Raw genomic sequence first — 71,350 nt, forward strand, 5'->3', positions numbered from 1 at the left:
ACAGAGTCACTCTATTAATCAGGAGCTGAATATCATCGGCCTTTGAATGTGGAAGGAGGAATGTTTGTCTGATTTGTCTGTGGGAAAAGATTTCAAATATCAGTGAGACTGGAAAAGCACCGAGACACATACACCCAAGTGAGAGTGTTCCAGTGAATTGACTGTGGAAAGAGCTCTAACCAGTTACACACCCTGAAAATACATCACACCATTCACAGTGAGGAGAAACTGTACACATGTTTCTGTGTGTGGACAAAGCTTCAATTGATCGTCCAACCTGGAGAGGCACAAGGACACCAGCACCACGGAGAAACCATGGAAATGTGAGGACTGTGGGAAGGGATTCAGATCCAAATTTGTGCTGGAAATCCATCGATGCAGTCACACCAGGGAGAGGCCATTCACCCTGTTCTGCAAGAAAGTAGGGATTCATTCATTCATCCAATCATTTGAGACACCAGCAAATTCATATTTGGGAGAGGCTGTTTACCTGCTCCATTTGTGGCAAGGGATTTAGTCAATCATCCAAACTGCTGGCATACCCGTGAGTTCACACTGGGGAGAGGGGTTCACCTACTATGTGTGTGGAAAAGGATACATTTATTCATCAGCGGGTTCACAAGTGATTACAGGCGTTGGATTCTGCTGTTATTGCTGCTGTTAATCACATCCAGGACTGAACCACGTTCACTCTGACTGTTGGTGTTTGTTTCTGCTGATGTTAATAACCCTTATTTGAAGCCCCCCACCCCCAGCCAGGGTACATTCTGTTACTTCAGTGTTTCCTCCAAGTCATGATCAACACTATTACCAAGGCCAGCTTTTTAATTCAAGGTTGATTAACTGAATTTAAATTCCACAGTGGCTGTGGTGCAATTTGAATCCATGTCCAGAGCCTACAATTTCATAACCTGTCTTTGTGTTTTTGTAGGTTCTCTCAGCCCTTTTTTCCGTTTTAAATCAATTTTACAGGGTATTGGAAGGGGATTTGCAGTCAGAAAATTCAAACAAAGCATCACATCAGCACCTGACGGAGTCACCCAATTTATTGTAACCCTATCGTATTTTGAACATGGAAGGACAAAACACCAGTCACAGCAGAGAGAAACTGTACACGTGCAGTCACAATGGGGAGAAACCATGGAAATGTGGAGACTGCAAGAAGGGATTCAGTTACCCATCTGAGCTGGAAACTCACCGGCGCCGTCACACAGGGGAAAGGTCATTTACCTGTTCCAGGTGCAGGAAGGGATTTACATGGTCATCCAACTTACATAGACACCAGAGAACTCACACTGCGGAGAAACTATACATGTATTCTGTAGGTGGAGGAGGTGTCAGCCAATCATCTAGACAGTCAGAACAGAAATGCAGTCGCAATGGGGAGAAGCCATGGACATGTGGGGACTGTGGGAAGAGATTCAATTACCGAGTTCAGCTGGAAACTCATCGGCGTACACATGCTGGAGAGGGACCATTCAGGTGTTCTCAGTGTGGGACTGGGTTCAAGACATCATCTGATCTCACTGAACACCAGCGAGTTCACACTGGGAAGAGACCATTCACCTGTCCTGAGTGTGGTAAGAGATTCACTCAATCATCCAGCCTGCTGATGCACCAGCGAATTCACACCGGTGAGAGGCCGTTCACCTGCTCCAAGTGTGGAAAGGGATTCACTTGCCTTTTCTGCCTGCAGACACACCAGCAAGTTCACACTGGGGAGAGGCCATTCACCTGCTCCGAATGTGGGAAGGGATTCACTCAGTCATCCAGCCTGCTGACACACCAGCGAGTTCACACTGGGGAGAGGCCATTCACCTGCTCCGAGTGTGGGAAGGGATTCACTCAGTCATCCAGCCTACTGACACACCAGCGAGTTCACACTGGGGAGAGGCCATTCACCTGCTCTGAGTGTGGGAAAGGATTCACTCAATCATCCACCCTGCTGACACATCAGTGAGTTCACACTGAGGAGAGACCTTTTGCGTGTCCAGACTGCAAGAAGTGTTATAAAAGTTCCAGTGAACTGTTGCGCCATCAACGTCTTCACACTGATGAGAAACCCTTCAGGCGCTCTCACTGTGGGACTGGGTTCATACGATCATCTCAACTCACGGTACACCAGCGAATTCACACTGGGGAGAGGCCATTCACCTGCACAGAGTGTGGGAAGGGATTCACTACCTCATTCACACTAGACATCAACGCATTCATGAGTAACTCCAGTGATTGAAATTTGCTGTTAATCATATCCAGGACTGAATGTTTATTGGGGTCTGTTCCTGCTGATGTTAATAAACTTCAGCCCAGTTATAGGGCATAGCATTCTGGATAAAAGTCAAATAAATCAGCTTTGTTTCAACACAATGTATTTGTCTTCTTAATATTTTTGTCACAAGTTAGTTCCTGTTGAAGGGCACACTCCCTTGTCTCCTCCATCCTCACCTCCAACAACAAGAGGCAGTGGAGTAGTGGTAATGTCACTGGACTATTACTCCAGAGGCCCAGGCTCTGGACATGGATTCGAATCCCACCACAGTTGCTGTGGAATTTAAATTCAGTTAATCAATCTTGAATTAAAAAGCTGTCCTTGGTAATAGTGTTAATCATGACTTGGAGGAAGCGCTGAAGTAACAGAATGTACCCTGGCTAGGGGTGGGGAGCTTCAATGCCCCTCACCAAGAGTGGCTCAGGAGGACCACTGCAGACGGAGCTGGCTGAGTCCTAGAGGACATAGCTGCTAGGCATGATCTGCTGCAGGGGGTGAGGGAACCAACAAGAGGCAAAAACTTACTTGACCTCAACCTCACCAATCTACCTGGTACAGATGCATCTGTCCATGACAGTATTGGTAGGACCGACCACTGCACTGTTCTTGTGGAGACAAAGTCCCATCTTCACAGTGAAGATAACCTCCATCGTGTGGCACCACCACTGTGCTAAATGGGATAGATTTCAAACAGATCTAGCAACTCAAAACCAGGCATCCATGAGCAGCAGCAGAATTGTATACAAGCACATGGCCCAGCATATCACCCACTCTATCATTACCAGGGGATCCAACCCTGGCTCAGTGAAGACTGCAGCAGGTTATGGCAGATGTCAACCTGGTGAAGCTACAACACAGGACTACTTGCATTCCAAACAGCGAAAGCAGCATGTGATATACAGAGCTAAATGATCCCATAGCTAGCCGATCAAATCTAAGCTCTGCAGTCCTGCCATATCCAGTTGGAACACTTAAACAACTCATAGGAGGATGCTCCACAAATATCCCTATCCTCAATGATGAGGGGCTGGCACATCAGTGCTACAATCTTCAGCCAGAAGTGCCGAGTGGACGATCCATCTTGGCCTTTTCCTGAGCTCCCAGCATCACAGATGCCAGTTTTCAGCCAATTCCATTCATTCCACGTGACATCAAGAAATGGCTGCAAGCACTGGATACTGCAGTGGGCCCTCACAAAATTCAGGCAATAGACTTGTGTTGCAGAACTAGTCGTGACCCTGGCCAAGCTGTTCCAGTACAGCTACAACACCAACATCTACCTGGCAATGTGGGAAATTGCCCAGGTATGTGCTGTGCACAAAAAGCAGGACAAATCCAATCCAGCCAATTACCGCCCCATCAGCCGACTCTCGATCATCAGCAAATTGATGGAGAGGGTCGTTGACAGTGCTTTCAATGGCATTTAATCAGCAATAACCTGCTCACTGATGCTCAGTTTAGGTTCTGCCATGGTCACTCAGCTACTGACCTTAGTACAGCCTTGGTCCAAACTTGGACAGAAAAGCTGAACTCGAGTGACTGGCCTTGACATCAAGGCAGCATTTGACCAAGTGTGGCATCAAGGAGCCTTAGAAAAACTGGAGTCAATGGGAATCGGGGGAAACTCCCCGCTGGTTGGAGTCATACCTCGCACAAAGGAGCGTGGTTGTTGTTGTGGTTGTTGGAGGTTAGTCATCTCCGCTCCAAGACATCACTGCAGGAGTTCCTCAGGGTAGTGTCCTCAGCCCAACCATCTTCAACTGCTTCATCAATGACATTCCTTCCATCATAAGGTCAGAAGCGGGGATGTTCACTGATGATTGCACAATGTTCAGCACCGCTCGCAACTCCTCAGAGCCACCTGTCACTTAGGGCCATCTGTCACATGTTTCTATGTTGTGCTTTCACAGAGCTTTTACCCTTGTTATGCTATTAACACATTCTGCCACTACCAGCACCTTATTTAGTCATTAGCATTCGCATTAACATCCCCTTTGCATTGTGCCCATGATATCTTTGTCATTCTCTCCTTAGTCCTACCTATCCCTGACATTCTACTTTGCTTCACCTGCTCCACCCCCTCTTAAACAATATAAAACCCATCACATTTCTACTTATCTTTAGCTCTGAAGAAGGATCATACGGACTCAAAACGTTAACTCTGTTTCTATCTCCACAGATGCTGTCAGACCTGCTGAGTTTTTCCAGCATTTTCTGTTTTTACGGCAGGCTTAAGTTTCCAGTCTGAAAATGACTGTGATTATTATGGTACAAGGATTAAAAAGGCTTGTGTGGCATTCCTGAGTCTACCAGCGTGAGGCAATAACAAGTTGCATTTATGTAGTTCCTTTAATACAGTAAAACGTCCAAAGGTGCTTCACAGGTGATCAAAAGCTTGGTGGATGAGTGAGATTTTAAGGAGGAGAGGGTTTTAGGGAGGGAACTCCAAAGCTTGGGCCCTCAGCCACTGAAAGCAGGGCTGACAGGTGGAGAGTGATGAACTTAGGGGATAGGAAGGGTCTGCCCCTTCCTCCTCCTCTCTGCTGTGCAATTATGTACATGATGAAGCACATCACTATTATTCCCCGGCTGCCGAGTTCTGAAGTTCACCTCCAGACCTCCAGACACCTGAAACACATCTTCAACATTGTGATGGTTTGCTTAATGTCACATCTGGTGGTCGTATGACTCTGGCTGTCACGTTCCTGAACCTCATTGCTGCGGTTCCTCACATGAACTGAGTTGGGAGGGGGAGTCCCTGATCTCCGGTGATCCAGGAGATATCCTGGACTGACATTGATGACTTTTGTAAACTCCTTTCACAGGATATTAGGAGAGGATTGACAGACAGGGAACTCGAATCAAAGGTCACATGGAGATCTTACAGAATCAATTGATTTATCAGGACATGAATATTATTGGCCTTTGAATATGGGAGGAGAAATGTTTGTCTGTTCTGCCTGTGGGAGAAGATTTCAAACATCAGTGTGACTGGAAAAGCAGCAAGACACACACACCCGAGTGAGTGTTCCAGTGCACTGACTGTGGAAAGAGCTTTAACCAGTTATACAACCTGAAAAAAAATCACATCATTCACAGTGGGGAGAAACCATAAAGGTGTTCGGTTTGAAGATGATACTTTAACTTATCATTCAACTTAAAGAGACACAAGGACATTCTTTTTCGTAATTCATTCACGGGATTTGGGCATCGCTGGCTGAGCCAGCATTTATTGCCCATCGCTACTTGCCCTTGAGAAGGTGGTGGTGAGCTGTCTTCTTGAACTGCTGCAATCTATGTGGTGTAGGTACACCCACCGTCCTATTAGGAAGGGAGTTCCAGGGTAATGACCCAGCGACAGTGAAGAAACGGCGATATATTTCCAAGTCAGGATGGTGAGTGACTTGAAGGGGAAATTCCAGGTGGTGGTGTTCACATCTAACTGCTGCCCTTGTCCTTCTAGGTAGCAGTGTTCGTGGATTTACAAGGCGCTGTCGAAGGAGACTTGGTGAATTCCTGCAGTGCATCTTGCAGATGGTACATACTGCTGCTACTGTGAGTCAGTGGAGGAGGCAGTGAATGTTTGTGGATGTGGTGCCAATCAAGTGGGCCACTTTGTCCTCAACGGTGTCAAGCTTCTTGAGCATTGTGGGATCAATTTAATTGAGGAGTATTCCATCACACTCCTGACTTGTGCCTTGTAGATAGTGGACAGGCTTTGTGGAATCAGGAGGTGAGTTACTCATCACAGGATTCCTAGCCTCTGACCTGCTCTTGTAGCCACAGTATTTATATGGCTAGTCTGGTTCAGTTTCTGGTCAATAGTAATCCCCAGGATGTTGATAGTGGGGGATTCAGTGATGGGTAATGCCATTGAACATCAAGGGGCAATGGTTTGATTCTCTTTTGTTAGAGATAGTCATTGCCTGACACTTACATGGTGCAAATGTTACTTGCTACTTGTCAGCCAAAGCCTGGATATTGTCCAGGTCTTGCTGCATTCAGACATGGACTACTTCAGTATTTGAGGAGTTGTGAATGGTGCTGAACATTGTGCAATCATCAGCGAACATCCCCACTTCTGACCATATGATGGAAGAGAGGTCATTGAAGGAGCACTGAAGATAATTGGGCCGAGGACACTACCCTGAGGAACTCCTGCAGTGATGTCTTGGAGCTGAGATGACTGACCATATTCCTATGTGTTAGGCATGACTCCAACCAGCGGAGAATTTTTCCCCTGATTCCCGTTGATTCCAGTTTTGCTAGGCCTCCTTGATGCCACATTCAAATGCTGCCTTGACGTCAAGGGTAGTCACTCTCACCTCATTTCACGAGTTCAGCTCTTCTGTTCATGTTTGAACCAAGGCTGTAATGAGGTCAGGAGCTGAGTAGCTCTGGCAGAACCCAAACTGAGCATCAGTGAGCAGGTTATTGCTAAGCAGGTGCCGCTTGATAGCACTGTTGATGACCCCTTCCATTACTTTACTGATGATCAAGAGTAGGCTGATGGGGCGGTAAATAGCTAGGTTGGATTTGTCTTGCTTTTTGTGTACAGGGTACAGCTGGGCAACTTTCCACATAGCCAGGTAGATGCCACTGTTGTAGCTGTACTAGAACAGCTTGGCTTGGGTTGGCAAATTCTGGAGAACAAGTCTTCAGTACTATTGCAGGAATATTGTCAGGGCCCAGAGCCATTACAGTGTCCAGTACTTTCAGCCATTTCTTGATATTACGTGGAGTGAAATGAATTGGCTGAAAGCTGGCATCTGTGATGCTGGGGACCTCCAGAAGAGGCCAAAGTGGATCATCCATCAGGCAATTCTGGCTGAAGATTGTAGCAAATCATTCAGCCTCATCTTTTGCACTGATGTGCTGGGCTCCTCCAACATTGAGGATGGGGACATTTGTGGATCCTCTTCCTCCAGTGAGTTGGTTAATTGTCTACCACCATTCACGACCAGATGTGGCAGGACTACAGGGCTTAGATCTGATCCATTAGTTGTGGGATCATTTAGCCCTGCCGATCAGTTGCTGATTATACTGTTTGGCACGCTAGTAGTCCTGTGTTGTAGCTTCAACAGGTTGACACTTCATTTTTAGGTATGCTTGCTGCTGCTCCTGGCATGCCCCCCTGCACTGTTCATTGAACCGGGGTTGATCCCCTGGCTTGATGGTATGGTAGAGTGGGGGATATGCTGGGCCATGAGGTTACAAATTGTGTTTGAGTACAATTCTGCTGCTGCTGATGCCCAGCCTTGAGTTGCTAGATCTGTTCGAAATCTATCCCATTTAGCACGCTGGTAGTGCCACACAACACAATGGAGGGTATCCTCAATGTGAAGGTTGGACTTTGTCTCCACAATGACTGTGCAGTGGTCACTCCTACCAATACTGTCAAGGACATATGCACCTGTGGCAAGTTGGTGAGGATGAGGTCAAATATGTCTTTCTCTCTTGTCAGTTCCCTCACCACCTGCCGCTGATGCTGTGTAGTAGTTACGTCATTTAGGACTTGGCCATCTCAGTCAGTAGTGGTGCTACCGAGCCACACTTGGTGATGGACATTGAAGTCCCCTACACAGAGTAGATTCTGCGCCCTTGCCACCTCTGTTGGGTCTGTGCTGCTGATGGGACTGGACATACCCAGGGGTGGTGATGGTGGTGTCCAGGACATTATCTGTAAGGTATGATTCCGTGAGGATGACTATGTCAGGCTGTTGCTTGACTAGTCTGTGAGACAGCTCTTCCAATATTGGCACTAGTCCCCAGATGTTAGCAAGGAGGATTTTGCAGGGTTGACAGGGCTGAGACTGCCATTGTCATTTCCGGTGCCAAGGGTACTCCATCCTTTAATGTGACTTTGTAGCGGTTTGTGACAACTGAGTAGCTTGCTAGGCTATTTCAGAGGGCATTTAAGTGTCAACACATTGCTGTGGGTCTGGAGTCATATGTAGACCAGACCAGGTAAGGACGACAGTGAATCATTCGTAAACCAGAAGGGTTTTTACAACAATCGACAATGGTTCCACGGTCATCATTAGACTTTTAATTCCAGATTTTTATTGAATTCAAATGTACCCCCCTCATCCTCCTTGTTCTATCTGCTACCATTGGCATGATTGTTCGCAGCTTCCTACTCTGTCGTTCAGTTCTGTGGGGCTTGATGGTGTAATTCCTGAATTGTCAGCACTCCCGACCCGCTCACAAACTCGAGGACCAGGAAATATTGATATGGTTGAGAAATTTTACTTTACAATTTACCCCCATGCCTCCGTTATTTGGTTTAAGAGCAGGATATGGAGTGGGGCGGTGGTGGATCACAAGGTAGCAGAAAAACCTGTTCCACAATAAAACATTCAGAGCCTCTCCACTCCTGGTCCAGGCTGCAGTCAGCAACATCACCAGAGCCTGACTCTGTCTCCCCTCCACCCTGACTGATTGGCCGGGTGGTTAACAGTGAGGTTGAGTGTCTTGGGCTACAGAAAGATATGGACAGGATGGTCAAATGGGCAGATAAATGGCAGATGGATTTTAACCCTGAATCGTATGAGGTGATACACTTTGGAAAAAGTAATTTGACAAGGAAGTATTCATTGAATGGCATGACACTAGGAAGTTCTGAGGACCAAAGGGAATTTGGCGTGTGTGTCCATAGATCTCTGAAGGCGGAGGAACATGTTAGTGGGGTGGTGTAAAAGGCATTTGGAACACTTGCCTTTATCAAACGAGGCCTAGATTACAAAAGTAGGGCGGTCATATTGGAGTTGTATAGAACTTTGGTGAGGCCACAGCTGGAGTGCTGTGTGCAGTTCTGGTCACCACAATATAGGAAGGATGTGATTGCATTGGAGGGGGTACAGAGGAGATTCACCAGGATGTTGCCTGGGATGAAACATTTAAGTTATGAAGACAGGTTGGATAGACTTGGGTTGTTTTCGCTGGGGAAGAGAAGGCTGAGGGGTGACCTGATCGATGTGTACAAGATTAAGAGGGGCATGGACAGGGTGCATAGGGAGCAGCTGTTCCCCTTAGTTGAAGGGTCAGTCACGAGGAGACATAAGTTCAATGTGAGGGGCAGGAGGTTTCTGGAGGATGTGAGGAAAAACCTTTTTACCCAGAGGGTGGTGACGGTCTGGAATGCACTGCCTGGGAGGATGGTGAATGGCATCTCCCCAGTGTGAATTCTCTGGTGTACAGTGAGTTGAGATGATCACTTGATGTAACTATTTTAACACACTCCCTGCCGGCCTCCCACATTCAACCTCCCTGTAATCTTGAGGTCATCCAAAACTCTGCTTACTCAGGCCAAGTCTTGTTTATCCTTCATCCCTGTGTTCACTGACCTACAAAGGTTCCCGGTTAAGAAGCAGCAATTTTTTTAAATTCTCATCCTTGCTTTCCTCTCTGGCTGCGATCATCCCTATCTCTGGAATCTCTTCCACCCACACGACACTCTCAAACATGTGTTCATCTACCGCCGGCCTCTTGAACATTCCTCATATTAATCACCCCACCATTGGTGCCGCTCTTTCCGTTACCAAGGCCACAAGCTTTGGAAATTCCTCCTCCGTTCACCCCGCTCTGCAGCAGCAGGAGCCCCTCAGCTGTCGCCCTGCTCTTGTAAACGGGGACCGGTAGCTTCTCATTCGGGAGCCTGCAGCTTACACAACATATTTACGAAGCTCTCCCGTCCACCCACCGGATTGTTCGCTCCCTCAGACCCTTCATCCCTCCCTCACCGATTGGGGATCAGAGAAGGAAGCTTCTCTCCATCGATATTGCTCACTCCGCGCATGCTCAAACACTGAGCGACACTGCGCCTGCGCGCTGACCCCTGCTGTGGATAGGGTCATTCTCTAGCGCGGGGAATGCTGGGTAACCCACTCCCTCATTGAAAGTCCAAATTAGGATATCCTGAACAAAAACAGAATTACCTGGAAAAACTCAGCAAGTTTGGCAGCATCGGCGGAGAAGAAAAAAGTTGACGTATCGAGTCCTCATGACCCTTCAACAGAACTGAGTAAAATTAGGAGAGGGGTGAAATATAAGCTCGTTTAAGGGTGGGCGGGTGGGGGAGAGAAGTCGGGTGTGGAAAGCATTGTGGCGTCATCACTACACTGCCGGGCCAATTGGCATCAGCCATGTTTGTGTGACGTCGCACCTAGCTCATATCTGCGGTTAATTGAAAAGAAAAATGACGTCAGTTCTTTTCAGAACAATCAACCAACCTGGTCGCTCATTGGACCATGAAATGCAATGATTCCGAGGGTCCACTATTTAATCTTCTGTTCCATAACAGCGTCAGTTTATGACGTTTGTTATAAATGTAGCATCATGTGCGATGCACTGTCATGACAGAGTAAAGTTTCCTTTAATCCCCAGCTGAGCTGTCCTAGCAGATGATGTAGACCAGGCCGACCAAATCCACAAAGGAAACGCTATCACAACGGTTTTACACTTTGTATTCATTACGAGAAGATTTGTGCACTGAATTCAGAAGTAATGAGTCCACTAACACCTTTAGAGATTTTAAAACTAAGTTAAAACATTTATTGACAAAAGGAATGATTTCAAGCACGTGCATACGATTACAGTTAATTAATACTATAATAAATCCCAAAATCCCTCATTAACCTCACTTCAAACTATACAACCTCTTTAGGACAGCAGTCCAAAATAGCTTTAAAATTTAAATAGCAAGCAAGCAAATTTACCACAGCACCTACTCGACAGTGGAATTCCGAAGGCTATCCTCCACCTTTGGTTACTGGACACAGCAGGCGTCTGCTAAAGTGGCTGGAGGCTTCCCCAAGGTTGTTTTGCATGGTCCTATTAGATCTTACATGGCCCCACAACATAGCTTTCCATTCCTCTTCATATATGTTTCTCTCTCTTTAATCTGTAAATTCCATTGTTCTTTGTGTCTTTGGAAATTTACTTTTCCCATGATACAAAAATTTTTCATGTTGCTAACATGATCAGTACCTTTGGGAAAATCTTGGCCTTTCTTACCTTCCTTCACTTATCCAAAAATGCGAATTTCCTTTACACTATACGTGCTAAGACCTCATCCATGTTTACTCAACAGCATTTAAAATACCTTTTGCCCCTAATTTATTTTGATAATTTGAAGCTTGCAGTCTATCTGGCCCTAATTCAATTAAATCACACAGACAGAACCATACACTCACCACCATAAACCTACTTTACAATAAACCACAATAACTTAATGAAAAGATCTGTTAGTTTCATGGCACGGCTCTGACCTGTGACACTGCTGAACTGTCTGCTCTGTAGGTTTGGTCAAAGGTGGAGCCTTTGAGCGACTCCAGGTGGAATTCTGTCTGTGAAATATCGACTCTAAATGAAAATATTCACGAATATCTCTGGATTGTCATTATGGCAGATTAATATGTTTTTATTGTGTTGATTGCATTATTATTGTAACTGGTTCCCTTTTTGTACCGTTTCTTTATATTGATTCTGAGATTATTTTAATACCAGTTATCTTGATACCAGTTGTGTAACCTCCACAAATTAAATGGAACTTCACACGGTGCAATGGTGTGCTCCAGTTCTCTTAATATATTCAGAGAATGAACTTCTATTCGCAGCTTTGAATCCTATATTTCTCATGAATTGGATGTATGTACGCAGTTGAACTGTTTTTATTCTCATTGTGTTTGAAATTAATTTTTAAACGCCTGTTTGTGTGAGAACATACTGGACAACAGATTGCTGACAAAGTTTGGGGAATATTTTCATCAGACCAAAGCGCACAATCCGGAACTGTGACGGCAATGGAAGTAGGAAGGGAGGAGGGTGAGGAAGAGACTTTTGTCATTGCAGGATGATGTCAAACCACCAAGTTTTCAGTTAATATCGGAACACACTCACCACTTATGCCACAAAGACGAGGTACAGCAAAGGAATCAAAGACTACAGGGATCGGCTGGGAAATTGGTGTTGAGGCCCAGGATCCTCCGTGATCTTATGAAGTAGCTGAGCAAGCTCGAGGGGTCTTTTGGCAGACTCCTGGTCTGATTTCTTATGTTCTCATTTAGTGCCAATACCAGTCATGACGATGACTGGCTATAACCACCGTGGTAGTGTGGCCGAGCGGTTGAAGGCGCTGGACTTAAGTTCCAGTCTCTAACGAGACGTGGGTTCGAATCCCACCACTGCCAGATGATCATTTTGGGGACTTCGTGCAAATCGCTTCCGGCGGAGGGGAGGCTGCTAAAATTTATAGCAGGAACGTAAGCGGTGTCTCCGATTGGTCGTAATCCCGAGGAGAGAAAATGTGAATATAAGTTACAGGGCGACTGGGAAAAGGCCGGCATTGTGAGACTAGTTGAGTTGCTCTTCCAAAGAGCCAACAGGAACATGATGGGCCGAATGACCTCCTTCTCTTCTGTAATCATTCTGTAATTTTATACGACCCCTACTGGTGAGCGCACAGGGTCTGCAGGCGAAAGCGGAGTGGATAAGGTGATGGATTGTCCCACCCAGGGTCCCATCCTGCCGACTACACTTCTCATTCCTGATTTTAACCAGGCGTCGACAGATGTAGGACTGTTCAATGGAATAAAAAACACAGCCAAACACTTTGTTTTTTTCCTATTTCCGTTCATCTACAAGCATTTACGGAATTTGCTGTCGGATTTGTGAAAACAAAACTGAGCCAATTTGGTGATATCTTTGTTTTCTGGGTGTTTGCCTGTCCTTGGGTCTCTGTCACTCTCGGTCTTAAATGTATGTGTGTGTTCCTGTGTGTGTCAATGCGCTTCAGTTCCCCACTTTTACCAATCGAAACTTTATTTATATTAGTTGGATAGCTTCATATTAAAATCGGACAAACAAAAAAGAGCAGCTTTAAAACATGCAAGAGTGGAATTCCGGTTCTATTTGTTTTTGAATGGAGACTGTCCAGCGCCTAAGTGCCCGTATGTTACAAAGTGGGGGATGATTGACATTTACACTGAGCAACAATAGAACAGACAGAAACCGAGTCCTTGTGGTCGAGGAGTTAAGGCAATGGATACACCGGGAGAATGAATTTGTAAATACAAACAGTCCAAACTGAAATCCCGCAGACCTGAGGAACTGTTTCTCCTGCGGTCATACCTCAGAAGGAACAGGAAAATTAAAGTTCAATCCCAAATGTTATAATGACCTGGAAAGGATGAACAGTCTGAAGCTTTTTACTCTAGAAAAGGGAAGGCTGAACGCTGATCTTATAGAAATGGAATGTTTTGTCCCTGTTTTGTCAAGGATTCTACCTGCTGAATCTGATCAAACAAATAATGAAAAGTTTAGAAACATAGAATGAAATGTTTACATTGAGGTATAGATCTTAAGATTACATTTTGTCATTTGCTGGATCGGCATTTTTGTCGAACTGTCTCTCTGTGTCATTAAATTACAACACTGACTACACTTCAAAAGCACTCCATCGGCTGTACAGCACTTTCTGTTGCCCTGAGTTCGTGAAAGGCTCTGTTTAAACGTAAGTATTTTATTCTCTTCTTCTTTTCCATCTTTCAATCTAAGCTATCAATCATATGGAATGGTGAAGTGTATCTGTTCCTTTCGGTGTCGAGCCAACTCTGTCTCTATCTGTCTCCGTATATCTGCTTTAGCCCTCAGTCTCTGTCTCGGTCTCCTTTACAAAGTGTGAAATTCTGAGACAGTTTGAGAGCGTTCATGGGGAGAGTTTGTTTTTCCCCTGGCTGGAGCGTCTAGAACTGGGCTCACATTCTGCGGATACTGTGTCAGCCATTTCGGACTGAGATGAGGAGACATTTCTTCACTCAAAGGGTTGTGAATCTTTGGAGTACTGTAGCCCAGACATCTGCAGATCTTCAGTCGGCGAGTACATTGAAGGTTAAAATGGATAGATTTTTTGATTCTAAGGAAATAAAGGGTCAGCGCGATGGGGTAGAAAATTGGTGTCGAGGCTGGGGGATCCGCTATGATCTAAACAAGCGGCGGAGCAGGTTCGAGGCGCTTGAAGGCCGCTTCCTGTTCTTTTCCTTACTGTCTATATTTCAATGGAAATACCAGGTGAGGTAAAAGGTGCCTATCATGTTATCGTGGCCGAGCGGTCTAAGATGCTGTGTTAAAAGCGCCATTTCGTTGGGGGCGTGGGTTCGAATCCCACAGTTCCAATGAGCTGGTGTTCGCGACGTGTCACTAAATCTTTAGACGGTGAAGTTCGCTGTGTTATATTTTGATGGGAGAGACAATACGAATATGAAATTCTGTGGGGGAAAAGGAGCTTGTGTGAAACCAGCTGATTGGTTCGTCCAGAGAGCTGGCAGGAACATGCCCGGGCGAATGTCTTCCTGCTCTGCTGTAGCCACCTATCATTTTATATGAACGATGCGAGCATACTCGTAGTCGTGGCCGAGTGGTTAAGACGATGGATTCGAAATCCATTGGGGTTCTTCCCACGGAGGTTCGAATCCTACCGACTACGTTGCCTCATAATTCCCGATTTCAACCAGAATAAATTGTGGAAACTAAACTTTCCCGCGTTTCCCTATTTCCGTTCACCTGCCACATGTTAAGGAGTGTGGACAACTCAGAAGATTTTGGGGTTCTGGGAGACGAAAGAGAGGGGCAAGGACGTGGATGGTTTTGAAAACAAGCAGAATTTTAAGCTAAAGATAGCACTTGACCAAGTGCCAATGTAGGTCAGAAAGCACAGGGGTGATAGGAGAATGGGACTTGCTGCGAGTTCAGACACGGGCAGCAGAGTTTTGAATGACCTGAAGTTTACAGAGGGTAGAATGTCCACTCACATTCCAGAACTCACATCCCGGTGGATCAGCGCTGCCCTGTTTCCAAGATCAATACTGACCCTTTATCAGGTGCCATTCTCAAAACTATACACAGTGCTCCAGTAAAAGCAGCCCCATTCCCACCCATATTCTGCCTTGTACCAGCATTGTTGTAACCAGTGTTTTGCAACCGATCACAGCCTTTCGCTTTTATTCTTTTACCTTCCAGCCCGACATCTACATTTTTCTCGACCTGTTGCACAAGTGACGTTTTCATTTCTGATGCGGAGCTTCAGTTCCAACTCCACTGATTCGAGCAGAGCTATAACGCATTTTCTGTTTTCAATCAGTAACTTTAAAAAGTCGTTTTAACAAGAGAATTAAGGGGCCAGCTTCTGTCCGGAATGCAAACCCAGGCCGCAGCGATGAGATCGCCGAATCCTAACCACCGGACTACCAAGGAAGCTGTTTGCTGCGCTTGCATCTTGGGATATCCACGCGGCTTTTGCCATTTTCTTCATTCTGGACCATTTTCACGAGGGCGAAGTTTCTCCGACAAAATGTCATGTTGAGATAGAACACAAATTATTTCTTCAGCCAATGAAAACCAATGATGCTATTGGCCGGAACATGAAATCGACAGTGTGGTGAAATAGTACCAAAGCTGTGAATTGCAAAATTCAATTTCCAAAACCCACCAATCTCATCACTGCGACTCCTGTGAAACTGACAATGCAACGCACGGCAGATTCATCACTAAAAGCAACTGATGGACATCAAATTCTTTACTTTCACGTCACATTTTTTAACTCGTATTCTCCATCTCAGACATTTCCAGCTCAAAAAGATACAAAAGGAATCTTTCCAACCTGCTTTTTCTCTCTGAACCATTTTAATACGAAGCCACAAAACTAAAGTGAATGTAGTTGTAAAGCGTAAAGTGAATGCGATGGTAAAAATTCGTTCACCTGCTTGTGGAACTGAGCCGCATTGATACATTCCGGATCCTAACCACTCGCTGTGCAACATAAATCTGTACGCTTTATTTCCTGTTGCCTCTCTTCTCCGACCAAAATGAATCACTTCACACTTCCTTACATTAAATTTCAGTTGCCACTTGTCCGTCCAAATGGATACGTTGAAGAGCCCGAAAGGGGAACCGACTCAGACTGGAAATGGAAGCGTGAGAATGAAAGAAGAGAAGTGACGGGTTTTGTAGATCCCGGAGGAAAGAGACTCCAGGATCAAAATAAATCAAAATATTGCAGATGCAGCAAATCTGAAACAAAAACAGAAAATGCTGGAAAAACTCAGCCGATCTGGCAGCAGCTGTGGAGAAAGAAACAGAGTTAACGTTTCGAGTCCGTATGAAGAAGAATCATTGGCACTGATTGGAATGCTAAATGCAAAAAGTTGCCACAGACACGATGGGCCGAATTGTCTCCTCGTGTGCTGTACCATTTTATGGCGACATTGTTAAATCAGTCTGTCTCCAGCATTCCGAATGATAGCAGCTGAATTCCATTTCTTCAAAACAAAAACCCAAAGTGCTGCTGCATGGCCGCACAGGTTACCGTTTCAGCCAAACCCATTGAGGATTCGGCAGTGCAGTGTTTCTCTAGCGTCGTGGCCCTAACACGCAAATAGTTTCCCGGTTCGAAACATGGGAAAATATTACCAAAATCCGCTCGTTTTAGTGCACTTGCGAATTACGGCCACGTGACAATTTGTCTTCTCGAAATACTAAAGAACATCCCACAATAAAACAAAAGTGACATTTTATCGCACCCGATGCACTGTCACTCGTCAGACATATTAACATATTAACAGTTCGTTCAGTTAACATAGTAAACCTGTTTATTGCTGTAGGTTAACATACTTACTCGTCGTCTCAAAGATGAATAACAGTGATGTGTGCTCCTAAAGACAGACGAAAGCGATACTGTAATTGAAACAGGAAATAGCAGACACGCTACATCATCACTTTGTATCGGTCTTCAGCAGAGGAAGAGGAAAAACTGCCAGGGTGCGATAAAATGCTTGTTGAAACAGAGGCTCAGGGCAGGCATGGTGAAATCCCTCCTTTCTTATTCAGTCTGGAAAGAAGAGACATGAACGGGATTTAGGCGCCAGAATGTAAAAGATGCCACGAGATGAGCCTATCTGAAAGAAGACCAGGGGAGTTCTCCCCGCTTCCTGGTCAATGTTAATCCCTCAATCAACGTCACAAAGACACATTATCTGCTCATTATGACGTTGCTGTTTGTGGGAGTTTGCTGAGCGGTGATTGGCTGCCATGTTTCCGACATTACAACAATGACGACATTTCGCAATGTCCTTCATTGACTGGAGAGCGATTTGAGATGTCCGCTGGTTGGGAAAGGTGCTATATAAATACAAGCCTGTCTTTATTTAATTATCATAAACCCCAGTCCTCTGGTGACTGACCCTCGAGAGTGGAAACAGTTTCTCCCTAACTGCTCTATCAAACCGCCCGCCGCCGATCCCTTCCTCAGCCCAATAATTTTAAACAACACATTGAAAACTCAGTTTAACCTACTTTGCTCTAAAGAAAACGATTCCGGCCTTTATAGAAAACAAAAACAGAATTACCTGGAAAAACTCAGCAGGTCTGGCAGCATCGGCGGAGAAGAAAAGAGTTGACGTTTCGAGTCCTCATGACCCTTCGACAGAACATGAGGACTCGAAACGTCAACTCTTTTCTTCTCCGCCGATGCTGCCAGACCTGCTGAGTTTTTCCAGGTAATTCTGTTTTTGTTTTGGATTTCCAGCATCCGCAGTTTTTTTGTTTTTACCTCCGGCCTTTATAGTCTCTCCACAAAACTGAATGTGTTCACTCCTGAACATGGTGCAAGGCGGAACATTGTGACGAGATTTTGGAAAAATGTTGTTAGTTGGCAGATGGAAAAATGGAGGAGGAACCAAAACAGGGAACCCAGTCTCCAATTCTGTGAATATTTACAAACTCTTTGGGAAACGGAATCAGGGGAGAATGAAGGGTGAGCTGTCCGACTGACCAGGGCCTATCCGGAATGTTAAGCCATGCTGTCATGCAGCAGCACTCTGGATCCCTGTTTCGGTGAAATGGAATTCAGCTGATATTATCAGCAATGCTGCAGGCAGACTCATATAACATAAAACGGCAAAGCACCATGTGTCCATTCAATGGCATAAGGGGCCCTTCCATAATCCTGTCTCGATCATCTTTTTTAAGAGCAAATGAATTAATCTCAGTTTCCTTCCCTCTTTTAGTAAACCTGTATTTATTCTGAATATCAATTAATTGCACAATTCCCTTATGAAAAAGGAGATTCTGTAGATTCCATGCCTAGTTTACCTTAATTAACACTATTCCCCTCATCCAATGCCATGAAGATTTAGACTAGTGCTTCTTACATAGCTGTGCATATGAACATTATTTACTTTTTCTATTGATTTCATATCGAATTGATAAAAGTGCTTATTTTTCTGATCAAACGTCTCATTGTTTCTGAGCTGATTTACACAATCTAATTTCATTTGCTCCACAAACCGCTAATCGAGGGTGTTATATCACAGAGGGAAATCATTGTTACAGTTCAACAGAGCCCTGCCAAGATCAAAGGCTGGCATAGTTTGTTTCGTTCATTTGGTTTAAAATGCATTTGTTCTGGGACGGTAATCTTACAGAGTACATATTTGTTTAGGAAAAAGTGTTGATCTACCGGAATGTTTGGAGGATTCCAGTGGTTAGACTGAGAGGTCATGTCACTTGTTACAGGAAGACAACTCTTGGTTTCCACCTGGTGATTGTTTTGAGTTTCATAACGCAGAAGGCTCGGTCCAGCAAATGTCTCAGGCAGCAATGCTTTCTGCTCAATCATTCGGAACAGCCTTCTCCTCAGCAGGAGAAATTAAACAAACTTTTCTCAGCAATGTTTTTACCTTATTCAGCATTCAGTATTAATGTATTCGACATTGATGCCCTTGGTTGACTTGAGGCTCTCTGAAATAGACAATATCGAATGCAAACTTGACTGGCAAACATAAGAATGTAAGTCAAAAACAGAATTACCTGGAAAAACTCAGCAGGTCTGGCAGCATCGGCGGAGAAGAAAAGAGCCGATGCTGCCAGACCTGCTGAGTTTTTCCAGGTAATTCTGTTTTTGTTTTGGATTTCCAGCATCCGCAGTTTTTTTGTTTTTATAAGAATGTAAGTCACCAGGTAATGCATTTGATATGGGTGTGATTTGAGATGTAGCATAATAGTCAGTATTTCAACAAAATCAAAGAATTTTACAGGGAACAGGCTTGAGAATGATGCGTTAATTAGATTTGATCCCTTTTCGTCTGTCTTTATGAGCCCACATTACACTGAGACACCTTTGAAATGGTGAGTAACTTTCTGAAGCTGCATCGAAAGACCCATTGATTTCTCTTGTTGACTAAACGAACTGCTGGTATGTGAGCGCAGTGAAATACGAACATCTATTCACTAAAGTGGGTCATGGAATCTCAGCAGGTGCTGATTTTGCTGCATTCATTTTGTGACCTCGGTGAGAGCAAATGCAATATTGCCTACAAAATAGGAGAGTCAGATAAGCTTCAACAACGCAAATTATCCTCACTATTTAATGAGTAAGTTTACATAATGTTTCTGCCCGGTTTCGAACCGGGGACCTTTCGCGTGTGAGGCGAACGTGATAACCACTACACTACAGAAACTGCCGCGGACGAAATGACCTTGTCCGGAATGCTAAACTGCGCTGTAACACAGCAGCAGTTTGGACCTCTATTACGGAGAAATGGAATACAGCTGCTGTTCTCAGGAACGCTGCAGCGAGACTGATATAACAATGTAATCATAAAATCACCTAGAACCATGTATCCTAACAATGGCAAAAGAGGCCCTTTCAACATCCGATCTCAGGCCCCTTTTTAAATGAGAAAACTAATTCATCACAATTTGCTTCTCTCTCTTAATCATCCATTTCTTCTCCCTTTCATTAAATTACTCAATTCTCTTTCGAAAAAGTCGTTTCTGCAGCATCCATGCCGTTTGCCTTAATTCACAAGGTTCACATGACGATTTGGACTTGGGTTCCTAACAAACTTTACCAGATGAACATGATGTAATTATGCAATTGATCTCATATCGAATTTGCGAAAGTTTTATTTTTTCAACCTTACTATTTTTACAATCTTCTTACTTTTGGTCCACAGCCCTTCAATCGAGGGTGCGATAACCATCCCCACCCCCTTTCTGTTTCCCCCTTCCTTTTTTTTCCAATAAATTATATAGATTTTTCTTTTCCCACCTATTTCCATTATTTTTAAATATTTTAAAATCTTTTATGCTCCCTCCACCCCCACTAGAGCTATACCTTGAGTGCCCTACCATCCATTCTTAATTAGCACATTCGTTTAGATAATATCACCAACTTTAACACCTATGTGTTCTTTTGTTCTATTGTTGTTAACATCTTTTGATGATTTGCTTCTATCACTGCTTGTTTGTCCCTACAACCACACCCCCCCACACCCCCACCCCCCGCTTTCTCTCTCTCTCCCCGCCCGCCCACCCACCCTTAAACCAGCTTATATTTCAACTCGAACTCAAATTCTGTCGAAGGGTCATGAGGACTCGAAACGTCAACTCTTTTCTTCTCCGCCGATGCTATCAGACCTGCTGAGTTTTTCCAGGTAATTCTGTTTTTGTTACAGAGGATGTTTGTTCCGGAGTTTAACAGAGCCCTGCCAAGATCACGTGCTTCAATTGTTCCTTTACTTTATTTGGTTTGAAATAATTTTGTTCTTGGACCGGAATCTTACGGAGGATAAATATTTGCGTAACAAACAGGGCACTGCTGAGCTACCAGAATGTTTGGAGGTTTCCAACGGTTGGACTGAGGGTCCATGTCACTTGTTGCAGGAAGACAGCTGTTGGTGCCTCAGCTTGTTTTGAATTTCAAAATGTCGACGTGTCCGACTAGCAAATGACTGAGGGTACAATGCTTTCTGCTCAATCGTTGGGAACATCCTTCTCATCCTTGGAAGACGAAATTAAAGAAACTCAGTATTTGTTCCGTTATTCTATATTTAATATTCATATTTTATCTGTTATTGATGCCTTCGTTTGAATTGAGACTCTCTGAAATATACACCAACTTCGAATTTTAAACATGACTAATAGACGAAAGAATGTCAGTCAACAGATAATGCAAACCTCGTGGTGCTCATTTGAAATTGAATGCAGTTAGCTGTTAAACAAAATGCAAGAATTTTACTGGGAACAGGCTTGAGAATGATGCGTTAATTAGGTCTGATCACTTTGTCTTTGTGAGCATATGTTACAATTAGATACCTTTGACATGGTGAGTAACTGTGTTAACTGCATCAAAAGACGATTTTGCTGCAGATAAAAGCAAAAAACTGCGGATGCTGGAAATCCAAAACAAAAATAAAAATACCTGGAAAAACTCAGGAGGTCTGGCAGCATCTGCGGAGAGGAAGACAGTTAACGTTTCGACTCCGTATGACTCTTAAACAGAAATAAGTAAAAATAGAAAAGAGGAGAAATATAAAATCTTATATACCTTCTACCTCTTTTCTATCTATTAACTGTGTTTCTCTCTGCAGATGCTGCGAGACTTGCTGAGTTTTTCCAGGTATTCTGATTTTGCTGCACGCATTTAATGACCTCGATGAGAGCAAATGCATCCTGCCTCTGCCTACAATATGGGAGATTCACGTAAGCTTCAATTATGCAAATTATCCTCACTATTTAATGAGTAAGTTTTCATAATGTTTCTGCCCGGTTTCGAACCGGGGACCTTTCGCGTGTTAGGGGAATGTGATAACCACTACACTACAGAAACTGATATATTAATGAGCCTCTTTGGAATGCTAAACTGCGCTGTAACGCTGCAGCAATCTAAATCCCTGTTGCAGAGAAATGGAATGCAGCTGCTATTCTCAGGAACGCTGCAGCGAGACTGATGTAACAATGGAATCATAAAATGGCCTAGCACCGTGCATCCATGCAAAGGCATAAGAGGCCCTTCTATCATCCGATCCGAGGCCCCTTTTTAAACGAGCACACTAATTAATCGCAATTTGCTTCTCTCTTAATGAATCAGTTTTTTTCCTCCCTTTCATTAAATTGCTCAATTCCCTTTTGAAAAAGTCGTTTCTGCAGAATCCATGCCCAGTTTGCCTTAATTCACAAGGTTCACATGATGATTTAGACTTGGGTTCCGAATATACTTCGCCTGATGAACATGATGTAATTATGCAATTGATCTAATCGAATTTGCGAAAGTGTTATTTTTTCAACCTTACTATTTTTACAATCTTCTTACTTTTGGTCCACAGCCCTTCAATCGAGGGTGCAATATTACAGAGGAAATTCTTTGTTCCGGAGTTTAACAGGGCCCTGCCAAGATCGCGGGCTTCAATTGTTCGTTTACTTCATTTGGTTTGAAATAATTTTGTTCCTGGACCAGAATCTAGCAGAGGATAAATATTTGCGTAACAAACAGGGCAGTGCTGAGCTACCAGAATATTTGGAGGTTTCCAATGATTGGACTGAGGGTCCATGTCACTTGTTGCAGGAAGACAGCTGTTGGTGCCTCAGCAAAAACAGAATTACCTGGAAAAACTCAGCAGGTCTGGCAGCATCGGCGGAGAAGAAAAGAGTTGACGTTTCGAGTCCTCATGACCCTTCGACAGAACTGTCGAAGGGTCATGAGGACTCGAAACGTCAACTCTTTTCTTCTCCGCCGATGCTGCCAGACCTGCTGAGTTTTTCCAGGTAATTCTGTTTTTGTTTTGGATTTCCAGCATCCGCAGTTTTTTTTGTTTTTATGTTGGTGCCTCAGCTTGTTTTGAATTTCAAAATGTAGACGCGTCCGACTAGCAAATGACTCCGGGTGCAATGCTTTCTGCTCAATCATTGGGAACATCCTTCTTATCCTTGGCAGACGAAATTAAATAAACTTCACTCCGTATTTGTTCCGTTATTCTATATTTAATATTAATATTTTATCTGTGATTGCTGCCTTCATTTGAATTGAGACTCTCTGAAAGATACACCAAACTCAAATTGCAAACATGACTGATAGACAAAAGAATGCCAGTCAGCAGGTAATACAAACCTTGTGGTGCTCATTTGAAATTGAGCACACTTAGCTTTTAAACAAAATGCAAGAATTTTGCTGGGAGCAGTTTTGAGAATGATGCATTCATTATATTTCATCCCTCTTTGCTCCAGGTGAGAAGCCTTCTGGCGCCTTAATCGCAACCATGTAGAATACAGGAGGGAAGCCAGGAAGGAACCAGAAAGGGTCTGCACTGCGCCTCGGTTTCCAAGACTCCCTGGGTCGTTTTTCCTGATATTCTGTTCTGAAGACCGATTATTTAAATGAGAGATTCTGTACCAGCTCTGTCATTTCCACTGGTTCAATTGCAGCATCGTTTGCGCCTGTCTTTATGAGCGCCCTTTACTATAAGACATCTTAGAGATGGTGGGTAACGATGTAAATCTGCACCGAAAACCTACTAAATTCTGTTGCTGACCGGACGAACTGCTAAAATGTGTGTCGAGTCAAAAAACGAATATCTGTTTCTACTCAGTGTGTCATGAAATTTCAGCGTTTCTGATTTTGCTGCATTCATTTTAAGGCCCAGGTAAGAGCAAAAGCACCATGCCTGTAGCATGCGAGATTCAGGTAACATTAATCAACAGACCTGAATTGTGCAAATTTCCCCCCTCACAAAATTAGCGAGTTTGGATAATGTTTCCATGCGGTTTCAAACCAGGGCCCTTTTGCGCGTGAGGCAAACGTAATAATCACTACACTACAGAAACATTGAATGGCTTTGGTGGCAGTGAGCCTATCCGGAATGTTAAACTGTGCTGTCAAGCAGCAGCTCTCTGGCTGGTTGGGAGGAATGGAATTCAGCTGCTATAATTTGGAATGCAGGAGACAGATTCATATGACAATGTCATCATAAAATGGCATAACACCACGTATCCATACCACGGCCCTTCCATCATCCTGTCTCTGTCAGCTTTTTTAAAAGAGCCAACGATTAATCCCAGTTTCCTTCTCTCTATTAGTGAACTTATTATTTTTCTGCATATCAATTAATTGCATCATTCCTTTTGAAAAAGGAGTTTCTGCAGATTCCATGCCGAGTTTGCCTGAATTAACAACGTTTCCCTCACCCAATGCCATGAAGGTTTAGACTTGTGTTCCTTACATAGCTATGCATATGAACCTTATTTACTTAACTCTTGATTTCATATCGAATTGATGAAAGTCCTTATTTTTCTGATTGAACATCTCATTATTTCTGAGTTATTTACACAATCTGATTACATTTGCTCCACAACTCGTTAATCGAGGTTATTATATCACAGAGGAAAATGATTGCTACTGTTAAACAGAGCCCTGCCAGGATCACATGCTGAAATAGGTCGTTTTGTTCAGTTGGTCTAATATAATTTTGTTCTGGGAATGTAATTTTACAGAATATATATTTCTTTAGGAAACAGGATAGTGCTGATCTACCAGAATGTTTGGAGGAGTCAATGGTTAGACTGAGAGGTCATGTCACTCGTTACAGGAAGACAACTCTTGGTTTTCACCACGTGCCTCAGTTTGTTTTGAATTTCAGAATGCAGAAGGCTCGGTCCAGCAAATGTCTCAGGCAGCAATGCTTTCTGCTCAATCATTATTAACACCCTTCTCCTCCTCAGAAGACGAAATTCAACAAACTTTACTCTGCATTTATTTTACGTTATTGAACATTCAGTATTAATATATTTCTATTCGATATTGATACCCTCGGTTGACTTGAGACTTTGAAATATACAACAACATCGAATTGCAAACATGACTGGCAAACAAAAGAATGCCAGTCACCTGGTAATGCATTTGATATGGGTCTAATATGAGATTTAGCACAACAGTCAGCATTTCAACAAAATCATCAAATAATTTTACAGGTTTGAGAATGACGCATTAATTATATTTGTTCCCCCTGTGAGCACACATTACTATGAAACATCTTTCACATGGTGAGTAACTGTTAATCTGCATCAAAAGACCCATTAATTTCTGTTGACTGAACAAACTGCTAATATGTGAGCGCAGTGAAATACGAACATCTATTTCCACTCAAGTGTATCACATTGCTGCATTCATGTTATGACCTCAATGAGAGCAAATGCAATATGCCTGCAACATAGGAATTCAGGTAAGTTTCAACGATGCAAATTATCCTCATTATTTAGTGAGGAAGTTTTAACAATGTTTTTATGTGGTTTCGGACCAGGGACTTTTTGCATGTTAGGTGAATGTGATAATCACTACACTACAGAAACTTCCATGGCTGCAGTGAGCCTGTCTGGAAACTGCGCTCTAATGCAACAGCAATCTGGTTGGCTGTTTTGGAGAAATGGAATTCATCTGCTCTTATGGGAACGCTTCAGCGAGGCTGATATAACAATGTAATCATAAAATGGCCTAGCACCATGTATCCATGCAATGGCAAAAGAGGCCCTTCCACCATCCGATCTCAGGCCCCTTTTTAAACGAGGAAACTAATTCATTACAATTTGCTTCTCTCTCTTAATAAACCAGTTTTTTTTTTCTTCCCTTTCATTAAATTGCTGAATTCCCTTTTGAAAAATTAGTGTCTGCAGAATCCATGCCTAGTTTCCCTTAATTCACAAGGTTCAAATGACGATTTGGACTAATGTACTTTACCATATGAACATGATGTAATTATGCAAATTGATCTCATATTGAATATACAAAAGTGTTCTTTTTTCTGATCAAACATCTCATTATATCCGTGTTGATATATACAATCTTACTACTTTTGCACCACAACCCTTCAACCAAGAGTGCTCTATTACAGAGGAAAATGTTTGTTAAGGAGTTTAACAGAGTCCTGCCAAGATTACATGCTTCAATAGTTCATTTACTTCATTTTGTTCCTGGACCCGAATCTTACAGAGGATAAATATTTGCGTAGCAAACAAGGCAGTGCTGAGCTACCAGAATGTTTGGAGGTTTCCAATGATTGGACTGATCAGGGAAGCTGACAAGCAAGCCTTCAAATCACTGATGATCATCTCTTTACCCGTTACTGCCCTTCAGTTCACTTACATTGCTGACAGGTTTCTCACACAAAATGGTTTGTTTAACCTTTGGTCACCAGCCATCGAGCCCAGGCAGTGATTGTGAAAGCAATGGCTCCAAACCACCCGGGGTCCACCATCGCCAGCTCCATGCTGCCCTGTCCACTATTCTTGTGTCAGTTAATCCATCCTGCCTCGCTCTCTATCACAGATCTTCCCTTTTGTTCTTTTTACAGAGTGACTCCTGACTTTTCAATCAGGAAAAGCTGAAAATAGCAGGCGGAGAGAGAAACAGAGTTAATGGTTTTTTTCTTATTCGTTCATGGGATGTGGGTGCTGCTGGCTAAGCCAGCATTTATTGCCCATCCTTAAATTGCCCATTCTTTCAGTGGGCAGTTAAGAGTCAGCCATATGTAGGCTAGTCCAGGTAAAGACAGCAGATTTCCTTCCCTAAAGGATATTAGTGAACCAGATTGGGTTTTGTAGACTTTTAATTCTAGGTTTTTGTTGAATTAAAATTTCACCATCTCCTATGGTTGGACCACCAGAGCGTTAACCTAGGTCTCTGGAATACCAGTCCAGTGAAAATACCACCATACTACATCAAAACTGGTAATGCTAGAGATGTTACAGGTTTGAAACAGATACAGAGGAGAGGAGAAATGTCTGTGATAGGTTGGGAGGGGCAGGGAAGATGGAGGGGGCAGCGGACTGGTATTGTCACTGGACTAGTACTCCAAAGCCCAGGGTAGTGTTTGGATCCCACCATGGCAATTGGTGAAATTTGAATTAAAAGTATAAATGATGAAACCATTAATTTTCATTAAAAACCCATCCAATTCACGAATGTCCTTTAGGAAATCTGCTGTCCTTACCTGGTCTGGCCTACGTGTGAATCTAGATGCACAATAATGTGGTTGACTCTGAAATGGCTGAGCAAGCCACTCGGTTCTCAAGAGCAATTAGGAATGGCCAATATAATGTCGGCCCAGCCAGTACTGCCTACATCCCATGAATGAATGAAAAAAGTACAAAAGGGATGATGATGCCATTCTGTATCAATCAGTTCTTTCTGCTCTCAGTTCTGCCCCACACTGAAAACTCTCAATCCTTCCCCTCCATTACCTGGGACAAATATTTCATTGAACAAGCCACACAAGTCACACAAGAAAAGAAATCTTCACTGTGACTTGGATAATTTCAGGTGCAGTTCCTTAATTTCCCTCCTGTAATCTTATGAATTAGACCATTCTCAACTGGATCCCATCAGATGTGGACCCGATGCTATCAGCCCTCCACGAACTGACTATTCTAATTCTGTGACTCTGAGCAGTTCTGTTGGTGCAGAGGCTTGAGTGGAACTTGCCACTTTTAAACTGTCATAAGAACATAAGAAAGAGGAACAAGAGTATACCATTCAGCCCCTTGAGCCTGCTCCGCCATTCATTAAGATCATGGCTGATCTTGTGTTTCGATTTCCACATTCCCATCTAACCCCGATAGCCTTTGATTCCTTTGCCTAACAAGAATCTATCTACCTCTGCCTTAAAAATATTCAATCGTCATTCATTGCATATCAGACTTTTAGAAGTGAAACAAAGTGGTACATTATTTTCCAACTTTTGATTATTTAAATGATATAGCTGCACATCTAATAGTTCTTATCCAAAATCAAATTCTACTCTACCTAGACAAACTATCCTGGAAGCACAATTAAACTACTAGTTCTAAAATGCTCAGGTTCTTTCTGCAATACTAAAAGGGCAGATTCTTTTATACATAGTGCTTTTATACAAACTGCTCTCCCACTCTTTCAGTGAAGAAAGCTGCAGTTTTCACTCTTAACTCAACAACTGTGATGTTAACAAAGCGGGATGGAGATAGACTCTTTTTAAATGCGGTGACAGTACTGGAGGAACGGAGAGCTGGGGTTCACTCTGGAAAACAGCAACAATGTTTAAAGTTAATAATCTGAATCTGTGCTTGGTGTATTAGGAGGTTTGATGCATATTGGAGTATCTTGCATCCCAGGGATGGGCAGTAACCTGCTGATTGAAGTTGCTGTCACTGTTTTCTGTCCGCATTGGGTGTTCGGAGAGGGTGGGGAAAAATCCTACTGCTTTTCCCTGTCTCACTTACTACGGAGCAGGGAAGACAGAATCGTTGATGGGTTTGTTGCCCTGTCTGAAGTGTAGCTTTGACCGACTGTTCTTAATGGAAATCATGCTGCAGGAGCCTTTAATAATCTTACACAAATCAGCTGGCAAGTGCAGGTTTGAGGGAAGCTTTCTGGACCATCAGGATTGGAAATGGGAACAAGTGGAAGATTCTGTCTAGTTTCAGTGTGTACAGACTGTAGAGGGGAAGAGCTAACGTCACACGGCTGTAAGGTATTACATACAGTTAATATTTAACAATAAAGATGAATTATTGCTCACACTTAAAATATGTTTTGATAATGTTTCTGTCTGGTTTCAAACCGGGGACCCTGGAACTCTAGTTCCTGTTTCTTATGATTGATAATCACTGTCTATCAATAAACCTGTAGCAGACCTATATACTCTGCATTTTAATTGGATTTATCAGATGTGTGCACCACAATGAGCTGGGTCGTGGACTGTAATGTCTTCACTCTTCTCTGCTGATCTTATCCAGAAGGGCTGGTGTAGATAGAATCACTTAGTCTGCAAGTTACGGTCACTGTGAGGATGATAATGCAACAATTTTCTGCCAAAATTGAGTGACACCCGATGACTTACCAAGTGATTATGTAAAAACCTAATTCAAATCATCACAGCCGCTGCCAATGAGGGAGGGAAGCAGCAGAGGCAGCTGATCAGATTGTCTCAATCTTAGTGACAAAGAAGCTCCATGAGCTCCTCACACTTGTTGTTGGAGGTGAGGATGGAGGGAACAGGGGTGAGAGAGAGCACGTCAGAAGGAACTAACTTGGGTTAGAAATATTGAAAAGACTCAAGACACTGTGTGTTTAATACAAAGCTAATTTAATTGACCTTTATCTACAATATCAGCCAAAGTAACTGGGCTGGAGTTTATCATCAGAAACAGACCCCAATACACATAATTCAGTCCTGGATGTGATTAACAGCAAAATACAACCATTGTCGTTACTTGTGAACTTGCTGGTGTCTCTGCAGTGTAGATAAATAAGCAAACCCCTTCCCACATTCAGAGCATGTAAATGGTCTTTCCCCAGTGTGAACTCGCTGGTGTGTCAGCAGGTTGGATGACTGGGTAAAACCCTTCCCACATTCAAGGCAGATGAATGGTCGCCCTCCCCCCCCCTCCAGTGTGAACCTGGTAGTGTGTTAGCAGGATAGATAACGGAGTGAATCCCTTCCCACACTCAGGGCAGGTGAACAGCCACTCCCCAATGTGAATTCACTGGTGTACAATGAGTTGAGATGATCACTTGAACCCAGTCCCGCAGTGAGAGCACCTGAACGGCCCCTCCCCAGTGTGAACGCTTTTAAGACACTTCCCACAGTCTGGGCATTTAAAAGGTCTCTCATCTGCGTGAACTCGCTGGTGTGTCAGCAGATGGGATTGCTGAGTGAATCCCTTCCCACACATGGAGCAGGTGAACGGCCTCTCATCACTGTGCCCATGTTGGTGTCTCAGCAGTTTGGAAGACTGAGTGAATCCCTTCCCACACACAGAGCAGGTGAACGGCCTCTCCCCAGTGTGACTGTGCTTGTGTGCAGTGAGTTGAGATAACCACCTGAACCCAGTCCCGCAGTGAGAGCACCTGAATGGTCTCTCGTCAGTGTGAACACGTTGATGGCGCATCAGTTCCATGGAACCTTTATAGCACTTCCCACAGTCCGGACATTTAAAAGGTCTCTCATCAGTGTGAACTCGCTGGTGTGACCGCAGGTTGGATGACTGAATGAATCCCTTCCCACACTTAGAGCAAGCGAATGGCCTCTCCCCAGAGTGAACTCGCTGGTGTATCAGCAGGTACGATGAACGAGTGAATCCCTTCCCACACTCGGAGCAGATGAACGGTTTCTCCCCAGTGTGAGTGCGCCAATGACTTTCCAGGTGAGATGGGGTTTTGAATTCCTTCCCACATTCCCCACATTTCCATGGTTTCATCCTGTTGTGATGGCATTTATGTTCTAACAGGTCAGATGATCGGCTGAAGTCTTGTCCACACACAGAACACGTGTATGGTTTCTCCTCACTGTGAACGGTGCTTTTTCCTTCCATGTTCAAAATCCAATGGTATTCAGGTTATGGTAAGTTGGGTGACTGTCAGATTCTGATGTGATGCTTGGTTTGAGTTGCCTGACTGCAAATCCTCTCCTCCTAATACCCTGTGAAATTGATTTAAAACAGAAAAAAGTGAGTGAGAGAGAACCTACAAAAATACAAAGGCAGGTTGTGAAACTGAGCTGAATGAATCTGGTAATTTATGGGCTGGCACCGGGGAAAAGTGACCATGAAAACTGCTGGACTGTCGTAAAAACCCAACTGGTTCACTAATGTTCTTCAGGGAAGGGAACCTGCTACGTAGTCTATGCCCACTCAAGACTGTCCATAAATTTCAAAATTGTGCCTGAACACTAAGGTCTGGGTCATTTATATATATTAGGAAGAGCACGGGTCTGAACACTGGCTCCTGAGGAGCTCCACTAAGCCTTCCTCCAGTCTGAAAAACATATGTTAACCACAACTCTCTGTTTCCTGTTAGCCAATATCGAACCCATGTTGCTACTGTCCCTTTGATTCCATGAGATATAATCTTTGCTCACAAGTCTGTTGCAAAGTACTTTATCTAATGCTATTTGGAAGTCCATGCACACCACATTAACAGCATTACCCTGAACAACACTCTCTGTTACCACATCAAAAACCATTAGCAACTTAGTTAAACGTGATAAAAGCAAAGAATTGCAGATGCTAGAAATCCAAAACAAAAACAGAAATACCTGGAAAAACTCAGCAGGTCTGGCAGCATCGGCAGAGAACACAGTTGACGTTTCGAGTCCTCATGAGCCTTCAACAGAACAGGTTAAACATGATTTTCCCTTCACAAATAAATGTTGGCTTTCCTTAATTAACCCACATTTGCTCAAGTGACTGTTAAGTTTGCCCTGAATGACCATTTCTGGAAGCTTCCCCAGCACTGAGATTAAACTGACTGGTCTGTAGTTGTTGGGCTTCTCTTTACACCTTTTCTGAACAAAGGTATAACATTTGCAATTCTCCAGTCCCTGTGTCAGCAACTCTGAATCTCAGGAAGGTTGGAAAATTATGGCCAGTGCTTCCACAATTTCCACTCTCATTTCCCATCAGTATCCTTGGATGCATTTCATCCAGTCCTAGGGTTTTATCAACTTTATCAGACAGACTATCCACTATCTCCTCCTTATCAATTGTAAACCCCACAAGGGTCTGAACTATCTCCGATTTCACAATCACCTGTGCAGCATATTTTCCATTGGTAAAGGCAGATGCAAAATATTCATTTAATACCTCATCCATGCCCCCTGTCTCCATGTATAAATCACTTCTTTGGTCTCTAATTGACTCCACTCCTCCTTTTACCACTCTTTTACTGTTTACATGCCCATGGAAGACTTCTTGATTTATTTCCATGTTTGCTTTCAGTCTCTTTTCATGCTCTCTTTGCTTTTCTTATTTGGTTTCCCAAGTCCCTCTGAACCTTCTCTATTCAGTCTGGTTCTTGGTTTTATTATCCAGCTGACATGTGTCATAAGCACACTTTTTCTCCTTTCTTATATCTCTATTTCTTTTCTCATCGAGGGGGCTGTGGATTTGTTTACTGTACCTTTCCCCTTCATGGGAATATATTTTTATTCCGTCAGAGCTCTCTCTTCGTTAAAGGCAGTGCATTGCTCAGTTACAGTTTCACCTGCCAATCTTTGATTCATAAGACCATAAGATGTAGTTAAACGTGATAAAAGCAAAGAACTGCATATGTTGGAAATCCAAAACAAAAACAGAAACAGAAATACCTGGAAAAACTGGAATAGAAGTAGGCTATTCAGCCTATCGAATCTGCTCCGTCATTCAATGAGATCATGGCTGATCTGATAATCCTCAACTCCACTTTCCTGCCTTTTCTCCATAAACTTTGATTCCCTTACACATTAAAAATCAGTCTTTCTCAGCCTTGAATATACTTAACAACTCAACCTCTACAGCCCTCTGCAATAAAGAATTCCACAGATTCACTATCCTCAGAGAAGAAATTCTTCATCATCTCTGTCTTAAATGGGTGACCCTTTACTCTGAGATTATGCCCCCAGTCCTAGACTCTGCCACTCAGCATCTACCCTGTCAAGACCCCTAAGAATCTTACATGTTTCAATAAGGTCACGTCTCATTCTTCTAAACTCCAATGAATACAGGCCCAACCTACTCAACCTCTCCTCATAAGAAAATCCCTCCATACCCGGGATCAACTTAGTGAACATTCATTGGACTGCCTCCAATGCCAGCATATCTTTCCTTAGATAAGGGAACCAATACTGTTCACAATATTCTAGGTGTGATCTAAATGGTGCCTCGTATAGTTTTAGCAATATATCCCTATTTTTATACTCCATTCCCTTTGAAATTCCAACTTAACTAGGTCAGATCTATTCTTACCCCATTGAAGTTGGCTTTCCCCCAGTTAATTATTCTTACTCTTACTTTTCACACAGGCAGAACTGATAAATGGTTTACCTTTCACATTAAAAGTTTGATGATATTCAGGCCCTGATGAATCAAATAACTCTGTCAGATCTTGATGTGATGTTTCGTTTGAGTTTCCCATCCGTCAATCCTCTGCCCTGGAAATTTCCAAAATCCATGACTGTCAGTCCAGGACAGGCATTCAGAGGAGACAAACTTGGTTCGTGTTTGCTGCATGTAAATCTTCTAAGCCCCGGCAAAGGGAGTTTCCAAAACCCATCCCTCTCAGTCCAGGATAGAAATTCACAACGTGCTCCTTCTGACAGGGACGGAGGACCGCGCGTGCACCCAGCTGCACGTTGACCCCTAGAAAGATGGCGGCTGCGCATGCCCATTGCTCACTATAGAAGCACAGCGGCACATTGCCCCCTATAGAAATGGCGGCCGTTTACACGGGCCTATCTCCGAACACAAAGAAAGCCCCGCCTGCCCACCGCCGCCTCGTTCGATGCGACCGCAGGACCGGTAGCTTCTTATTCACTGTTTCAAGCTTCCACTGGGCGTTTATTAAACTTCCCACCAGCTCCGCCGTTTCCATTCCTTCCCCCCACTCACCGGCTCCCGACACTCGCCTGGACTCAGAGATAAAAACAAAAAAACTGCGGATGCTGGAAATCCAAAACAAGAACAGAATTACCTGAAAAAATTCAGCAAGTCTGGCAGCATCGGTGAAGAAGAGAAAAGTTGACGTTTCGAGTCCTCATGACCCTTCCACAGAACTCGCCTGTACTCCACCATTTCTCAGTCTTTCGATCGGCTACGGGCGGTGCTGCGCATGCTCCAGTTTGAGCTCACATTGCGCATGTTCCTGCCACTGCTCAGTGCTGCGCCTGCGCAAGGATCTCTGATGAGGATCATTGGGCGATAAATGAGGGCCGGGCCAGCACCGCCCACATCCCGTGAATGAATTAAAAAATAGGAGACATTCTTCCCCGCGGCAAATGCTGGCTAAACCGGCCGCCATTGAACCATGATTTTGTTCAAGAGAAACTTATGTTTTGTGAACTGATGCTGAATGGAGCCACAGGGCCAAGATATAAAATTAAATCAGTTAATACGGCAAACAAAGTGCACTGGCCTTCCGCCAATGTTCCGTCCCGGGTATAATTAACAGCAGAACAAACCCCTATTGTTAGATGTGAAGTCACTGGAGTCTCAGTCGGCAGGGTGAACAAGTGACTTGCCTTCCCATGCAAAGAACACTCAAACTCCGTGTTGTCAGTAGGAATGTAGCAATTTTGGATCAAAGCCTCTGAGCGTTTAAAACTGGAGTGTTAACAGGAGGGCAAAGTGAGTAAAAAATAAAAACAAAAAACTGCGGATGCTGGAAATCCAAAACAAAAACAGAATTACCTGGAAAAACTCAGCAGGTCTGGCAGCATCGGCGGAGAAGAAAAGAGTTGACGTTTCGAGTCTCATGACCCTTCAACAGAACTAGATGAATCCAAGGAGAGGGATGAAATATCAATAGGGGCAAAGTGAGTAAATCCCTTGGCACAAATGCAGTATCTTGAACTCCCTCCTCCATCCCCACCCCCTTTCCGTTTCTTCCCCCTCCCTTTTGTTTTTTCCAATAATTTATTTAGACTTTTCTTTTCCCACCTACTTCCATTATTTTTAAATCTATACCTCTTATGCCCTGTTAGTCTCATTTCACCCCACCCCCACTAGAGCTGTACCTTGTGTGTCCTGCCATCCATTCTTAATTAGCACATTCTCCTAGAGATAATATCACCACCTTCAACACCTCTTTGTTCTTTTGATTATCTGCTCCTATCACTGCTTGCTTGTCCCGACAACCACCACCCCCCCAACTTCTCTCCCCGCACTGTGCCCCCACCTTAAACCAGCTTATATTTCACCCCTCTCCTAATTTTACTCAGTTCTGTTGAAGGGTCATGAGGACTCGAAACGTTAACTCTTTTCTTCTCCGCCGATGCTGCCAGACCTGCTGAGTTTTTCCAGGTAATTCTGTTTTTGTTTTGGATTTCCAGCATCCGGAGTTTTTTGTTTGAATCATTTCCACTTCTTCTGAAGAAGAGTCATATGGACTCAAAACATTCACTTTATTTCTCTCCCCACAGATGCTGCCAGACCTGCTGAGTTTGTCCAGCATTTTCTGCTTTTATTTCAGATTTCCAGCATCCACAGTGTTATACTTTCAGTAGTGTCCAAGACTCCTACATATTACAGCACATGGATTCCACATGACCGAGCTGCCCTCGCATTTCGTAACTTTACTTCCCTTACGTTAACTTTATTTTACTTTGGTTTACTTATATTAATTCACGTTAGTGGCCCCGACCTCCTCTTATTCCTAGTGTTTCTTACTCAAATCCAAGTAGCTACTTCTTAAAAAGTAATAGGTTTCTCTAATTTACGGCTGTTTAAAGACACTGTCTAACAAGCAATTTCTTATGAATTAATGAACTTATTGTTTTCCTGTGATGCCTCTGTTCACTTTTTTCAAACTCAGCTCCGAAGGTGAGGTTTATACCCAGGCCCATTTCTGCTCAGCCGCTCCTGTTCCCAACTTAGAATAATTCCTATGTATACACACCTCTTTCCCCCATGCATACGATTCCCATGTGGTCCTAATTCACTACTCACTTGGTCTCCATCTCACTCTGACATAGTCGCCTGTCTCCTAGCACACTCCTTACTGACTTTGTGGTTTGAAAAGCCTGTCTTTTTCTTTACCCTCTGATGAGTCACTGGCTAGTTTAGCTCCCTGCAACAGTAATCAACACTGTTTGAACCAACTGCTTTCAGGTGATTGACAGATAGCTGCTACTGACCATAAGACATAGGAGCAGAAATTAGGCCATTCGGCCCATCGAGTTTGCTCCTCCATTCAATCATGGCTGATAAGTATCTCAACCTCATTCTCCTGCCTTCTCCCCGTAACCTTTGATCCCCTTACCAATCAAGAACTATCTATCTCCATCTTAAATACACTCAATGACCTGGCCTCCACAGCCCCTTCTGTGGCAATGAATTCCATAGGTTCACCACTCTCTGGCTAAAGAAGTTTCTCCTCACCTCTGTTGTAAAAGGTCTTCCCTTTACTCTGAGGCTGTGCCCTCGGGTTCTAGTTTCTCCTACTAATGGAAACATCTTCCCCACGTCCAGTCTATCCAGGCCTTTCAGTATTCTGTAAGTTTCAATCAGATCCCCCCTCATTCTTCTAAACTCCATCGAGTATAGACCCAGAGTCCTCAAACGTTCCTCATATACTAAGCCTTTCATTCCTGGGATCATTCTCGTGAACCTCCTCTGGATCCTCTCCAGGGCCAGCACATCCTTCCTGAGATACGGGGCCCAAAATTGCTCACAATATTCTAAATGTGATCTGACCAGAGCCTTATAAAGCCTCAGCAGCACATCCCTGCTTTTATATTCTAGTCCTCTCAAAATAAATGCCAACATTGCATTTGCCTTCCTAACTACCAACTCAACTTGCAAGTTAACCTTAAGAGAATCCTGGACAAGGACTCCCAAGTCCCTTTGCACTCCAGATTTCTGAATCCTCTCCCCATTTAGAAAATAGTCTATGCCTCTATTCTTCCTACCAAAGTGCATGACCTCACACTTCCCCACGTTGTATTCCATCTGCCACTTCTTTGCCCATTCTCCTAACTTGTCCAAATCCTTCTGCAGCCTCCCCACCTCCTCAATACTACCTGTCCCTCCACCTATCTTTGTATCATCTGCAAACTTAGCCAGAATGCCCTCAGTTCCTTCATCTAGATCATTAATGTATAAAGTGAAAAGTTGTGGTCCCAATACTGACCCCTGTGGAACTCCACTAGTCACCTGCTGACATCCTGAGAATGACCTCCTTATCTCCACTCTCTGCCTCCTGTCAGACAGCCAATCTTCTATCCATGATAGTACCCTGCCTCTAACACCATGGACTCTTAGCTTACTGAGCAGCCTCCTGTGTGGCACCTTGTCAAAGGCCTTCTGGAAGTCCAAGTAGATAACATCCATTGGCTCTCCTTTGTCTAACCTGCTCGTTACCTCCTCAAAGAATTCTAACAGATTTGTCAGGCATGACCTCCCCTTGATGAAACCATGCTGACTTTGCCCGATTTTGCCATGCACTTCCAAGTATTCTGAAATCATCCTTAATAACGGACTCTAAAATCTTACCAACGACCGAGGTCAGGCTAATCGGCTTGTAATTTCCCATCTTTTGCCTCACTCCCTTCTTAAACAGGGGGTTACATTAGTGATTATCCAGTCCTCTGGGACCCTCCCTGACTCCAGTGATTCCTGAAAGATCGCCACTAACGCCTCCACTATCTCTTCAGCTATCTCCTTCAGAATTCTGGGGTGTAATCCATCTGGTCCAGGTGATTTATCCACCTTCAGACCTTTCCATTTTCCTAGCACCTTCTCCTTGGTAATGGCCACCATACTCACTTCTGCCCCCGAATCTCTTGAACTTTGGGGATGTCACTCATGTCTTCCACTGTGAAGACTGACGCAAAGTACCTATTCAGTTCCTCTGCCATTTCTTTGTTCCCCAGTACTACTTCTCCAGCGTCATTTTCCAGTGGCCCAATGTCCACTTTTGCCTCTCTCTTACCCTTTTTATATCTAAAAAATCTCTTGCAATCTTCTTTTATATTACTGGCTAGTTTACCCTCACATTTAATCTTCTCCCTCCTTATTTCTTTTTTAGTTGTCCTCTGTTGGTCTTTGTAGGCTTCCCAATCTCCTGATTTCCCACTGCTCTTTGCCGCATTGTATGCTTTCTCTTTAGCTTTTATGCTGTCCCTGACTTCCCTTGTCAGCCATGGTTGCCTCATCCCCCCTTTAGTATGCTTCTTCTTCCTAGGGATTAATTTTTGCTGTGTCTCCCAAATTACTCCCAGAAACTCCTGCCATTGCTGTTCACTGTCTTTCCTGCTAGGCTCATCTCCCAGTCAATTCTGGCCAGCTCCTCCCTCATGCCTCTGTAGTTGCCTTTATTCAACTGTAATACCATTACATCTGATTCCAACTTTTTCCTCTCAAATTGCAGGGTAAATTCTATCATATTATGGTCACTTCCTCCTAAGGGTTCCTTCACCTGAAGCTCCCTTATCAAATCTGCCTCATTACACATCACTAAATCTAGAATTGCCTGTTCCCTAGTGGGCTCCACCACAAGCTGCTCCAAAAAGCCATCTCATAGACATTCCACAAATTCCTTTTCTTGGGATCCACTACCAACCTGAGTTTCCCAGTCTACCTGCATATTGAAATCCCCCATGATCACTGTAATTCTGCCTTTCTTACACACCTTTTCTATCTCATGGTGTATCTTGTGCCCCTTATCCTGACTGCTGTTCGGAGGCCTGTACATAACTCCCATTATGGTTTTTTTACCATTGCAGTTCCTCAACCCAACCCACACAGATTCTACATCATCTGACCCTACATAATTTCTTGCTACTGATTTCATTTCATTTCTTACTAACAAAGCAACCCCACCCCCTCTGCCAACCTGCCTATCTTTTCGCTAGGATGTATATCCTTGGATATTTCACTCCCAGTCCTGATCCCCTTGCAGCCATGTCTCTGCAATGCCCACCACATCATATCTGCCAATTTCAATTAGCACCATAAGCTCATTTACCTTATTTTGTATATTGCGTGCATTCAGATACAACAACTTCAGTCCTGTATTTCCCGTCCCCTTTCTCATTGTCGTCCCTTTATCTGATGTGCTTGAAGTTAGATTCCTAGCCCTTTCCAAACACTCTGTCCTATTTTGTGTTCTGGATACTTTAATAACCTCTCCTGGCCTCTCCTTTCTTTTCAGTTTTTTCATAATTTTCCATGAAGTTGAATCCACAACCCCACCCCCCCCCTCCCCCCCCCACACACGTTCACCTGCTGCTTTGTTTCCCATTAGTCATACTTCTTGTAGTTTTACCCTTTCCTCTCCCACCACCCCCCCCTTCTAGTTTAAAGTCCTGTTGACCACCCTATTTACCCTTTTCGCTGAAACATTGGTCCCAGATCAGATCATTTGGAGACCGTCCCAATGGTACAGATCCCTCCTGTTGCAATACTGATGCCAGGGCCCCACGAAATGGAACCCCTCTTTCCCACACCAATCCTTTAGCTATGTGTTTGCTTCCCTTATTCTCGTGTCCCTATGCCAATTTGCACATGGCTCGGGTAGTAATCCGGAGATTATAACCCTTGAGGACCTGTTCTTTAATTTAGTTCCTAGTTCCTGAAAGTCCCCAAACAAGTTCTCTTTCCTCGTCTTACCTATGTTATTTGTCCCGACGTGGACCACAACAACTGGATCCTCCCCCTCCCTCTCCAAAATCCTTTCAAGCCGGTCAGAGATATCCCTCACCCTGGCACCGGGCAGGCAACATACCATGCGGGACTCTCGATCCTGTACAAAGGAAGCTATCAATTCCCCTAATTATAGAATCCCCTACAACTCCCACTTGTCTTTTTGCTCCCCCCTCTTGAATGACCTCCAGTGCCACAGTGCCATGGTCAGCTGGCTCCTCCTCCCTACATCCCTCTTCCTCATCCACACAGGGAGCAAGTACCTCGTACCTGTTGGACAAGGTCAAGAGCTGAGGCTCCTCTGTTCCTGAACACAGGATCCCTCTACCTGCCTCACTTGCAGTCACACCCTGCTGACCCTGACCACTGACCGGACTTACTGCAGGCATTTCCCTACTTAACAAGCTAACCTAACTGTTTTGTTTTGGATTTCCAGCATCCGCAGTTTTTTGTTTTTATTACTTATGTCAGATCTTGATTCGTAATCTATAGTTAAACCTGAAAAGGACTTACAAGAACTTACTACGTGAGCCGAATTCACTACTCATTCAGTCTCCGTCTCACGCCGGCACAGTTGCCTGTCTCTTCACACGCATCTTACTGCCTAAATGCCTACATGACAAAACAGTTTGTGGTGCATGGCCTCAGGATGAGGTAAAGATGAATAATTACAGTACAGAATGAGGCCATTCGGCTTTTTGTTAGAGCATTGGGTGAAACAAAGAAACAAAAGGTGCGTCTGCAGGAACTGTCAACGGCAGAACAAGGGCCATCTGAAAACAAAAAAAAAACAGCAAACGAGAGAAAAAACAAATATAAAGGAAAACAAAATGGGGGCCGCATTTGCAGTGAAAATTGTTGAACTCAGTCTGAGTGCGAAGGCAACATTTAATCAAACACTGAGTCATTGTGGTTGAGTGGTTAAGGCAGTGGCCACATCGAGAGAATGAATTTGTAAATACAAACAGTGCAAACTGAAATCCCTCAGACATTAGGAACTGCTTCTACTGCCATCAGACCTCGCAAGGAACAGGAAAATAAAAGTTCATTCACATATGTTACACTACAGTCACCAGGAAAGACTGAACAGTCTGAATCTCTTTTCTCTAGAAACGAAAAGGCTGAGAGATGACCTGAGAGAAATGGGATGCTTTGTCGCTGTTGCGTCAGGATTTCAAAGTGAAATTTATTCGCTCAGCCGCAGATTTATATCTGCTGAATCTGCAGCCAGCAAACAACAAAATGTTTAGAGATATAGAAAGAAAGATCCTACATTGAGATTTAATCCTTAAGATCGTATTTTGTCATCTGTTGAATCAACTTTTTTTTTCAAACACACTGTTATTAGATGACAGCAGTGACTACACTTCAAAAATACTCCATTGCTTCGAAAGCATCTTCTGTAGTCCTGAGTTGGTGAAATGCTCTGTTTAAATATAAGACTTTCTTTTCTTTCTTTCTGCCTGTCAATCTCAATTAACAATCATATGGAATGGTGAAGTGTACCTGTTCCTTTCAGTGTCTACCTCACCCCCTCTCTCCCTCTCTCTGTCTCTCTTTGTCTCTGTATATCCGCCTTGGCCTCTTTCACTCTCACCATCTCTCTGTCTGTGTTTCTATCTCTTTTCCCTCTTTTGCTCTTTGTTCTCTGCATTCGCTCGCTGTCTGTGTTCAATTACGCTTCACTGAATTGATCCCTGAGATGAGGCGGTTGTCCTAGAAGGAGAAATTTCGTGGGATGAATCTGTTCTCCCTGGAGGTTAGAATAATGAGAAGTTGTCTTACTGAAAAGTCTGAAACTCTGAGATAGTTTGACAGCATACATGTGAGACGCTGTTTCCCCCTGGCTGGAGCGTTTAGAACTGGGCTCACATTCTCTTGACAATGTGTCAGTCATTTCAGACCGAGGTAGGGCGACATCTATTCACTCAAAGGTTTGTGAATCTTTGGAGTATTGTAGCCCGGAGATCTATGGATCCTCAGTTGATGAGTATTTTGAAGGCTGAGATCGATAGATTTTTGAGTTCTAAGGGGATGCCGGGATGTCTGGATCGGGTGGGAAATTGCTGTCGAGGCTGGGGATCCGCCATGATCTTATTAAGTGGTTAAGCAGGCTTGAGGGTCCTGAAGGCTGACTCCAGTTCCTATCCTTATGTTCCATTTCAGTAGAAATACCAGCTAAGGCAAGCGTGGACTATGTGTTGACTTTTTAAAAATTCTTTCACGGGATGTGGGCTTCGCTGGCTGGGCCAGCATTTATTGCTCATCCCTAGCTGCCTTTGAGAAGGTGGTGGTGAGCTGCCTTCTTGAACCGCTGCATTCCATGTGGTGTAGGTACACACACAGTGCTGTTAGGAAAGAAGTTCCAGGATTTTGACCCAGTGACAATGAAAGAATGGCAATATATTTCCAAGTCAGGATGGTGTGTGACCTGGAGGGGAACTTACAGGTGGTGGTGTTCCCAACTATCTGCTGCTCTTCTCCTCCTAGATGATAGTGGTTGTGGGTTTGGAAGGTGCTGTTGAAGGAGCCTTGGTGAATTCCTGCAGTGCATCTTGTAGATAGTACACCCTGCTGCTACTGCACGTCGGTGGTGGAGGGAGTGAATGTTTGTGGATGTGATGCCAATCAAGCAGGCTGCTTTGTCCTGGATGGTGTCAAGCTTCTTGAGTGTAGTGGGAGCTGCACCCATCAAGACAAGTCGGGAGTATTCCATCACACTCCTGACTTGTGCCTTATTGGTGGTGGACAGGATTTGGAGAGTCAGGAGGTGAGTTACCCATCACAGGATTCCTAGCCTCAGAACTGTTTTTGTAGCCACAGTATTTATATCACTAGTCCAGTTCCGTTTCTGGTCAATAGTGACCCCCAGGATGTTGGGAGTGGGGGTTCAGTAATGGAAATGCCATTTAGTGTGAAGGGAGATGGCTAGGTCCTCTTTACTGGAGGTGGTTATTGCCTGGTGCTTGTGTGTCACGCATGTTATTTGCCACTTGTCAGTCCAAGCCTGGGTATTGTCCAGATCTTGCTGCATTTGGACATGGACTGCTTCAGTATCTGAGGAGTCACAAGTGGTGCTGAGCAATGTGCAATCATCAGCGAACATCCCCACTTCTGATCTTATGATAGAAGGAAGGTCATTGATGAAGCAGCTGAAGATGGTTGGGCCGAGGACCATACCCGAACGAACTCCTGCAGTGATGTTCTGGAGTTGAGATGACTGACCTCCAACAACCACAACCATCTTCCTTTGTGCTAGGTATGACTCAAAGCAGTGGAGATTTTGCCCCCCGATTCACGTTGACTCCAGTTTTGCTCGGGATCCTTGATGCCACACTCGATCAAATGAGACCCTGATATCAAGGGCAGTCACTCTCATCTCACTTCGGGAGTTTAGCTCTATTGTCCATGTTTGAACCAAGGCTGTAATGAGGTCAGGAGCTGAGTGGCCCTGGCAGAACCCAAACTGGGCATTAGTGAGCAGGTTATTGCTAAGTAAGTGCTGCTTGATAGCACTGTTGATGGCTCCTTCCATTACTTTTCAGTTGATCGACAGTAGGCTGATGGGGTAATTGGCCAGGTCGGATTTGTCCTGATTTTTGTGCACAGGACACACCTGAGTAATTTTCTACATAGCCAGGTAGATGCCAGTGTTGTAGTTGTATTGGAACAGCTTGGCTAAGGGGCGGCAAATACCAGAGCACAAGTCTTCAGTACGATTGCTGGAATATTGTCAGGGCCCATAGCTTTTGCACCATCCAGTGCCTTGAGCCATTTTTTGATTTCACGTGGAGTGAATTTAATTGGATGAAAACTGGCATCTGTAATGCTGGGGACCTCTGGAGGAGGCCAAGATGGATGAAGATTGTAGGAAATGCTTTAGCCTTATCTTTTGCACTGATGTGCTGGGCTCCCCCATCATTGAGGATGGGGATATTTGTGGACCCCCCCACTCCTTCAGTGAGTTGTTTAATTGTCCACCACCATTTATGACTGGATGTGGCTGGTCTTCAGAGCTTAGATCTGATCCAATGGCTGTGGGATTGCTTAGCTCTGTCTATGACTTGCTGCTTATGCTGTTTGGCATGCAAGTAGTCCTGTGTTATAGCTTCACCAGGATGACAACTCATTTTTAGGTATGTCTGATGCTGCTCCTGGTATGCCTTCCTGCACTCTTCACTGAACAAGGGTTGATCCCCCTAGCTTGATGGTGATGGTAGAGTGGGGGATATGCCGGGCCATGAGATTACAGACTGTGTTTGAACAGATTTTTACTGCTGCTGATGGCCCAAAGCTCCTCCTGGATGTACAGTCTTGAGTTGCTGGCTCTGTTTGAAATCTATCCCATTTAGTATGGTGGTAGTGCCACACAACACAATGGGGGGTATCCTCAATGTGAAGATGGGACTACATCTCCACTATGCGGTGGTCCTCCTTCCGATACTGTCATCAGATACACCTGTGGCAGACAGGTTGGTGAGGATGAGATCAAGTATGTTTTCCCTCTTTTTGGTTCCCTCACAACCTGCTGCAGACCCAGCCTTGCAGTTATGTCCTTTAGGACTCGGCCAGCTCGGTCAGTAGTGGTGCTACCGAGCCACTCTTGGTGATGGACGTTGAAGACCCCCACCCAGAATACATTCTGTGCCCTTGCCACCCGCAGTTCTTCCTCCAAGTGATGCTCAACATGGAGCAGCACTGATTCATGGGGGTGGGGGTGGGGGTGGGGGTGGGGGTGTCGTGAGAGGAACGTGGTGCACGGCAATCAGCAAGAAGCTTCCTTGCCCATGTTTGACCTGGTGCTATGAGACCTCATTGGGTCCGGAGTCAATGGTGTTGACTATGAAAAAGTTGCCGGGCTGTCTAAGATGCTGGATTAAGGCTCCAGGATTGGTGGAGACTGTGTGAATCCTGCCGCTGCCGTAGTCTCAATGAGCTGGTATTGGAGCCATTTTAGTCGAAACCTTTGGACAGGGAAGTGCCAGTTTCAGTTTAAGTGGAGTGTGCGGTGTTTTATTTTGATGGGAAGAACAAGGGCAGACAATACAAATATGAATTGCTGTGGGGAAAGGGTGTGTGTGAGGAAGCAGCTGATTTGCTCTTCCAGAGAGCTGGCATGAGCACGACAGGATGAATGTCTTCCTGCTCTGCTGCAGCCATCTACGATTTTATATGAACAATATGAGCATGAGTATGGATACGTAGTCGTGGCTGAGTGGTTAAGGCAATCGATTAGTGGGGTAACTCCATGTAGGTTTGAATCCTGCCGACTGTGTTTCTCATTATTCCTGATTTCAACCCCTGTGTTTTCTTATTTTCATTCTTCTGTTACACCTCAAGGAGTGCAGATATCTCAGAGGGTTCTGGGGTTCCAGGAGATTAAAGAGATGGACGGGGGAGGGAGGAGGGGGGCAGGGGGAAGGACACGGAAGTATTTGAAAACAAGTAGGAGATTTTTAAACTAAAGATAGTACTTGACCAGGAGCCAATGAAAGCACAGGGGTGATAGGGGAATGGGACTTGTTGCGAGTTCAGACATGGGCAGCAGAGTTTTGAATGACCTCAAGTTTACAGAGGGTAGAATGTCCACTCACATTCCAGAACTCACATCCTGGTGGATCAGCGCTGCCGTGTTTCCAAGATCAATACTGATCCTTATCAGGTGCCATTCTCAGAAGTATTTTGAGTGCTCTGGTAAAATCAGCCCTATTCCCACTCATGTTCTGCCTTGCACCAATTTCACTATAGCCAGTGCTTTGCAACCAATCACAGCCTTTCTCTTTTATTCTTTCACTTTTTAGCTCCACATTGGTATTTGCTCTCAACCTGTTGCACACGTGGCATTTCCATTTCCGATGTGAAGCTTCAATTCTCACTCCACTGATTCTGACAGAACTTTCATGCATTTTCTGTTTTCAATCAGTAATTAGGCACCATGCCTGGGAGCTTCCCTGGTGGTCTAATAATTAGGATTTGGTGCTCCCACTGCTATTGCTTGGGTTTGATTTCCAGTTGGGGAATATTGAGTTCTTGCTCCTGTTAAAACAACATAATTTATTACTGATTGAAAACATGCAATCATAGAATGTGCAACACCTGTCTCTTTATTTCATCCCCTCCTCACCCCGTCCAAGGCCACAAAGTCTCCTTTAAAGTGAAACAGTGCTTCACTTGCACCTCCTTCAGTTTGGTCTATTGTATTTGCTGTTCCCAATGTGGTCTCCTCTAGATTGGGAAGACCAAACACAGACTGGGTGACCACTTTGCAGAACTTCTTTGCTAGTCCGCAAGCATGACCCAAGCCTTCCTGTTACTTGCCATTTCAACACGCCATCCTGCTCTCATGCCCACATATCCGTCCTTTGTCTGCTGCAGTGTTCCAGTGAAACCCAATGCAAACTGGAGGAACAGCACCTCATCTTCCAATTAAGCACTTTACAGCCTTCCAGACATAACATTGAGTTCAACAACTTGCGACCATGAAGCTCTCCCTCTCCTTGTGGGTAGGGATTCACTCAGTCATCCAACCTGCAGACAAACCAACGAGTTCACACTAGGGAGAAACCATCCACCTACTCCAAGTGTGGAAGGGGTTCATTTTTTCAGTCAACCTGATGACACACCAGCAAGTTCACACTGACAAGAGACCTTTTAAATGCCCAGTCTGCAGGAAGTGCTAAAAAAAGTTCCAGAAAACTGGTGTCCCATGAACATGTTAACACAGATGAGAGGCCGTTCAAGCGCTCACGCTTTGGGACTGGATTCAGATGATCATCTCAACTTACTGTACACCTGTGCACTCACAGCAGAGAGAAACTGTTCACCTGCTCCAGGTGTGGGGAAGGATTCAGACAGTCATCCAGCCTGCTGAGACACCAGCGAGTTCACACTGGGGAGAGACCATTTACCTGCTCTGAATGTGGGAAGATATTCAGTCAGTCATCCACATTGCTTAGACACCAGCACACTCACACTGGGGAAAGGCTGTTCATCTGCTCTGAATGAAGAAAGGGATTCACTCAGTTATCCAACCTATTGACACACCATCAAGTCCACAAGTAACTACAGTGATTGGATTTTGCTGTTAATCCCATCCAAGGCTGAGCCATTGGGATCAGTTACTCTAAATCTGTGTTTCGTGGCTGGACCTGCGCCTGGAGTCACTGTGGAGTCTTCTGCAAGGATGAGACCTTTGCGGATAGCATGTACAGTAAGGTGGTCACACCGCAAGTAAAGATTGCACAGGCAGAAAGGGAATGGGTGACTGCAAGACAGAGTAAAAACACTAGGCAGGTAGTTCAGGAGCCCCCTGGGTCCATTTCCCTCTCCAACAGATTTTCCATTTTGGATACTGCTGGGGAAGATGGTTTCTCAGGGGAGTGCAGCAAGAGACAAGTCTGTGGCACCACGAATGGCTCAGCTGTACAGCGTGGGTCAGGAGGGGGGAGCAGGACAGCAATAGTGACCATGGGATCTATCGTAAGGGGAACAGATCGACATTTCTGTGGACGCAGACGTGACACCAGGATGGAATGTTGCCCCACTGGTGCCAGGATCAAGGATGTAACTTAGCAGCTGTAGGACATTCTGAAGGGGGAAGGTGAACAGCCAGAGATCGTGGTCCATATCGTTACCAACCACATAGGTAAAAATAGAGATGAGGTTCTGAAAGCAGAAAATAGGGAGCTCAGAAATAAAAAGTAGGACCTTGCCATGTGCTAGCAAGGTCAGGAATAAGAGAAGAGACCAGATGAATGCGTGGCTGGAGGGATGGTGTAGGAGGGAGGGATTTTGATTCCTGAGGCATTGGGGCTGATTCTGGGGAAGATGGGACTTGTACAAGCTGGAGGGGTTGCACCCCAGCAGGACCCAGACCAATATCCTCCTCGGTGGTATTCACTAGTACTGTGTGGGGGAGGTTTAAACTGGATTGTCAGGGATATGGGGACTTGAGCGAGGGGACACAATGAGAGGAAAACAAAGATAAGAATGAAAGGCAGGAAAGTAGAAAGCAAAACTGGAAGGCAGAGAAAACAAGGGTGAGCAGCAAATAGAGCCATAGTACAAAAAGAGATGTGTAAAAATGTTGAAAAGGCAAGTTTAAAGGCACTGTATATGAATGCATGGAGCATTCGCAATAAGGTCAACAAATCAACAGTGCAAATAGATATAAATGGGTATGATATGATTGCAATTACGGAGACATGGCTGCAGGGTGACCAAGGCTGGGAACTGAATATCCAAGGGTATTCAATATTTAAAATGTATGGGCAAAAAGGAAAAGGAGGTGGTGTGGCGTTGTTAGCTAAGGTTGAAATCAGTGCAATAGTGAGAGAGGACATTGGCTCAAAAAATCTAGATGTCAAATCAGTCTGTGTGGAGCTAAGAAGTAACAAAGGATGGAAAACATTAGCAGGAGTTGTCTAAAGGCCTCAAACTGTAGTGATAAGGTAGGGGATAGCATTAAACAGGAAATTAGAGAAGCATGTAACAAGGGTGCTACAGTAATCATGGGTGAGTTTAATTTACATATAGACTAGGCAAACCAAATTAGCAACACTGTGGTGAATTAATTCCTGGAGTGTGTATGAGGAACTGACTAGGGATCAGGCTATCCTAGATTTGGTATTGTGCAATGAGAAGGGTTTAATTAATAAACTTGTTGTGCGGGGTTCTTTAGGGAACAGTGACCATAACATGATAGAATTCTTAATTAGGGTGGGAAGTAAAGTAGGTTGATCTGAAACTAGGGTCCTATATCTTAACAAAGGAAACTGCAAAGGTATGAGGCGTGAGTTGACCAAGATAGATCAGGGAACATCATTAAAAAGCATGAGGGTGGATAGACCATGGCTAATATTTAAGGAGCGAATATATGCATTGCAATTGTTATACATTCATTTCTGAAGCAAAAACACAATAGGAAAGGCAGCCCAACCATGGCTAATGAGAGAAATTAAGGATATTATTAGATCCAAAGAGGAATCATATAACATTGCTAGAAAAAGGAGCAAGGAGCCTGAGGATTGGGAACAGTTTAGAATTCAGCAAAGGAGGACCAAGAGATTAAGGGGGGGGGGGGAAATAGAGCATAAGAGTAGACTTGCAAGGAACATAAAAGCGAACTGTAAAAGCTTCTGTCAGTATGTAAAAAGGAAAAGATTAATGAAGACAAATGTAGGTCCCTTATGGTTTTAAATGGGAGAATTTATAATAGAAAACAAGGGAATGGCAGAGCAATTAAACAATTACATTAGTTCTGTCTTCACAGAGGAAAACACAAATAACTCCCCAGAAATACCAGAACCAAGGGTCCAGTGAGAAGGAGGAATTGAAGGAAATTAGTATTACTAAAAAAACAGTGCTGGAGGTATTAATATGACCGAAAGCTGATAAATCCCCAGAGCCTGATAATCAGCATCCCAGGTTACTAAATAAGGTGGCCATGGAAATAGTGGATGCGTTGGTTGTCATCTTCCAAAATTTTGTAAATTCTGGGACAGTCCTGGTAGATTGGAGTAGATTGAATGTAACACCACTTTTTAAAAAAGGAGGGAGGGAGAAAATAGTGAATTACAGATGGGTTTGCCTAACCTCAGTGGTAGGGAAATTGCTAGAGTCTATTATAAAGGATGTGATAACAGCACACTTAGAAAATATCAACAGGAATAGACAAAGTCAACATGGATTTATGAAAGGGAAATCACGTTTGACAAACCTACTGGAGTTCCTTGAGGATGTAATGAGCAGAATAGACATGGATGAACCAGTGGATTTGGTGTATTTGGATTTTCAGAAAGCTTTTGATAAAGTCTCATATAAGAGGTTAGTGTGTAAACTTAAAGGGTTTGGGGGTATTATATTTGGCACGGATTAAGAATTGGTTATCAGGCAGGAAATAACAGGAATAATTGGGTCCTTTTTGGAGTGGTAGGTGATGATTAGTGGGGTTATGCAGGGATCAGATGTTGGGCCCCAGCTATTCACAATATATATCAATGATTTGGATGAGGGAACCAAATGTAATATTTCCAAGTTTACTGATGACACAAAACTAGGTGGGAATGTGAATGGTGAGGAGGATGTTCAGAGGCTTCAAGGTGATTTACACAAGTTGAGTGAGTGGGCAAATGCATCGCTGATGCAGTATAACATGGATAAGTGTGAAGTTATCCACTTTGGTAGGAAAAACACAATGGCAGAGTATGATTTAAATTGTGATAGATTGGGAAATGTTGGCGTACAAAGGGATCTGGGTGTTCTTCTACACCAATCACTGAAAACAATCATGCAGGTGCAGCAAGCAATTAAGAAGGCAAATGGTATGCTGGCCTTCATTGCAAGAGGAATTGAGTACAGGGGTAAGGATGTCTTACTGCAGCTGTATAGGGCCTTGGTGAGACCACACCTGGAGTATTGTGTGCAGTCTTGGTCTCCTTACCTAAGAAAGGATATACTTGACATCGAGGGGATGCAGCAAAGGTTCACCAGACTGATTCCTGAGATGGCAGGATTGTCTCACGAGGAGAGGTTGGGCCGACTAGGCCTGTATTCACTGGAGTTTAGCAGAATGAGAGATCTCATTGAAACATATAAAATTCTGAAAGGGATGAACAGACTGGGTGCAGGGATGATATTTCCTCAGACTGGGGGGTCTAGAACAAGGGATATGGGTTAGACCATTTAGAGCTGAGATGAGGAGAAACATCTTCACTGAGAGGCTGGTGAACTTATGGAATTATCTATCACAGAGGGCTGTGGAGGCCAAGTCATTGAATATATTTAAGAAGGAAATAGATAGATTTCTGGACTCTTAAGGTGTCAAGAGGTATGGGGCGAGAGCGGGAGTATAATGTTGAGATAGAAGATCAGTCATGATCATATTGAATGGTGGACCAGGCTTGAAGGGCCGAATGACCGACTCCTGCTCCTATTTTCCATGTTTCTATATTGCTGCGGATGTTCATAAATTTCATCCCAGTTATAAGGGAGAATATTCTGGATAAAAATCAAGTAAATCAGCTTTGCGTTAAATAGAAAATGTGTTGAGTCTTTCTAACATCTCTGATACAGGTTTGATCCTTTTGGAGGGCTCTCCCTCTCCCCTGTCACTTCCATCCTCATCTCCATCAACTATGAGGAGCTCATGGAGCTTGTCATTAAGATTGAGACAATCTGATCAATTGCCTCTGCTGCTTCCCTCCCTTCCACAAGCCCCTAGGCCAAATTGCCTCTAAAGTCTGCTTTTTTAAATGTCTGAATTCACATCTTTCTCCAGTTTCTCTCCTATCCACTATCTCCCCCAGAGCTCATCTTGTCCATGAGACCCACCTTCTGCTCCCTTAATCCTATTCTCATTGAACTGCTGACTACGCAAATTCTCCTTGTTGGCTGCTATTGTTAACAGTTCTCTCTCCCTTCCATTATTGGCTCTGTCACCTTTAAATCCACTGTCATCTCCCATCGTAAAAAAAAACTGTTGATCCCACCATCTTTTCAGACTACTGCCCCATCTCCAATCTCCCTTTCCTCTCCAAAGACCTTGAACTTGGTGTTCCCCAAGGATCTATCCTAGGCCCCTCCTATTTCTCATCTACATGCTGTCACTAGGTGACATCATCCAAAAGCACCGTTTTAGTTTTCACATGTACACTGACAAGGCCCAGCTCCACCTCACCACCAACCCTCTCCTTTCCTCCACTGTTACTAAATTATCAAACTGCTTATCTGACATCCAGTACTGGATGAGCAGAAATTTCCTCCAGTTAAAAATTGGGAAGACCAAAGCCATTGTCTTCGGTCACCACTACAAATTCCGTTCCTTAATTAGAGTCCATCCCTCTCCCTGGGAACTGTCTGTGGCTGAACCACACTCTTCACAATCTTGGTGTCATATTTGACCCCAAAATAATTTTCTGACCACACATCCACACCATCACTATACCAGATATTTCAATTTCCATAATGTCATCTGTCTCCAACCCACCCCAGCTCATCTGCTGCTGAAACCCTCAACCATACCCGTGTTACCTTTAGACTTGACGATTCCAATACATTCCTGACCAGACTCTCACATCCACCCTGTCAGCCACCCCCACCCCCTCCGCCCCTTCCCCGCTTCCACCATATAGAAACATGAGATGATCCAGAGCTCTGCTGCCCATGTTCTTTCTCACACCAAGTCCCATTCAACCATCACCCCATGTGCTCATTGACCTACATCGTCTCCAGGTCAAGGAATGCATTGATTTTAAAATTCACATCGTTTTCAAATTCCTCCATGGCCTCGTCCCTCTCTATCTCTGTAATCTCCAGTTTCACAGCCTCTGAGATATCTGCGCTTCTCATTCTGGCCACTTGAACATCCCTGATTTCAGTTACTCCCCCATTGGTGGCAGGGCCTAGGCATCAAACTCTGAAATTCCCTCCCTAAGCTCTCCATCTCTCTCCTGATTAAAAATCTTGTTAAAATCTGCCTCTCCAATCAAGCTTTTGGCCATCTGCCCGAATATTGCCCCATGTGACCCCGTGTCAATTTTTTCTTTATGAAACTCCTCAGAAGCACCTTTGGGCACTTTCTTTTCCGTTAATTTAATTTGCAGGTCTATTAGTGATGGACTTGCTGCCACCATGAACAAAACTGTTTTCACCACTAAGGCTCTGCTCTTATTTAATAGTCTTCATGACATCATCACACCAGGACTGGATGACATCATAAGAGTCCATTGTTTCTTAATGATCCACATTGATAACAACAGGAAATATTAATAAACCTGAGCACATTATCCAGGCTGACACTCCAGTGTGACATTGAGGGACTGTTGCACTGTCAGAGACAGTGTCCTTCAGATGGAACTTGTGGAGGCTCTGGCTACAATCTTTCAATCCTCCTTATATAGTAGTGGTGCCAAAGGACTGAGAGATTGCAAATGTTACATCCCTGTACAAAAACATAGCAATTACAGCCAATCAGCTTAACATCAGTAGTGGGGAAAAGTTGAAGCCAATAATCCAGGACAAAATCAACTGGCACTTGGAAAAGTATGGATTATTATTTGCAGCATTTTCTGTTTTTAATACAGAAAACTTCCCTCGATCTCAAGGCGCAGACAGACACTCTGAAGGCACGGGGAGCGGGAACATGTCCATGAGAGTAACTAAAGGTACGAGAGCTGAAATAACCTAAAGTTCGAAAGGAGAAAAATTTCAAAAACAAAAGAGTCAGTAACAGGACATCAATTAGTCTCCTCTTATCCTGGAGAAATCAAGGACTTGACACTGTGTTTAAATAAAGCTGATTTATTAACAGATATCGAGATATTAAACTCGAGCCCAGTTACAGGGATTATTAACATCAGTAGAAATAAACTCCAGTTGTCAGAATGAACATAGTTCAATTGTGTTTGTGATTAACAGTGGCAGGAACAGCAGAATCAAACACATTAAGAGGAAAAGGGTAAATATAAATTATCTCCGCTGGTTAGACAGTTTAGGAATAGGTGGTATAGTCTAAAAGCTAGAACCAGACATTCAGGAATGAAATTACATCAGGCATGTGACACAGAAACAGGTGACTCGACACAACCAGTCCAGGTCAGTGTTTATGCTCCAAAGATCCTCCTCCTATCGTTCCTCATCTAAATCTATCATTGTAACCCTCAACTCCCTTCTCTCTCTTGTGCTTGTCTAGTTTCCCCTTAACAACATCTATACTATTCACGTCACCCACATTCCGTGAGATTGAGCTCCGCATTCTCACCACTCTCTAGGTGAAGAAGTTTCTTCTGAATTCCCGATTTAATTTCTTGGTGACTATCTTATATTGATGGTCTCTAGTTATGTTCTTCCCCACAAGAGGAAACATTCTCTCTGTATCATCTCTATCAAAACTTCTCATCATTTTAAAGACCTCTATGTGGTCACCCCTCAGCCTTCATTTCTCAAGAAAGAGACCCAGCCTGTCAATCCTTTCCCGATATGTAAACCTACCCATTTCTGGTATTATCATTGTAAATCTTTGCTCCCTCTCCAGTGTCTTGCTATCTTCTCTATAATATGGTGGCCAGAACTGCACGCAGTGGTCAGGAAGTATTTTGTTGCTGGGAATCTCTGATTACTCAAAAAATGGGATTGAGCTCATACATGATTTTAAGTTAGTTTATTAAGAAGCAACAGTTTAAAAATGATGCATTATGGACAGAAAGAAACACATGATCTGTGACAGGTGAGAATAATTTACCGATCCCGGAGGACAAATGCACGGATGATACAGAGTGAATGCTGGTCTCTGTAACTGGTGGCCGCTGTCTCCTCTCAATGGTTAACTGTTGTGAGCCAGAGTGTGGTTGTTGTGGTGAAGCCAGGATAGATCACTTTGAAATCTTTTTGCTCTCGAGAGCCTGTTTTAACCTTTACATAGACAGTTGGTTTGCGTAAGGATCATAAGATCCAATCGTATCAGGGTTAGAAATGTCTTGTTTCAGGGCCTGTGCAAAAGACATGTCCTTGGCAGAGATAACAGGCCTGTTCTGTGTTGTGAGCCAGCAAGCTGTTATGGAAGCTTTCTTAATAAGAGAGAGAGAGTGAGCAATTTCTGCAATATTCCATAAATTTCTGAAGATTTTATAAGGTTATGAGACAGCAATTTCTTACAGTCCTTTTCTTGGATTGGACTCCAATCCCACATCGAAGGGATTTCTGCACCAGACGGGAGAGGTAACATTTGGGAACTCTCGATTCTCCACCAATTCTCATTTCCCTTCTTTCTGATGGATAATGGAGGTGTCAATCTGTGTCATGTGTAAGTCAGTAAGAATTGTGAATAAGGATTAATCAGCACTTTCTAAATGGACATGTAAATCAGTGGAACCTTTCAGACAGTGAATTGTAGAGTTCGTACTAAAGGTCAATTTAGGATTGAAGTAAAAGTTCATGATCTTTTCCTAAATTAATTTTTGATGAGTGTTCCTGAATTATGGGGAAAGATCACAGACAACAGTTCATAAAGGGACACTGCAGCCTCGAGAACACAATCAGTTACAGATCCAGGATAGTAAACTCTAGCCCAGTCACAGGGATTATTAGCAGCAGCAGAAACAAACTCCAACTGTCAGAATGAACATGCCTCAGTCTTGGATGGAGTCACTTGTGAATGCGTTGGTGTCTCTGCAGATGGGATAACTGAGTGAATCTCTTCTCACACTTGGAGCAAGTGAATGGCCTCTCCCCAGTGTGAACTCGCTGGTGTGTCAGCAGGTGGGATAACTGAGTGAATCTCTTCTCACATTCGGAGCAAGTGAACGGCCTCTCCCCAGTGTGAACTCGCTGGTGTACACTGAGGTGGGTTGACTGCCTGAAACTTTTTCCACAGGAAGCGCAGCTGAACGGTTTCTCCTCAGTGTGAATTTTCAGGTGTTTCATCAGCTCAGAGGACCCAGTGAATCCCTTCCTACACACAGTGCAGGTAAATGGTCTCTCTCCAGTATGAGCTCGTTGGTGTACATTGAGGTGGGATGAAGTTCTGAATCTCTTTCCACAGGAAGTACAGCTGAATGGCCTCTCCCCAGTGTGAATTCGCTGGTGTTTCAGCACGTCAGAGGACCCAGTGAAACCTTTCCCACATAGAGAGCAGGTGAATGGTCTTTCTCCAGTGTGAACTCGCTGATGTGTTAGCAATTGGGATGACCGAGTGAATCCCTTCCCACACTTGGAGCAAGTGAATGGTCTCTCCCCAGTGTGCACTCGCTGATGTATCTGCAGACTAATTGACTGAGTAAATCCTTTCCCACACTCAGAACAGATGAATGGTCTCTCCCCAGTGTGAACTCGCTGGTGTCTCAGCAGTTGGGACAACTGGATGAATCCCTTCCCACACTCGGAGCAGATGAATGGCCTTTCCCCAGTGTGAATTCGCTGATGTGTCAGCAGGGTGGATGACTGAGTGAATCCTTCCCCACACTCGGAGCAGGTGAATGGCCTCTCCCCAGTGTGAATTCTCTGGTGTATTAGCAGGTTGTTGGACTGAGAAAATCCTTTCCCACACTCAGGGCAGGTGAACGGCCTCTCGCCAGTGTGAACTCGCTGGTGACTCAGCAGGGTGGCTAAATGAGCAAATCTCTTCTCACAAATCGGGCAGGTGAATGGTTTCTCCCCAGTATGAATTCGCTGGTGTCTCAGCAGGTTGGATGACTGAGCAAATCCCTTCCCACACACGGAACAGGTGAATGGCCTCTCCCTAGTGTGAACTCGTTGGTGTGAAATGAGGCTGAATGACTGCCTGAAACTCTTTCCACATGAAGTGCAGCTGAATGGCTTCTCCTCAGTGTGGATAAGCAGGTGTTTCTGGAGGCTGGATAACAGTGTGAATCCCTTCCCACACACTGAGCAAGTGAATGGCCTATCCCCAGTGTGACTACGTCGATGAATTTCCAGCTTGGATGAGTAACTGAATCCTTTCCCGCAATGCCCACACTTCCACGGTTTCTCCATGGTGTGGATATGCTTGTGTCTCTCCACGTCGGATGATCAATTGAAGCCTTGCCCACACACAGACATGTGCACAGTTCCTCCCCACTGTGAATGGTGTGATGTATTTTCAGGCTGTGTACCTGATTAAAGCTCTTTCCACAGTCAGTAGGCTGGAACACTCACACGGATGTGTGTGTCTCAGTGCTTTTCCAGTCTTTTCCCACAGACAGAACAGACAAATATTTATCCTTCCTCATTCAAAGGCCAGTGATATCAAGTCCTGATGAATCGAGTGACTCTGGCAGATCTCAATATGATGTTTGGTTTGACTTTCCCATCTGTAAATCCTCCCCTTCTTACATCCTGTAAAAGGAGATTATAAAAGTCCTCACTGTGAGTACAGGATAGAAATTCAGAACAGATAATTCTCGTTTCTACGGAACATTTTTTCCTCTCCTGTTCCCCCAAAGCTGTAAATTCCTGTCCCACACATTATCCCTGCTCCCTGGGTTGAAATCTGAATAAAGTGCTGGATAATCCTTTCTGTAATCCCTTAACAAATTTGTACAACTAGAGATAACAAAACATTTGATAATTCACTTCATTCATGACTTGTGACAAAACATTAATCTGAATCACCCTGACCGACTATACAGAATCGCAAACGTTAGCCTTGTGTTCAGAACTCAGTGTGTGGAGATTTAATGAGCAATCGTGAAGGTGGTTTCTCCAAGCCTCACAGGGTTTCCTTCCTTCTTTCTCTCTCTAACTAAGTTAAACCTGATATCGGACTCATGGCCCATTTTCTTTCTGGTTCTCTTCCTGTTGACTAATTAATTCCAATCAAATATTAAGAAGACTGAACCCACTCTTTTTGGTCCCTGCTCCAATCTCCATACACAAGCTATCAACTCCATCTCTCTCTCACTGCAACACTGAGATTAAGCCACTCTATTCAAACCTCAGTGTCACATTGAAGCCCAGATGAGTTTCTGACCTCATATCCATACTATCAATAAGACTGTCTGTTCTGACTTCTATCATATCACCTGACCTCATCCGTGTGTCAGTGCATATGCTGCTGAAACCCTCATTCATGCCATTGTCACCTCCAGACTCGACTGTTTCAATACACTCCTGGCTGGTCTCCCACATTTCTGCCCTTTGTAAACTTGACACCATCTGATATTCCGTTGTCCATATCTTACACACAGCAAGTCACATTTCCCGATCAGCCCTGTACACCCTAATGTGCACTGGGTCCCAATCAAGCAACATCTTGATTTTAAAATTCTTACCCTTTTTTCCAAATCCCTCCAGGGCCACGTCCCTCCCTATCTCTATAATCCCCTCCAGCCCCACAACACTCTGAGATATCTGCGCTGATCTAATTCTGGCTTCTTGTGCATTTCCTATTTTAATTGTTCCTCCATTAGTGACCAGACCTTCAGTTCCCTCAGCCCCAATCTCTGAAATTCTCTCCCTACAGCTTTCTGTCTGTCTACCACATTTTTCTCCTTTAATGCACTTGAACATTGTGCAAACATGAGACCTGGTGTCAAAATATTTCATCTTGCTCTCACCAGGACAGATGCAAGAATGCCAAAGTTCAAAGGTTATCAGTGGGATTCGTTAGTGACTCACTTACGCTTACTAGAAGCGACATATGTTCATACACAGGAATCTGTTCTGTGCAGGTAAAAGGAACATGTCCAAGCATGGTGTCTTTTTTTGAATTAATCAAAAGCATGGAGGACAATAGCTCTCTGATGTATTCTCCATGGCAATGGCTCACCAATCAGAGCCAACCAACCAATCAATCAGCACCCTTTCCTCATGCAGTGTTCTGGTATGATAGCCAAGTGGTTGTGGTACTGGGTTTGTAACCCCACGATCAAGAGTTCAAATCTCACAATGGCAAACTATGAAACAATGTAACTTCATCTGAATAGGAACAGATGGAAACGTGTTTGTACTCGAAAGAGTTACTGGGTTTGTAACCCCAAGATCAAGAGTTCAAATTTCACAATGGCAAACTATGAAATAAATTGCTGATCACTTTGAAATTTGGCATCTTGAATCTGTCACACTGAGTGCAAGACGAAAAGCTTCGACAGCCTGTCTCTTTTTTTCAGCAATACTCAAAAGTTCTGTACTACCAAGTGACTATTTGAGACACTCGTTAAAACCTACCTCTTTGCCCAAGCTTTTGTCACCTGCTTTAAACAGTCCTTGTGTGTATCAGCCACGCTTTTTGTTTTATAATCTTCCTGTGGAGTATGCTGCAATGGTTTATTATGTTAAAGGTGCTTTTTAAAAACATTTTCACGGGATGTAGGATTTGCCGGCTGGGTCAGCATTTAATGCCCATCCCTAGTTGCCCCTTGAGAAGGTGGTGCTGAGCTGCCTTCTTGAACCGCTGCAGTCCCTGTGGTGTAGGTGCACCCACAGTGCTGTTAGGGAATTCCAGGCTGTTAGGGAGGGAATTCCAGGATTTTGACCCAGGGATAGTGCAAGGACGGCGATATATTTCCAAGTCAGGATGGTGAGTGACTTGGAGGGGAATTTCCAGGTGGTGATGTTCCCATCTATCTTGCTGCCTTTGTCCTTCCAGGTGGCAGTGGCCGCGGGTTTGGAAGGTGCTGTCTAAGGACAACAGAAGTTGTTGTTGTTGTTGACTGTAACCCTGACCTCCTGATTTACAACAACCCACTGATTTCACACCAAACTCTCTCTCTCTCTCTCTCTGATCTATTGTCCCTCCTGCGCGTTTATTGATCCGGGTTTGCGGCCCCCGATAAAGATGCCGGCCGGTAACCCGGGCCTGTCACCTCCCTATTGAGGGTTTGGGGCCCACACGGGTTGTTTATGAAGCCTCTCAATCGACCCGCCGGATCCACCGATGTTGCCGGTTTTTATTTTTGGCTGGAGGTCCGCACTCGGTCTTTGTCAAACCGCCAATTTAAACCCGCTCGCTCGAGCTCCCTTACCGTCTGTCACCATTGTCTGCGCATGCTCCACATCACAATGCCCGGGGAGTGATTGACGGCAGCTCTGGACCAATAGGAATAAGGGACGTGACTGGTGGACGGAGCAGGTGAGACCGGTCCTCCAACCAAGGAGTGAATGAGGGGCGGGGCTGATCTCGGATCTCCCCCATTGGTTGAAACTCTGCATCATTTTGAAAGCTGATTTGTCTCAAACTCCAGGAGAAAACTGGACCTTTCTGTTTGTGGCTTTAAACAGATGAAACCCCGTGGGTGTGAAGCAAACATTTCAACATTTGTTACTGAAATGTGGGAACATGATGAAACAATGTATACATTATTCAAGGGCTGACTTAAAGGAATAACTGGGCAAACAGGGAATTTCACCTTTAGAAATAAATGAACTGGCAGAAGGGTTAGGACAGGTTAGGGAGAAGGCTAATCCTCTCATCGTTCAGAACAACACAAGCTGTAAAGGAACAGCTGACGTCAGAGACAATCTCTTGTATTTGTGAAGAGGTTGTGTTGAATCAGGTATAAAGGGGTCAAGTAATATATATTTTCTACATTGGACAATCACGTAGGAACAGAAGGCCATTCAGTCCATCCAGCCTGCTCCACCATTCAATATGATCATGGCTGATTGAACACTTCAATGCCTTTTGCCCACACTATCCCCATAACCCTTTATGTTACAGTTAATCAGGAATATATTAATCTCTACCTTGACCATACGTTAAAATCTAGAATTCAGATGGGGACATGGATTGGTGTTAGGCGGGAAGATCTGCATCAGTGAATTACTCCAGGAAGCCTTAAAATCAAAAACAAAAATACCTGGAAAAACTCAGCAGGTCTGGCAGCATCTGCAGAGAGGAACATAGTTAAAGTTTCGAGTCCAAATGACCCTTCAACAGAACGAAGTAAAAATAGAAGAGAGGTGAAATATAAGCTGGTTTAAGGGGGTGGGGTGGGGAGCGGTGGGACAAGTAGAGCTGGATAGAGGGCTAGTGATAGGTGGAGATAACCAAAAGATGTAACAGACAAAAGGACATAGAGGTGTTGAAGGTGGTGATATTATCCAAGGAATGTGCTAATTAAGGTTAGAAAGCAGGACAAGCAAGGTACAGATAGCCCCAGTGGGGGTAGGGTGGGGTGAAGGAATCAAAAAAAGCTAAAAGGTAGAGATAAAACAATGAATAGAAATACATTTAAAAATAATGGAAATAGGTGGGAAAAGAAAAATATATATAAATTATTGGGGATAAAGGGGGGGAACAGAAAGGGGGTGGGGATGGAGGAGCATGTTCATAATCTAAAATTGTTGAACTCAATATTCAGTCTGGAAGGCTGTAAAGTGCCTGGTCTGAAGATGAGGTGCTGTTCCTCCAGTTTGCATTGAGCTTCACTGGAACAATGCAGCAGAACAAGGACGGACATGTGGGCATGAGAGCAGGGAAGTCTGGGTGATGCTTGCGGACAGACCGAAGGTGTTCTGCAAAGCGGTCACCCAGTCTGCGTTTGGTCTCTCCAATGTAGAGGAAACCACAATGGGAGCAACGAATGCAGTAGACTAAATTGAGGAAAGTGCAAGTGAAATGCTGCTTCACTTGAAAGGAGTGTTTGGGCCCTTGGACGGTGAGGAGAGGGGAAGTAAAGGGGCAGGTGTTCCACCTTATGTGGTTGCATGGGAAGGTGCTGTGGGAGGGGGTTGAGGTGTAGGGGGTGATGAAGGAGTGGACCAGGGTTTCCCTGAGAGAATGATCCCTGCGGAATGCCGCCGGGGTGAGGGGGGGATGGGGTGAGGAGATGTGTTTGGTGGTGGCATCATGCTGGAGTTGGCGGAGGATGATCCTTTGAATGCGGAGGCTGGTGGGGTGATAAGTGAGGACAAGGGGGACCCTATCATGTTTCTGGGAGGGAGGAGAAGGTGTGAGGGCGGATGCACAGGAGATGGGCCAGACACGGTTAAGGGCCCTGTCAACCACCGTGTGTGGAATACCTTGGTTAAGGAAAAAGGAAGACATGTCAGAGGAACTGTTTTTGAAAGTGGCATCATCAGAACAGATGCGACAGAGGCGAAGGAACTCAGAGAATGGGATGGAGACCTTAAAGTAAGTGGGGTGTGAGGAGCTGTAGTTGAGGTAGCTGTGGGAGTCGGTGGGCTTGTAATGGATATTGGTGGACAGTCTATCACCAGAAATTGAGACAGAGAGGTCAAAGAAGGGATGGGAAGTGTCAGAGATGGACCATGTGAAAATGATGAAGGGGTGGAAATTGGAAGCAAAATTAATACATTTTCCAGGTCCAGACGAGAGCATGAAGCAGCACCGAAGTAATCACTGATGTACCAGAGAAAGAATTGTGGAAGGGGGCCGGAGTAGGACTGGAACAAGGAATGTTGCACATACCCCATAAGGAGACAGGCATAGCTGGGGCCCATGCGCATACCCATAGCCACACATTTTATCTGGAGGAAGTGAGAGGAGTTTAAGGAGAAATTGTTCAGTGGTCTGGTTGATGAGGAGAGTTTATAAGGAGAAAGAATAGAATGGAAACGTTTCCACTGACCAAGAAATAAGCTTTGAAGCTACAAAAGGAAGTTGAGCCTGGAGGTGGGGAACATAGATGGGTGAGAAGACAAAAATAACTTAATTAAACATTTCTCAATAGTAAAAGCACTTACACATATTAAAATTGATGATCTGCAATCAAAGTTTGTTCTAGCAAGTTATATTTAGGATAAGATTAGAACCTGTGAACAGACATTAATAGGTTAATGAAAACAGAAAATGCTGGTAAAACTCAGCAGGTCTGGCAGCATCTGTGGAGCGAGAAATAGAGTTAACGTTTTGAGTCCGTAAGACTCTTTTTCAAAGCTGAAGAAGTCATACGGACTTGAAACGTTAACTCTGTTTCTCGCTCCACAGATGTTGCCAGACCTGCTGAGTATTCCAGCATTTTCTGTTTTTATTTCAGATTTCCAGCAAACCACTCGTTGTATGAAAAAGTTTCTTCTCACGTCACATTTGCTTCTTTTGCAAATCACTTTAAACCTGGGCAACAATTGATTATTTCCTAATTTCCGATGCTCGCTTAAAGGGATCTGGATGCAGAGAATTATATAAAAATACAATGTGTATTTAGCCTTTCGGGGCAACACCCTGGAACGAATTGAAATGAATCGCAAGATCTCTGCAAAGCCTGCATCAATCGGAAGAAGGGAGGGTTGGAGGACGTGTGGGGGCGGTTGGTCCTCCAACCAATTGGAATGAATGAGGGGCGGGGCCGGGTTGTGACTGAAGCATGCGCAATGCAGGTAATGGCGATGCTGGGACGCTTCTTTGTCAGATCCGCAATCGGTAAGAGGGCGATGGCGGGACGGAGGGAGCGATGGATCCAGCGGATGGTCGGGGAGGCTTCGTAAACATGTTGGGCAAGCTAAAACCCAGAAAAAGATCTTATTGGTCCTCCGTTTGCATGGAGCAAGTCCACAGATCCAGTGACCGGTCGCCAACTTTATTTGGGGCAATGTGCTGCCGGCGTATGTGCGGCCGCCATCCTTGTAGGGGGCAATGTTTTTCATGACTGGGAAAAGTTTGTAACCCATAGTTCAGAATGGTGACAACTTGACCATCAAGCTGCATGACCCTTTAAGTGCCTTATTGATGAGGCAGTGCGGTGCACAGAAGGCAAGAAAAGGAAGCAAATCCTGCTCCCCTGATCCTAATACCTCATGGGATCTTATGCCCCATGTGTCCAAAGATCCACGTCTCTGTTCAGCTACATCAAGAACCATTGCAGAAACTCACAACTCTGAGTAGACGTCATCCTCAAATCGAGGAACTGTTAACGACAACCAGAGGCAATGTGCAGCTGGGCACTTACGTGATCATCCTGGGCCAGGAAGCAGAAGAAGGGCATGTTATGAATTTCCATCATGGACTGACAGGAATAGATTTTTGGAAATTCCTTTTGCAGAGGGTTAAAAGGGGAGGATTCACAAGTGAACTCAAACCAAGAAAAATATTTATATTGTCTGAATTTCTGGGTTTCAGAACTTGAGTGGCGGCTGGAGTCACTGTTGTGCATCTGCAAGGCAGAGGACTACATGGATAGCACATTTAAGGAGGTGGTCACACCGCAGGTCAGAAGCGTACAGCCAAAGAGGGAATGGGTGACCACCAGGCAGTCTAAGTGAACCAGGCAGGTAGTGCAGTTGTCCCCTGAGTCTATACAGCTTGCTAATTGGTTTTCCATTTTGGATGCTGATGAGGGCGATGGTTTTTCAGGGGAATGCAGCCAGAGCCAAGCCTTTGGCACCACAGGCAATTCAGCTGTATGGGGGATGGGGAGGAAGAAGAATGGAAGGGCAATAGCGATAGGGGATTCCATAATCAGGGGATCAGACACATGTTTCTGTGGCAGTAAATGTGACTCGAGGATGGTGTGTTGCCTCCTGTGCCAGGATGAAGGATGTCACAGCTTGGTTGCAGGACAACATTCAAAGGAAGGGGCATTAGCCGGACGTTGTGGTCCACATTGGCACCAACAACATAAGTAGGAAGAGGAATGAGGTCCTGAAAGTAGATTTCAGGGAGTTAGGAAGCAAATTAAAAAGCAGGATCTCAAGAGCAGTAATCTCAGGATTACGCCCAGTGCCACGTGCTATTGAGCATGGGAATAGGTGCATTATCAATTAAATATGTGGCTGGAGAACTGGTGTAGGAGGGAGGGCATCAGATTTCTGAGGCATTGGGACCAGTTCTGGGGCAGGTTGGACCTGTACAAGCTGGAAAGATTACATCTTAACAGGACTGGGATGGATATACTTGCAGGGAGAATTGCTAGTGCTGTTGGGTGGGTTTAAGCAAGCTTGTCAGGGGGGTGGTCCAAATTTGAAGAAAGTAAAGTTGGTAACAAGAAGTAGTATTGAGATCATAAGGCAAGAGAAACAAAGCAGAGCTTTGAGTATGCTTCAAATATGAAATGGTGTCAAAAAGACAAAGTTAGGTGCACTCCACCTGAATGCGCACAGCCTTCACAATAAGGTAGATGATCTAAAGGCACAAATAGAGGTGAATGAGTATGAAATAATTGCCATGACAGAAACATGGCTGCTTGGTAACCAAGACTGGGAACTGAATATTCAAGAATATTCGACATTTAGGAAGGACAGACAAGAAGGGAAAGTTACGCTGATAATAAGGGATGGTGTCAGTGCATTAGTAAGGGAGGATCTCAGATAGGGAGAACAATGCGTGGAATCTGTTTGAGTGGAGCTAAAAAACAGCAAAGGGCAGTAGACATTGATTGGAGTTGTTTATCGGCCACCAAACAGTGGTGATAATGTGGGGCATGGTATTAATCAGGAGATGAGAGAAGCTTGTAGCACGGGTAATGCAGTAATCATGGGTGAGTTCAATCTACATATAGACCGGGTAAATCAATTGAGCACTAAAGCTGCGGAAGACGAGTTTCTGGAGTGTGTTAGGGATGGTTTTCTGGAGCAGTATCTTGAGGAACTGACTAGAGGACAGGCTATTTTAGATCTGGTATTATGTAATAAAAAGAGGCTAATTAATAATCTTGTTGTAAAAGACCATTTAGGGATGAGTGACCACAATATGATAGAATTTCACATTATGTTTGAAAGTGAGGTAGTTCACTCTGAAGCAAGAGTGTTAAAGTTGAATAAAGGAAATTATGAAGGAGTGAGGGACAAATTGGCTGAGGTGAATTGGGAAAATACATTAAAAGGTATGACTGTACATAGGCAATGGATAGTCTTCAAAGAACTATTACATAGCTTACAGCACCCATACATTCATTCAAAGTGCAAAAGCCCAAAAAGTCAGTCAACCATGGCTGACAAAGGAAGTTAAGGATTGTACAAAACTAAAAGAAAAGGTTTATAAAGTTGTCGGAAGTAGTAGTAAATCTGAGGTTTTGGAGGTATTCAGAATACAGCAAAGGAAGACCAGGAAACTGGTAAAGAAAGGGAAAATAGAATATGAATGCAATCCAGCAAAAAATATATAAGTGGACTATAAAAGCTTCTGTAGGGATGTAAAAAGGAAGCGTTTGGCTAAGACAAATGTGAGTCCATTACAGGCAGAGTCAGGAGAATTTAAAATGGGGAATACAGAAATGGCAGAGAAGCTAAATGATTGGTCTGTATCCGTTTTCACAGGAAGGTGAAGGGAATCTCCCAGATTTAGAGATCCAAGGGACAAGGGAGAATAAGGAGTTGAAAGAAATTAGTATAAGTCAGAAGATTGTACTGAAGAATTTAATGGGACTGAAAGTTGAAAAGTCACTGGGACCTGATATTCTGTACCCCAGAGGGTTGAAAGAGATTGCTATAGAGATGGTGGATGCACTGGTGATCATTTTCCAAAATTCTATAGATTCTGAAATGGTTCCTGCAGATTGGAAGGTAGCAAATTTCACCCCACTATTTAAGAAGGGAGGGAGAAAGAAAACAGGGAACTACAGACCTGTTAACCTCACATCAATAGTAAGGAAAATGCTAGAATCCATTATAAAGGGTGTGATAAATGGATACTTGGATAATCATGACCTGATTGAGCATAGTCAGCATGGATTTGCAAATGAGAAATCATGTTTGACGAACTTGTTGGAGCTTTTTGAGGATGTTACGAACAAAATTGATCAAGGAGAGTCAATGGACATGGTGTACTTGGACTTTCAGAAGGCATTTGATAAAGTGCCCCAGAGGAGGTTGATTAGCAAAATAAAAGCAAATGGGATAAGAGGCAATATACTAGCATGGATTAAGGATTGGCTAACAGGCAGAAAACAGAGAGCAGGAATAAGCAGATCATTCTCATGTTGGCAAGCTGTGACTTGTGGGGTGCTTTAAAGATCAATACTTGGGCCCCAGCTGTTCATAATACACCAATGATTTGGATGTAGGGACCAAATGTAATATTTCCAAGTTCATGGATGATACAAAGCTAGGCGGGAATGTGTGTTGTGAGGAAGATGTGAAGTGGCTACAAGGGGAGGTGATTGCACAGTGGTATTGTCGTTGGACTAGTAATCCAGAGACCCAGGGTATGCTCTGGGGACCTGGGTTTGAATCTGGCCGTGGCAGATGGTAGAATTTGAATTCAGTTAAAATCTGGAATTAAAAGCCTAAATGATGAAACCATTGCTGAATATTGTAAAGACCCATCTAGTTCACTAATGCTCCTTTAGAGAAGGAAATCTGCCATCCTTATCTGGCCTATGTGTGACTCCAGACCCCAAAATGTGATTGACTCTTAAATGCCCTCTGAACTAGGGCAATTAGGGATGGGCAATGAACACTGGCCTGGCCAGTGATGCCCACATTCCCATGAACGAACAAAAAAAAAGGATTTAGACAGGTTGGGCAAGAACATGGCAGATGGAATATAATGTGGAAAAATGTGAGGTTATCCACTTTGGTAGAAGGAACAGATGTGTAGAGCATTTCCTAAATGGTAAGAGTTTAGAAAGTGTAGATGCACAAAGGGACCGGCTGTCCTTGTCCATATGTTACTGAAAGTTAACATGCAGATGCAGCTAATGGAATGTTTATTGCAAGAGGATTTGAGTACAGGAGTAGTGAAGTCTTGCTTCACTTATATAGAAGCTTGGTTAGACTGCACCCGGAGTAATGTGTGCAGTTTTGGCCCCTTACCTCAGAAAGGATATTATTGCCATAGAGGGAGTGCAACAACGGTTCACCAGACTTGTTCTGGGGATGGCGGGACTGTCTTATAAGGAGACCTTGGAGAAAACGGGCCTGCATTCTCTATAGTTTCAAAAAATGAGAGGCGATCTCATTGAAACCTACAATAGATAGGGTAGATGCAGGTAAGATGTTTCCCCTGGTTGGGGAGTCTAGGACTAAGGGACACAATTTCAAAGTAAGGGGCAAGCCACTGAGGACTGAGATGAGGAGAAGTTATGAGGGGCATGGACAGGGTGGATAGGGGACAGCTGTTCCCCTTAGTTGAAGGGTCAGTCATAGGGGGACATAAGTTCAAGGTGAGGGGCAGGTGGTTTAGGGGGGATGTGAGGAAAAACTTGTTTACCCAAGGGTGGTGACGGTCTGGAATGTCTGCCTGGGAGGGTGGTGGAGGTGGGTTGTCTCACATCCTTTAAAAAGTACCTGGATGAGCACTTGGCACGTCATAACATTCAAGGCTATAGGCTAAGTGCTGGTAAATGGGATTAGGTAGGTAGGTCAGGTGTTTCTCACGTGTCGGCGCAGACTCGATGGGCTGAAGGGCCTCTTCTGCACTGTGATTTTCTGTGATACTCAGAGGGTTGTGAATTTTTAGAATTCTCTACCCCAGAGGGCCATGGAAGCTTAGTCACTGAGTATGTTTAAGGTAGAGATTGATAGATTTCTGATTAACAGTAAAGGGCTATGGGGATAGTGTGGGTAAAAGGCATTTGAGTGTTTGATCAGCCATGATAGTATTGAATGGCGGAGCAGGCTGGACGGGCTGAATGGTCTTCTCCTATCCCTATGTTCTATTCTGAATACTAGTGATTGCTTCTGTTGACTGACAGGGTACCAGAAGCTGAAGTCAGTTTTCAGGAGTATCTGAAAGAAGGAAAGGAAGATAGAAAGGTGGAGAGGGTTGGGGAGGAAATTCCACAGCTTAAGATCTTGGCAGTTGCAGATGTGGCCACCAAACGTAGAGCAAATAAAATCAGGAATACTCAGGAAGTCGGAATTAGAGGAACGCAGATATCTTGGAGGTAACAAAGGGATGGATGATGGTTTCAGCAGCAGATGAACGGAGGCTGGGGTGGAGTCCGACGATGTCACTGAGGTGGAATCTAGTCTTGACGATGATGCCAATATGCGGTTGGGAGCTTGCCTCGGGGTCAAATATGACACCAATGTTTCAGACTCAGACTGTTGTTAAGGAAAGGGCTGGAATCAGTGTTTAGGGTTGGTAGTGGGGACTGAAGGGAATAGCTTCAGTCTTCCCAATGTTTAAATGGAGGAAATTTGTGTTCATCTGGTACTGGATGTCAGAGAAGTCAGGACGGAGTGTAACTTGGAGGGGAGATTGGAGGTGATGCTGTTCACATACACCTGTTGCCGTGTTCCATGTGGTGGGGGTTGAGTGTTTTGGAAAGTCTGTCCAAGTTCTGGTCAAGTTGCAGAAATAGAAAATCCCTCTCCTCTGCGCCTGATCCCAATCCTCTCTCAATCTCCTCTTCACATGGAGGCTAGAGTCTTGTGTAGGCCCAGACTGGGTAGCAGGTTCCCTTCCCTGAAGGATATTAGTGAACCAGCTGAGTTTTTACGACAATCCAGCAGTTTTCATGGTCACGTTTTCCTTGTGCCGGCCGCATAAATTACCAGATTCTTTCAGCTCAATTTCACAACCTGCATTAGTGTTTGTGTGGGGTCTCTGTTTTAAATTGATTTCACAGGGTGTCAGAAGGAGAAGATTTGCATTATGGAAACATCACATCAGGGTCTGACAGAGTCGCCCAGTTTATCGTAACTTGAGTACATTGGATTTTGAACGTGGAAGGAAAAAGCACCGTTCACAGTGGGGAGAAACTTTACATGTGTTCTGTTTGTGGACGAGGCTTCAGCCAATCATCTGGTTTGTCAAGACACAAGTGCATTCACACAGGAGAGAAACCATGGAAATATGGGGACTATGAGGAGGCATTTGGTTACCCGTCTGAACTGGAAGCTCAGCAACGCATTCACGCCGGAGAGAAACCATTCATCTGCTCCATATGTGGGAAAGGATTTACTCGATCATCGAACTTGCTGACACACAGTGTGTTCACACTGGAGAGAGACCATTCTCCTGCTCAAAGTGTTGAGACACCAGAGAGTTCACACTGACAAGAGACCTTTTAAATGTCTGGACTGCAGGAAGTGCTTTAAAAGTTCTGGGGAACTGATGTCCCATCAACATATTCACACTGATGAGAGACCTTTTAAATGCCCACAATGTGGGAAATCCCATAAAAGTTCCTGGGAACTGATGTCCCATCAACGCGTTCACACTGACAAGAGACCATTCAGATGCTCTCACTGCAGGACTGGATTCAAGCGATCATCTCAACTCATTATACACCAGCGACTTCACACTGGGGAGAAGCTGTTCACCTGCTCTAAATGTGAGAAGGGATTCACTCAATCATCCACCCTGCTGAAACACCAGCGAGTTCACACTGATGAGAGACCTTTTAAATACCCAGACTGCGGGAAGTGCTATAAAACTTCCTGGGAATTGATGTCCCATCAACGTGTTCACACTGACGAGAGGCCATTCAGATGTGGGGTTGGGTTCAGGAAATCATCTCACCTCACTGTACACCAGCGAATTCATACCGGGGAGAGGCCGTTCACCTGCTCCAAGTGTGGGAAGGGATTCACTCAGACATCCCACCTACTGAAGCATCAGGGAGTTCACAAGTAACTACAATGATTAGATTTTGCTGTTAATCACATCCAGGACTGAACCATGTTCAGTGGTGTCTGTTCCTATTCATGTTAATAAATCCCAGACCAGTTATAGGGGAAAATATTGTTGACGAGAAAAATAAATCAGCTTTGTACTAAACATGCAGTGTGTTGAATCTTTTTTTGTTCATTTATGGGATGTGGACCTCGCTGGCTAGGCCAGCATTTATTGCCCACCCCTAATTGCCCTTGAGAAGGTGGTGAGCTGCCTTCTTGAACCGCTGCAGTCCATGTGGTGTAGGTTCAGTTTCTTTCCTTATAGACATCATAACGGTTTGATACGACCGAGTATCTTGCTGGGCCATTTAAAAATAAACCACAATGCTTTAGGTCTGGTAGACCAGACCAGGTAACGACGGCAGATTTCCTTCCCTAAAGGGCATTAGTGAACTAGATGGATTTTTACAACAATCAATTTATGGTCATCATTAAACTTTTTGTTCCAGGTTTTTATTGAATTTAAATTTCACCATATACCGTCGTGGGATTTGAACCTAGGTTCCCAGACCATTACCAGCTGGTCTCAGGATTATTCATCCAATGATGAATCTACTACACCACTGCCTCCCCCTTTAATGTCACTAATATATAAGTTAATTCCCTCTCCTCTGTCTCCTCCGTCCTTACCAACAACCACAAGTGTGAGGAGCTCATGGAGCTTCTTTGTCACTAAGATTGAGATAATCCTTTCACCTGCTTCTGTTACTCCCCTCCCTTCCACTATGCCGCAGGGCCAAACTGTCTCTAAAGTTCCCCCTTGTCTGAGCCCTGCGCTCACAGTTCCTCTCCTATCTCCCATCATGCCCGGTCAGAGCTCTTCTTGTGCAGGAGACCCACCTCCTGGTCCCTCGATTCTATTCCTGCCAAACTGCTGACCATCCATCTTCCCTGTATTACTGATATTGTTAACAGTGCTCTCTCTCTTCTGGTTATGCCCCTCTCATCCTTACCCTTCCTGAAAAAAACCCTTCACCGCACCTCCCTTGCAAACTACCACACCGTCTGCTACCACTCCCTTTCTTCTCCAATGTCCTTGAACTTGGTTTTCCCCAAGGATCTTTTCTTGGACCCTCCTATTTCTCATCTACATGCTGCCACCAGGCGACATAATCCAAAAACATTGTGTTAGTTTTCCCATGTACACTGACAACACCCAGTACTATCTCCCCAACATCCCTCTCCATTCCTCCACTATTACTAAATTATCAAACTGCTTATCCGACATCCAGTACTGGATGAGCAGAAATTTCTTCCAATTAAAAATTGGGAAGACCAAAGCCATTGTCTTCAGCCACCACTACAAATTCTGTTCCTTAACTACTGAGTCCATCCCTCTCCCTGGGAAACGTCTGAGGCTGAACCACACTCTTCACAATCTTGGTGTCATATTTGATCCCAAGATGACTTTCCAGCCACATATCCACACCATCATTAATACCAGATATTTCCACCTCCGTAATGTTACCCGTCTCCACCCTACCCCAGCTCATCTATTGCTGCAATTCTCATTCCCATGACTTGACTATTATAATACATTCCTGGCCAGCCTCTCACATTCACCCTGCCCTGCCACCCCATCTCCCCGCAACAACCTGGAAATGAGATCATCCAAAACTCTGCTGCCCGTGTGTGTTCTCACCCTAAACATAGGGCAGATGGTGTCACAGTGATAATGTCACTGGACTAATATTCCAGAGGCCGAGGCTTTGGATCTGGGAATGTGGGTTCAATTCCCACATTCTATCCAAACCTTCTGCAGACATTTTTAGCAACAAATTTACAAATAGTATTTATGCATAAACACAGCGACCTGAATCAGACGGGAAATGTTTGCCTTTGTGTGGAATGGCCACCTTGTCAGCTCTATGATTCGATCATATGATGTTTATTATGAATCATTATCCTGTTATAGAATCACATGATCTCATTATAGTACAGCACAGAAGGAGGCCACTTGGCTCATCGAATCTGCCCTGGCTCTTTCAAAGAGCAATCTGGTTAATCCCGCTCCCCCACTCTTTACCCATATCCCTGGACAAGGATTCAGCCAATCATCTGGCCCGTCAAGACACAAACTCAGTCACACTGGGGAGAAACTGTTAATGCAGGTACAGTGGAAAGGGATTAATTACTCATTTGAGTTGGAAA

General features: G+C 44.2%; 4 protein-coding genes and 4 non-coding genes across 13 annotated transcripts; 4 read left to right on the forward strand and 4 right to left on the reverse strand.

The window, feature by feature from the left end:
- The first annotated feature begins 1,072 nt into the window (after positions 1-1,072).
- LOC121270280 (zinc finger protein 239-like) lies at positions 1,073-12,428 on the forward strand. Its single transcript, XM_041175597.1, has 2 exons — positions 1,073-1,634; positions 12,337-12,428. The coding sequence occupies exons 1-2, from the start codon at positions 1,073-1,075 to the stop codon at positions 12,426-12,428; spliced, it is 654 nt and encodes a 217-aa protein (XP_041031531.1).
- trnal-uaa lies at positions 12,378-12,459 on the forward strand. The gene has a single exon. It is a non-coding gene; the product is annotated as a tRNA-Leu (tRNA).
- Positions 12,460-14,670: 2,211 nt separating this feature from the next.
- trnas-cga lies at positions 14,671-14,753 on the forward strand. The gene has a single exon. It is a non-coding gene; the product is annotated as a tRNA-Ser (tRNA).
- Positions 14,754-19,709: 4,956 nt separating this feature from the next.
- On the reverse strand, positions 19,710-19,782 carry trnav-cac. Its single transcript has one exon. It is a non-coding gene; the product is annotated as a tRNA-Val (tRNA).
- Positions 19,783-21,862: 2,080 nt separating this feature from the next.
- trnav-aac lies at positions 21,863-21,935 on the reverse strand. Its single transcript has one exon. It is a non-coding gene; the product is annotated as a tRNA-Val (tRNA).
- Positions 21,936-29,214: 7,279 nt separating this feature from the next.
- Positions 29,215-34,309, reverse strand: LOC121270428 (zinc finger protein 239-like). 5 transcript variants are annotated; one of them, XM_041175753.1, is made up of 4 exons: positions 33,576-33,687; positions 32,930-33,036; positions 31,165-31,232; positions 29,215-30,549 (listed from the first exon to the last, which is right to left on the reverse strand). In XM_041175753.1, the coding sequence occupies exon 4, from the start codon at positions 30,440-30,442 to the stop codon at positions 29,639-29,641; it is 804 nt and encodes a 267-aa protein (XP_041031687.1). In that variant the 5' UTR covers positions 30,443-30,549; positions 31,165-31,232; positions 32,930-33,036; positions 33,576-33,687; the 3' UTR covers positions 29,215-29,638. The 5 variants fall into 5 exon arrangements, with proteins under 5 accessions (XP_041031687.1, XP_041031688.1, XP_041031689.1 ...); XM_041175754.1 differs by lacking the exon at positions 32,930-33,036 and having other exon boundaries at positions 33,576-33,705; XM_041175755.1 differs by lacking the exon at positions 31,165-31,232.
- A 19,093-nt stretch (positions 34,310-53,402) lies between these two features.
- Positions 53,403-58,738, reverse strand: LOC121270399 (zinc finger protein 271-like). 2 transcript variants are annotated; one of them, XM_041175708.1, is made up of 2 exons: positions 58,702-58,738; positions 53,403-56,074 (listed from the first exon to the last, which is right to left on the reverse strand). In XM_041175708.1, the coding sequence occupies exon 2, from the start codon at positions 55,730-55,732 to the stop codon at positions 54,386-54,388; it is 1,347 nt and encodes a 448-aa protein (XP_041031642.1). In that variant the 5' UTR covers positions 55,733-56,074; positions 58,702-58,738; the 3' UTR covers positions 53,403-54,385. The 2 variants fall into 2 exon arrangements, with proteins under 2 accessions (XP_041031642.1, XP_041031641.1); XM_041175707.1 differs by lacking the exon at positions 58,702-58,738 and adding an exon at positions 57,905-58,037.
- An 8,412-nt stretch (positions 58,739-67,150) lies between these two features.
- Positions 67,151-69,285, forward strand: LOC121270443 (zinc finger protein 664-like). Its single transcript, XM_041175776.1, has one exon. It carries the CDS (start codon positions 68,637-68,639, stop codon positions 69,156-69,158), a length of 522 nt encoding a protein of 173 aa, XP_041031710.1. The 5' UTR covers positions 67,151-68,636; the 3' UTR covers positions 69,159-69,285.
- Positions 69,286-71,350: the final 2,065 nt, after the last annotated feature.

The sequence above is a fragment of the Carcharodon carcharias genome, chromosome 27 (assembly GCF_017639515.1).
Source record: "Carcharodon carcharias isolate sCarCar2 chromosome 27, sCarCar2.pri, whole genome shotgun sequence".
In the NCBI taxonomy this organism is placed as follows: Eukaryota; Metazoa; Chordata; class Chondrichthyes; order Lamniformes; family Lamnidae; genus Carcharodon; species Carcharodon carcharias.

Coding starts and splice junctions, on each gene's coding strand:
- LOC121270280 (XM_041175597.1), top strand. CDS start 1,073: ATGGAAGGACAAAACACCAGTCACAGCAGAGAGAAACTGTACACGTGC. Junction 1,635..12,336: donor GCACCAGCGAATTCACACCG/GTGAGAGGCCGT, acceptor GTTCTCATTTAG/TGCCAATACCAGTCATGACG.
- LOC121270428 (XM_041175756.1), bottom strand. CDS start 30,442: ATGGAAGGAAAAAGCACCGTTCACAGTGAGGAGAAACCATACACGTGT.
- LOC121270399 (XM_041175708.1), bottom strand. CDS start 55,732: ATGGAGAAACCGTGGAAGTGTGGGCATTGCGGGAAAGGATTCAGTTAC.
- LOC121270443 (XM_041175776.1), top strand. CDS start 68,637: ATGTCCCATCAACATATTCACACTGATGAGAGACCTTTTAAATGCCCA.